The 72,089-nt window shown below is 34.7% G+C and overlaps 1 protein-coding gene and 1 pseudogene across 2 annotated transcripts; one reads left to right on the plus strand and one right to left on the minus strand.

The window, feature by feature from the left end:
- Window positions 1–23,518: 23,518 nt before the first annotated feature.
- Window positions 23,519–36,147, minus strand: LOC113717586 (uncharacterized). 2 transcript variants are annotated; one of them, XM_027242341.2, is made up of 5 exons: window positions 35,106–36,147; window positions 32,775–32,846; window positions 30,702–30,982; window positions 24,371–26,347; window positions 23,519–24,017 (listed from the first exon to the last, which is right to left on the minus strand). In XM_027242341.2, the coding sequence occupies exons 4-5, from the start codon at window positions 26,289–26,291 to the stop codon at window positions 23,671–23,673; spliced, it is 2,268 nt and encodes a 755-aa protein (XP_027098142.2). In that variant the 5' UTR covers window positions 26,292–26,347; window positions 30,702–30,982; window positions 32,775–32,846; window positions 35,106–36,147; the 3' UTR covers window positions 23,519–23,670. The 2 variants fall into 2 exon arrangements, with proteins under 2 accessions (XP_027098142.2, XP_027098141.2); XM_027242340.2 differs by having other exon boundaries at window positions 30,702–30,961; window positions 35,106–36,145.
- Window positions 36,148–36,618: 471 nt separating this feature from the next.
- Window positions 36,619–38,189, plus strand: LOC113718307 (purine permease 1-like; annotated as a pseudogene).
- The last annotated feature ends 33,900 nt before the right edge of the window (window positions 38,190–72,089 follow it).

The raw sequence follows: 72,089 nt of genomic DNA on the forward strand, positions 1-72,089 counted from the left end.
AGAGGCGCGTTTTCTTGAGAAACGCATTTTCTGCTGCGAATTTTAGCAGAAATTCAACTTTTGAAAATTTACAAATAATACCCCAATTTTCCAAAATGCATCATAGATCATTTGTTTGCTAATATACTCAATGCATGCACATGTAAAATGATCAAAACATGCATTTTAACCCCTTGTAACGAATCAAAAACAACAATTACTCAAATCGAGGGGTTGAGTTCCTTGATCAAACTTCGCCTTTTTCACCTCATTTGGTCACTTTTGCTTTCATTTCCAATACCTATAAATGAAAAATAACGAAATGACTCAAACACATATTTTAAACATAAAATCACACCAAAATAACATAAATAACCAAAACATTGGGTTGCCTCCCAATAAGCGCTTTTTTTAAAGTCAATAGCTTGACTATTTCACCTCATTTTTCAAGGAGGTTTTGTTAACGAATAATCCACCATTTTATGCCTTGGTGGATCATTGTAAGGTGACTTAATATAAAAAGCCACATGATCTAATGATATGAGAGATGGAAGTGACTTACATATTCCAAGTGTTTCATAGATATTACCTTGAATATGCACCACTTGAGAACTTACCAAAGGAAATGTCATGAAAGAATCTTGGGCAGGAATATCTTTAAAACCTGTACTTTTTATACACTCCTCAAGAGGGGTGAAAAATGAGTCATTAAAACTTACCTCTTGAGGTTCAAAGTTAGTTCCAAATATATTATCATGTGAAATGGACATTTGCTCATTGAAACACAATTGAAATTCATCATTTTCATCAAAATGTAACCCATTTTCACATACAACATTCCCACCATTCATGCTAGGATCATTTTGTAAATTATTAGAAGAAATAACTTCACACAATACATGTAATTGATCTTGTATTCTACCAAAGTGAGAAGCCAATTCATCTATCCTTTCCTCAATCCTATCAAAACGGTCGAAAGTCACATTAGCTAATTTTTCTATAGCTAACTCCCAAGATGGCTTAGAATCATTAGCTACCATTTCAATTGCCAACTCCCAAGATGGTTTTGATTCATATTGGACACTTTCAGGTTGGTAATCATAAGAATATGGAGAATCACTATATACACATTGATTATCCCAACCATAAGCATTAGCACTATATCGATCAAAACAGGGATTGTAATGCTCTAATTCATCATAATAATCCACATTTTGTGCTTGCATACATGTGTTAGTAGCATGATAATCTCCACACAAGTCACAAATCACATGATAAGAATTAAAAGCATTAACATTCCTTCTCTGCTCAATTTCATGCATAATTGTGTCCATCATAACATCAAATTTTGCCTTTAAGCACCTTAAACCATTTTCAAAAGACATACATGCAGTAAATTCTTGGTTACCTCTGTTAAAGGAGTTTTGCACTTGGTAACCATCCATTGCCAATCTTCCATTTCTCAAGCATTGTCCTCCAACTTGACCTATCCTCCTCATTACCTAAAATTGCTTTTAAACAACTTAAGAGCAAAATTAGTAAGAAGAATAGGTGATAAAATGCATACACACAAAAAATACTAAAATGACAGAAAATAACATTCACACAATAACTAATAAAATGTCTAAACTAATAAAGTTACTCTTCACACCGATATTGCCAAATCTTCCCCGGCAACGGCGCCAAAAACTTGACGGGTATTTTACATACGTGCAAGCTAAAAAATACCGAATTACACCCGTTCACTGCAAGTATACAGATCAACTAGTAGTTAAGGGTATATATCGGGTCGATCCCACAAGGAAGGGTGAACAATTACCGGTATTACTAAAGCTTCTCTATTATTTAGACTATCAATAAATTATAACAAATTTAACCTACTGAAATTATACAAAATGACAAATGAAAGCTCCTTAGGTTATGGTATCCCTAACTACTCATGCAAGTGCTATATTTGGATCATTAATTACTACATCTAGGCTAATTATGGTGTAATTTCCTTATGCATTTGAATCCTACTTTCGTAGTGAATCAATTATACTTATAACTAATCCATACCTATTCTCATGGTTATGAAATTAGCTACAAGTTCATTTCTTCAGTGAAATTACATGAAATGAATCACTAAAAACCACATAGGTGCACCTCTACTTTCGTGAGTGTACTCCCTATGTTTAGCACTTCTTGAACTAATGTTAAATCTCAATTTTCATTGCAGAAATAACACCTTAGATAATCACAATTAATGGTACCAGATTAATCATGATTTAAAGAGCCAAAGTGCTAAATAACTTGCTCAAATCATAGCAGTTAAATAGCCAAATGATAAACACTAACAATCATAGAAAGTTCAACCAAACCCAAGGCATAAACTTTAGAAACACATAATAGACATAAATTCCAGAACTTGCATAATAACCATAGTTAAGAATCCAATACAAAAGATAAAGAATTGGAGTAGAGATAACCCATGTCACTTGAGCTTCAACTTCTCCTTCTTCATCTCCATCTTCATCCTAATCTAGCTATTATACAAGAATGGATTAACTACACTTACTACACTATCCTACACTAAGGAAATGAAAGAACTACATTTCTGCACTTTAAGTTCTCCCGTATTCTCCTCTGGTCCCAGACCACCCAAAATGTCTCTGCATATAAACTGCTCAAGAGCTCCATTTTTCCAAGTCAAATTCCACCTTTTGATTCCCAAATCTCAACTTGTTTAGGATAGTCAATAACAAATGTTTTTGACTTGAAAATAAGCCACCTTGTCTGCCCTTTTGTCTTCTGAAGCATGTGCACCGAATTCCCTTGCATCTTATAGCTGGAAAGTGGTATGAACACAAGGGAAATGGCTGAGTCAAAATTGCAGAATTTCGGCCAGAAAACGCGCCTACACAAAACGCGGTTACAAGTCACGTTTTGTGTACTCGCGTATTCACTTTGGCCTTACTTCATCTGCGATTTTCTCTATTATAAAGGCCGAACTGGCTTTTGTGCAAAACACAAAAGTTGTAGCCCTTTGAGTTAGCTTTTCAATGCTTCAAGAATCATCCAAATCGGAGTTGTATAGCCTGAGATATGATCAAAATACTAAACACTGGTCAGAGCTCTGTTTTCCACTTTGGACAGCTGAGTTGAATTTCGGTATTTCAACTTTTTGACTGATTAATCCGCTGAATTGGACTTTAATGTCTTCATACCAAATGTAGATATATCTCTTAGCTTCAAAATGGTACCAAGATCACCTTGATCCGATCTGTGTAACTCCAGATATAGTCAAAATACCAAAACGTGTCAGAGTTGTCAAACCTGACTTTTCTTGCATTTTTCCTTTTACACTTCATATTTTATTTTCACCACTTTAATCCATCTTCAATCATCCAAATATCTTCCCAATACACTTCATTTGATGATTGAATCATTAAACCTATAAAATATGAAGTTTTTACCATAAAAATCAATAAAATGCAATGTTTAGCCATTTTAACATAAAATGTAGTTTTTTTACCAAAACCTTAGTTATTTTAGTTATAAAACTAAATAATCAAACCAAATTAACTAATAAAATGCACTTAAAAATACGTAAAATAAATCCTTATCAAATACCCCCACACTTGAACCATTGTTTGTCCTCAAGCAATAAAAATACAAACCAACAATGATCCAAAATTTGAAAATAAACATATGTAGCATTTCAACTTCATTTCCTCAAAACAAAGTAAATAACCATTATGCAATTATTCAATTAAGTTCAAGTACTCATAATATCAAGTAAAGGAGAGCCAATTATACCGTAATTATAACAGGTTCAAATCCATTTTTCATCCTTACCCAATCTTACAAGTAAGTAACTCATATGGTCAATAATATGCTTCCTAAACCCATGATCATCTTCTTATTTAACTTAAAGAGGGATTTATTTATATAATATAGCTAATATTACTTAAGTTGTAAAAGTATCTTTTTACGCGAGTGTCGACATTTGTAGATGCCAACCTCCGGTTACTCAACACTTCACATACTCAAGTTGCTTTGCATACTCTTAATTCAAGTACCTTTTTACGCGAATGTTGACATTTGTAGATGCCAACCCCCGGTTACTTGGTACGAGAATCATTGGAGTAGAACAATTTTTATTTATTTTCTTTTCTCTCTTTTTTTTGTTTTTTTTGTTTTTTTTTTTTATTTTTTTTCCCTCATAGAATTGAAAGCATAATCACGAGAAGAGTATTGCAATTATTGACCATATTTATCACTTAACTTATAAAATCAAATAAAGCGAAGAAATTTCATCAAATATGCAAAAAATATAGGCATAATTTTCTCCACTTTAAAAGATATACTTTCCTACAAATGCAAAAATTATAATCACATAATAGTCATTTCCAAGTTAAATGAGAAAAGAAGTTTCCAAATTACATATATTTATCTCAAATGTAGAAGAAATTTGAACTACTAATGGTATGAAACTTGTTACCCCTTTGGATAAAATCGAAAAAATTGAAACTTTTTGGGGCAAGTTTGCAGTTTTGGACAAGATTGTAGAAAAATTTTGAATTTTAACACAAGTCCAATATTTGCAACTAATAAGTCAATCACATTCAATGTATATAATCTCAATTCTTCCCCCTACACTTAACATACACATTGTCCTCAATGTGTAAGAAGGAAAATCAAGATAAAAAAATAATACTCCCCTATTGTTGTGATTGAATATGAAGCTTCAAGGTATGTTGTTCGCTTGTCTTCATCGCTTCATGAGTTCCATTTGGTAACCATTAGTGATATAAACCTAAAAATGGAAAATGAGAAACAAAAGTGATAACAAAGGCTTAATAAACATATAACGGTGATCCGTAATTCCCTAGCCTTTGTGGTGGTGATGTACCAATAGAAAATACACAATAAGCAACTCAAGGTACAAGAAAATATATGAGGAAAAGAAGAAAAAGAGAATCAAGGAAGCTGCATTTTTCTAAAAAAACTCATAAAACGCGAGTAGAAACGCGCCTTCAGATCGCGTTTTGTAGGCGCGTTTCTTCCCAAAAGTTGCAGTACTGAAAACGCGGTTCTGTGAGAAAACGCGACTTGAAGTCGCGTTTTCAATGGCGCGTTTTCACTTTTGATCCAGGCAACAAAACGCGACTTCCATCAAACCGCGACTTAAAGTCGCGTTTTGAAGGCGCGTTTTCTGTTCTGCAGGTGCAGAATCGAAAACACGATTCTGTGAACACGCGACTCAGAGGCGCGTTTTCTTGAGAAACGCATTTTCTGCTGCGAATTTTAGCAGAAATTCAACTTTTGAAAATTTACAAATAATACCCCAATTTTCCAAAATGCATCATAGATCATTTGTTTGCTAATATACTCAATGCATGCACATGTAAAATGATCAAAACATGCATTTTAACCCCTTGTAACGAATCAAAAACAACAATTACTCAAATCGAGGGGTTGAGTTCCTTGATCAAACTTCGCCTTTTTCACCTCATTTGGTCACTTTTGCTTTCATTTCCAATACCTATAAATGAAAAATAACGAAATGACTCAAACACATATTTTAAACATAAAATCACACCAAAATAACATAAATAACCAAAACATTGGGTTGCCTCCCAATAAGCGCTTTTTTTAAAGTCAATAGCTTGACTATTTCACCTCATTTTTCAAGGAGGTTTTGTTAACGAATAATCCACCATTTTATGCCTTGGTGGATCATTGTAAGGTGACTTAATATAAAAAGCCACATGATCTAATGATATGAGAGATGGAAGTGACTTACATATTCCAAGTGTTTCATAGATATTACCTTGAATATGCACCACTTGAGAACTTACCAAAGGAAATGTCATGAAAGAATCTTGGGCAGGAATATCTTTAAAACCTGTACTTTTTATACACTCCTCAAGAGGGGTGAAAAATGAGTCATTAAAACTTACCTCTTGAGGTTCAAAGTTAGTTCCAAATATATTATCATGTGAAATGGACATTTGCTCATTGAAACACAATTGAAATTCATCATTTTCATCAAAATGTAACCCATTTTCACATACAACATTCCCACCATTCATGCTAGGATCATTTTGTAAATTATTAGAAGAAATAACTTCACACAATACATGTAATTGATCTTGTATTCTACCAAAGTGAGAAGCCAATTCATCTATCCTTTCCTCAATCCTATCAAAACGGTCGAAAGTCACATTAGCTAATTTTTCTATAGCTAACTCCCAAGATGGCTTAGAATCATTAGCTACCATTTCAATTGCCAACTCCCAAGATGGTTTTGATTCATATTGGACACTTTCAGGTTGGTAATCATAAGAATATGGAGAATCACTATATACACATTGATTATCCCAACCATAAGCATTAGCACTATATCGATCAAAACAGGGATTGTAATGCTCTAATTCATCATAATAATCCACATTTTGTGCTTGCATACATGTGTTAGTAGCATGATAATCTCCACACAAGTCACAAATCACATGATAAGAATTAAAAGCATTAACATTCCTTCTCTGCTCAATTTCATGCATAATTGTGTCCATCATAACATCAAATTTTGCCTTTAAGCACCTTAAACCATTTTCAAAAGACATACATGCAGTAAATTCTTGGTTACCTCTGTTAAAGGAGTTTTGCACTTGGTAACCATCCATTGCCAATCTTCCATTTCTCAAGCATTGTCCTCCAACTTGACCTATCCTCCTCATTACCTAAAATTGCTTTTAAACAACTTAAGAGCAAAATTAGTAAGAAGAATAGGTGATAAAATGCATACACACAAAAAATACTAAAATGACAGAAAATAACATTCACACAATAACTAATAAAATGTCTAAACTAATAAAGTTACTCTTCACACCGATATTGCCAAATCTTCCCCGGCAACGGCGCCAAAAACTTGACGGGTATTTTACATACGTGCAAGCTAAAAAATACCGAATTACACCCGTTCACTGCAAGTATACAGATCAACTAGTAGTTAAGGGTATATATCGGGTCGATCCCACAAGGAAGGGTGAACAATTACCGGTATTACTAAAGCTTCTCTATTATTTAGACTATCAATAAATTATAACAAATTTAACCTACTGAAATTATACAAAATGACAAATGAAAGCTCCTTAGGTTATGGTATCCCTAACTACTCATGCAAGTGCTATATTTGGATCATTAATTACTACATCTAGGCTAATTATGGTGTAATTTCCTTATGCATTTGAATCCTACTTTCGTAGTGAATCAATTATACTTATAACTAATCCATACCTATTCTCATGGTTATGAAATTAGCTACAAGTTCATTTCTTCAGTGAAATTACATGAAATGAATCACTAAAAACCACATAGGTGCACCTCTACTTTCGTGAGTGTACTCCCTATGTTTAGCACTTCTTGAACTAATGTTAAATCTCAATTTTCATTGCAGAAATAACACCTTAGATAATCACAATTAATGGTACCAGATTAATCATGATTTAAAGAGCCAAAGTGCTAAATAACTTGCTCAAATCATAGCAGTTAAATAGCCAAATGATAAACACTAACAATCATAGAAAGTTCAACCAAACCCAAGGCATAAACTTTAGAAACACATAATAGACATAAATTCCAGAACTTGCATAATAACCATAGTTAAGAATCCAATACAAAAGATAAAGAATTGGAGTAGAGATAACCCATGTCACTTGAGCTTCAACTTCTCCTTCTTCATCTCCATCTTCATCCTAATCTAGCTATTATACAAGAATGGATTAACTACACTTACTACACTATCCTACACTAAGGAAATGAAAGAACTACATTTCTGCACTTTAAGTTCTCCCGTATTCTCCTCTGGTCCCAGACCACCCAAAATGTCTCTGCATATAAACTGCTCAAGAGCTCCATTTTTCCAAGTCAAATTCCACCTTTTGATTCCCAAATCTCAACTTGTTTAGGATAGTCAATAACAAATGTTTTTGACTTGAAAATAAGCCACCTTGTCTGCCCTTTTGTCTTCTGAAGCATGTGCACCGAATTCCCTTGCATCTTATAGCTGGAAAGTGGTATGAACACAAGGGAAATGGCTGAGTCAAAATTGCAGAATTTCGGCCAGAAAACGCGCCTACACAAAACGCGGTTACAAGTCACGTTTTGTGTACTCGCGTATTCACTTTGGCCTTACTTCATCTGCGATTTTCTCTATTATAAAGGCCGAACTGGCTTTTGTGCAAAACACAAAAGTTGTAGCCCTTTGAGTTAGCTTTTCAATGCTTCAAGAATCATCCAAATCGGAGTTGTATAGCCTGAGATATGATCAAAATACTAAACACTGGTCAGAGCTCTGTTTTCCACTTTGGACAGCTGAGTTGAATTTCGGTATTTCAACTTTTTGACTGATTAATCCGCTGAATTGGACTTTAATGTCTTCATACCAAATGTAGATATATCTCTTAGCTTCAAAATGGTACCAAGATCACCTTGATCCGATCTGTGTAACTCCAGATATAGTCAAAATACCAAAACGTGTCAGAGTTGTCAAACCTGACTTTTCTTGCATTTTTCCTTTTACACTTCATATTTTATTTTCACCACTTTAATCCATCTTCAATCATCCAAATATCTTCCCAATACACTTCATTTGATGATTGAATCATTAAACCTATAAAATATGAAGTTTTTACCATAAAAATCAATAAAATGCAATGTTTAGCCATTTTAACATAAAATGTAGTTTTTTTACCAAAACCTTAGTTATTTTAGTTATAAAACTAAATAATCAAACCAAATTAACTAATAAAATGCACTTAAAAATACGTAAAATAAATCCTTATCAAATACCCCCACACTTGAACCATTGTTTGTCCTCAAGCAATAAAAATACAAACCAACAATGATCCAAAATTTGAAAATAAACATATGTAGCATTTCAACTTCATTTCCTCAAAACAAAGTAAATAACCATTATGCAATTATTCAATTAAGTTCAAGTACTCATAATATCAAGTAAAGGAGAGCCAATTATACCGTAATTATAACAGGTTCAAATCCATTTTTCATCCTTACCCAATCTTACAAGTAAGTAACTCATATGGTCAATAATATGCTTCCTAAACCCATGATCATCTTCTTATTTAACTTAAAGAGGGATTTATTTATATAATATAGCTAATATTACTTAAGTTGTAAAAGTATCTTTTTACGCGAGTGTCGACATTTGTAGATGCCAACCTCCGGTTACTCAACACTTCACATACTCAAGTTGCTTTGCATACTCTTAATTCAAGTACCTTTTTACGCGAATGTTGACATTTGTAGATGCCAACCCCCGGTTACTTGGTACGAGAATCATTGGAGTAGAACAATTTTTATTTATTTTCTTTTCTCTCTTTTTTTTGTTTTTTTTGTTTTTTTTTTTTATTTTTTTTCCCTCATAGAATTGAAAGCATAATCACGAGAAGAGTATTGCAATTATTGACCATATTTATCACTTAACTTATAAAATCAAATAAAGCGAAGAAATTTCATCAAATATGCAAAAAATATAGGCATAATTTTCTCCACTTTAAAAGATATACTTTCCTACAAATGCAAAAATTATAATCACATAATAGTCATTTCCAAGTTAAATGAGAAAAGAAGTTTCCAAATTACATATATTTATCTCAAATGTAGAAGAAATTTGAACTACTAATGGTATGAAACTTGTTACCCCTTTGGATAAAATCGAAAAAATTGAAACTTTTTGGGGCAAGTTTGCAGTTTTGGACAAGATTGTAGAAAAATTTTGAATTTTAACACAAGTCCAATATTTGCAACTAATAAGTCAATCACATTCAATGTATATAATCTCAATTCTTCCCCCTACACTTAACATACACATTGTCCTCAATGTGTAAGAAGGAAAATCAAGATAAAAAAATAATACTCCCCTATTGTTGTGATTGAATATGAAGCTTCAAGGTATGTTGTTCGCTTGTCTTCATCGCTTCATGAGTTCCATTTGGTAACCATTAGTGATATAAACCTAAAAATGGAAAATGAGAAACAAAAGTGATAACAAAGGCTTAATAAACATATAACGGTGATCCGTAATTCCCTAGCCTTTGTGGTGGTGATGTACCAATAGAAAATACACAATAAGCAACTCAAGGTACAAGAAAATATATGAGGAAAAGAAGAAAAAGAGAATCAAGGAAGCTGCATTTTTCTAAAAAAACTCATAAAACGCGAGTAGAAACGCGCCTTCAGATCGCGTTTTGTAGGCGCGTTTCTTCCCAAAAGTTGCAGTACTGAAAACGCGGTTCTGTGAGAAAACGCGACTTGAAGTCGCGTTTTCAATGGCGCGTTTTCACTTTTGATCCAGGCAACAAAACGCGACTTCCATCAAACCGCGACTTAAAGTCGCGTTTTGAAGGCGCGTTTTCTGTTCTGCAGGTGCAGAATCGAAAACACGATTCTGTGAACACGCGACTCAGAGGCGCGTTTTCTTGAGAAACGCATTTTCTGCTGCGAATTTTAGCAGAAATTCAACTTTTGAAAATTTACAAATAATACCCCAATTTTCCAAAATGCATCATAGATCATTTGTTTGCTAATATACTCAATGCATGCACATGTAAAATGATCAAAACATGCATTTTAACCCCTTGTAACGAATCAAAAACAACAATTACTCAAATCGAGGGGTTGAGTTCCTTGATCAAACTTCGCCTTTTTCACCTCATTTGGTCACTTTTGCTTTCATTTCCAATACCTATAAATGAAAAATAACGAAATGACTCAAACACATATTTTAAACATAAAATCACACCAAAATAACATAAATAACCAAAACATTGGGTTGCCTCCCAATAAGCGCTTTTTTTAAAGTCAATAGCTTGACTATTTCACCTCATTTTTCAAGGAGGTTTTGTTAACGAATAATCCACCATTTTATGCCTTGGTGGATCATTGTAAGGTGACTTAATATAAAAAGCCACATGATCTAATGATATGAGAGATGGAAGTGACTTACATATTCCAAGTGTTTCATAGATATTACCTTGAATATGCACCACTTGAGAACTTACCAAAGGAAATGTCATGAAAGAATCTTGGGCAGGAATATCTTTAAAACCTGTACTTTTTATACACTCCTCAAGAGGGGTGAAAAATGAGTCATTAAAACTTACCTCTTGAGGTTCAAAGTTAGTTCCAAATATATTATCATGTGAAATGGACATTTGCTCATTGAAACACAATTGAAATTCATCATTTTCATCAAAATGTAACCCATTTTCACATACAACATTCCCACCATTCATGCTAGGATCATTTTGTAAATTATTAGAAGAAATAACTTCACACAATACATGTAATTGATCTTGTATTCTACCAAAGTGAGAAGCCAATTCATCTATCCTTTCCTCAATCCTATCAAAACGGTCGAAAGTCACATTAGCTAATTTTTCTATAGCTAACTCCCAAGATGGCTTAGAATCATTAGCTACCATTTCAATTGCCAACTCCCAAGATGGTTTTGATTCATATTGGACACTTTCAGGTTGGTAATCATAAGAATATGGAGAATCACTATATACACATTGATTATCCCAACCATAAGCATTAGCACTATATCGATCAAAACAGGGATTGTAATGCTCTAATTCATCATAATAATCCACATTTTGTGCTTGCATACATGTGTTAGTAGCATGATAATCTCCACACAAGTCACAAATCACATGATAAGAATTAAAAGCATTAACATTCCTTCTCTGCTCAATTTCATGCATAATTGTGTCCATCATAACATCAAATTTTGCCTTTAAGCACCTTAAACCATTTTCAAAAGACATACATGCAGTAAATTCTTGGTTACCTCTGTTAAAGGAGTTTTGCACTTGGTAACCATCCATTGCCAATCTTCCATTTCTCAAGCATTGTCCTCCAACTTGACCTATCCTCCTCATTACCTAAAATTGCTTTTAAACAACTTAAGAGCAAAATTAGTAAGAAGAATAGGTGATAAAATGCATACACACAAAAAATACTAAAATGACAGAAAATAACATTCACACAATAACTAATAAAATGTCTAAACTAATAAAGTTACTCTTCACACCGATATTGCCAAATCTTCCCCGGCAACGGCGCCAAAAACTTGACGGGTATTTTACATACGTGCAAGCTAAAAAATACCGAATTACACCCGTTCACTGCAAGTATACAGATCAACTAGTAGTTAAGGGTATATATCGGGTCGATCCCACAAGGAAGGGTGAACAATTACCGGTATTACTAAAGCTTCTCTATTATTTAGACTATCAATAAATTATAACAAATTTAACCTACTGAAATTATACAAAATGACAAATGAAAGCTCCTTAGGTTATGGTATCCCTAACTACTCATGCAAGTGCTATATTTGGATCATTAATTACTACATCTAGGCTAATTATGGTGTAATTTCCTTATGCATTTGAATCCTACTTTCGTAGTGAATCAATTATACTTATAACTAATCCATACCTATTCTCATGGTTATGAAATTAGCTACAAGTTCATTTCTTCAGTGAAATTACATGAAATGAATCACTAAAAACCACATAGGTGCACCTCTACTTTCGTGAGTGTACTCCCTATGTTTAGCACTTCTTGAACTAATGTTAAATCTCAATTTTCATTGCAGAAATAACACCTTAGATAATCACAATTAATGGTACCAGATTAATCATGATTTAAAGAGCCAAAGTGCTAAATAACTTGCTCAAATCATAGCAGTTAAATAGCCAAATGATAAACACTAACAATCATAGAAAGTTCAACCAAACCCAAGGCATAAACTTTAGAAACACATAATAGACATAAATTCCAGAACTTGCATAATAACCATAGTTAAGAATCCAATACAAAAGATAAAGAATTGGAGTAGAGATAACCCATGTCACTTGAGCTTCAACTTCTCCTTCTTCATCTCCATCTTCATCCTAATCTAGCTATTATACAAGAATGGATTAACTACACTTACTACACAATCCTACACTAAGGAAATGAAAGAACTACATTTCTGCACTTTAAGTTCTCCCGTATTCTCCTCTGGTCCCAGACCACCCAAAATGTCTCTGCATATAAACTGCTCAAGAGCTCCATTTTTCCAAGTCAAATTCCACCTTTTGATTCCCAAATCTCAACTTGTTTAGGATAGTCAATAACAAATGTTTTTGACTTGAAAATAAGCCACCTTGTCTGCCCTTTTGTCTTCTGAAGCATGTGCACCGAATTCCCTTGCATCTTATAGCTGGAAAGTGGTATGAACACAAGGGAAATGACTGAGTCAAAATTGCAGAATTTCGGCCAGAAAACGCGCCTACACAAAACGCGGTTACAAGTCACGTTTTGTGTACTCGCGTATTCACTTTGGCCTTACTTCATCTGCGATTTTCTCTATTATAAAGGCCGAACTGGCTTTTGTGCAAAACACAAAAGTTGTAGCCCTTTGAGTTAGCTTTTCAATGCTTCAAGAATCATCCAAATCGGAGTTGTATAGCCTGAGATATAATCAAAATACTAAACACTGGTCAGAGCTCTGTTTTCCACTTTGGACAGCTGAGTTGAATTTCGGTATTTCAACTTTTTGACTGATTAATCCGCTGAATTGGACTTTAATGTCTTCATACCAAATGTAGATATATCTCTTAGCTTCAAAATGGTACCAAGATCACCTTGATCCGATCTGTGTAACTCCAGATATAGTCAAAATACCAAAACGTGTCAGAGTTGTCAAACCTGACTTTTCTTGCATTTTTCCTTTTACACTTCATATTTTATTTTCACCACTTTAATCCATCTTCAATCATCCAAATATCTTCCCAATACACTTCATTTGATGATTGAATCATTAAACCTATAAAATATGAAGTTTTTACCATAAAAATCAATAAAATGCAATGTTTAGCCATTTTAACATAAAATGTAGTTTTTTTACCAAAACCTTAGTTATTTTAGTTATAAAACTAAATAATCAAACCAAATTAACTAATAAAATGCACTTAAAAATACGTAAAATAAATCCTTATCAAATACCCCCACACTTGAACCATTGTTTGTCCTCAAGCAATAAAAATACAAACCAACAATGATCCAAAATTTGAAAATAAACATATGTAGCATTTCAACTTCATTTCCTCAAAACAAAGTAAATAACCATTATGCAATTATTCAATTAAGTTCAAGTACTCATAATATCAAGTAAAGGAGAGCCAATTATACCGTAATTATAACAGGTTCAAATCCATTTTTCATCCTTACCCAATCTTACAAGTAAGTAACTCATATGGTCAATAATATGCTTCCTAAACCCATGATCATCTTCTTATTTAACTTAAAGAGGGATTTATTTATATAATATAGCTAATATTACTTAAGTTGTAAAAGTATCTTTTTACGCGAGTGTCGACATTTGTAGATGCCAACCTCCGGTTACTCAACACTTCACATACTCAAGTTGCTTTGCATACTCTTAATTCAAGTACCTTTTTACGCGAATGTTGACATTTGTAGATGCCAACCCCCGGTTACTTGGTACGAGAATCATTGGAGTAGAACAATTTTTATTTATTTTCTTTTCTCTCTTTTTTTTGTTTTTTTTGTTTTTTGTTTTTATTTTTTTCCCTCATAGAATTGAAAGCATAATCACGAGAAGAGTATTGCAATTATTGACCATATTTATCACTTAACTTATAAAATCAAATAAAGCGAAGAAATTTCATCAAATATGCAAAAAATATAGGCATAATTTTCTCCACTTTAAAAGATATACTTTCCTACAAATGCAAAAATTATAATCACATAATAGTCATTTCCAAGTTAAATGAGAAAAGAAGTTTCCAAATTACATATATTTATCTCAAATGTAGAAGAAATTTGAACTACTAATGGTATGAAACTTGTTACCCCTTTGGATAAAATCGAAAAAATTGAAACTTTTTGGGGCAAGTTTGCAGTTTTGGACAAGATTGTAGAAAAATTTTGAATTTTAACACAAGTCCAATATTTGCAACTAATAAGTCAATCACATTCAATGTATATAATCTCAATTCTTCCCCCTACACTTAACATACACATTGTCCTCAATGTGTAAGAAGGAAAATCAAGATAAAAAAATAATACTCCCCTATTGTTGTGATTGAATATGAAGCTTCAAGGTATGTTGTTCGCTTGTCTTCATCGCTTCATGAGTTCCATTTGGTAACCATTAGTGATATAAACCTAAAAATGGAAAATGAGAAACAAAAGTGATAACAAAGGCTTAATAAACATATAACGGTGATCCGTAATTCCCTAGCCTTTGTGGTGGTGATGTACCAATAGAAAATACACAATAAGCAACTCAAGGTACAAGAAAATATATGAGGAAAAGAAGAAAAAGAGAATCAAGGAAGCTGCATTTTTCTAAAAAAACTCATAAAACGCGAGTAGAAACGCGCCTTCAGATCGCGTTTTGTAGGCGCGTTTCTTCCCAAAAGTTGCAGTACTGAAAACGCGGTTCTGTGAGAAAACGCGACTTGAAGTCGCGTTTTCAATGGCGCGTTTTCACTTTTGATCCAGGCAACAAAACGCGACTTCCATCAAAACGCGACTTAAAGTCGCGTTTTGAAGGCGCGTTTTCTGTTCTGCAGGTGCAGAATCGAAAACACGATTCTGTGAACACGCGACTCAGAGGCGCGTTTTCTTGAGAAACGCATTTTCTGCTGCGAATTTTAGCAGAAATTCAACTTTTGAAAATTTACAAATAATACCCCAATTTTCCAAAATGCATCATAGATCATTTGTTTGCTAATATACTCAATGCATGCACATGTAAAATGATCAAAACATGCATTTTAACCCCTTGTAACGAATCAAAAACAACAATTACTCAAATCGAGGGGTTGAGTTCCTTGATCAAACTTCGCCTTTTTCACCTCATTTGGTCACTTTTGCTTTCATTTCCAATACCTATAAATGAAAAATAACGAAATGACTCAAACACATATTTTAAACATAAAATCACACCAAAATAACATAAATAACCAAAACATTGGGTTGCCTCCCAATAAGCGCTTTTTTTAAAGTCAATAGCTTGACTATTTCACCTCATTTTTCAAGGAGGTTTTGTTAACGAATAATCCACCATTTTATGCCTTGGTGGATCATTGTAAGGTGACTTAATATAAAAAGCCACATGATCTAATGATATGAGAGATGGAAGTGACTTACATATTCCAAGTGTTTCATAGATATTACCTTGAATATGCACCACTTGAGAACTTACCAAAGGAAATGTCATGAAAGAATCTTGGGCAGGAATATCTTTAAAACCTGTACTTTTTATACACTCCTCAAGAGGGGTGAAAAATGAGTCATTAAAACTTACCTCTTGAGGTTCAAAGTTAGTTCCAAATATATTATCATGTGAAATGGACATTTGCTCATTGAAACACAATTGAAATTCATCATTTTCATCAAAATGTAACCCATTTTCACATACAACATTCCCACCATTCATGCTAGGATCATTTTGTAAATTATTAGAAGAAATAACTTCACACAATACATGTAATTGATCTTGTATTCTACCAAAGTGAGAAGCCAATTCATCTATCCTTTCCTCAATCCTATCAAAACGGTCGAAAGTCACATTAGCTAATTTTTCTATAGCTAACTCCCAAGATGGCTTAGAATCATTAGCTACCATTTCAATTGCCAACTCCCAAGATGGTTTTGATTCATATTGGACACTTTCAGGTTGGTAATCATAAGAATATGGAGAATCACTATATACACATTGATTATCCCAACCATAAGCATTAGCACTATATCGATCAAAACAGGGATTGTAATGCTCTAATTCATCATAATAATCCACATTTTGTGCTTGCATACATGTGTTAGTAGCATGATAATCTCCACACAAGTCACAAATCACATGATAAGAATTAAAAGCATTAACATTCCTTCTCTGCTCAATTTCATGCATAATTGTGTCCATCATAACATCAAATTTTGCCTTTAAGCACCTTAAACCATTTTCAAAAGACATACATGCAGTAAATTCTTGGTTACCTCTGTTAAAGGAGTTTTGCACTTGGTAACCATCCATTGCCAATCTTCCATTTCTCAAGCATTGTCCTCCAACTTGACCTATCCTCCTCATTACCTAAAATTGCTTTTAAACAACTTAAGAGCAAAATTAGTAAGAAGAATAGGTGATAAAATGCATACACACAAAAAATACTAAAATGACAGAAAATAACATTCACACAATAACTAATAAAATGTCTAAACTAATAAAGTTACTTTTCACACCGATATTGCCAAATCTTCCCCGGCAACGGCGCCAAAAACTTGACGGGTATTTTACATACGTGCAAGCTAAAAAATACCGAATTACACCCGTTCACTGCAAGTATACAGATCAACTAGTAGTTAAGGGTATATATCGGGTCGATCCCACAAGGAAGGGTGAACAATTACCGGTATTACTAAAGCTTCTCTATTATTTAGACTATCAATAAATTATAACAAATTTAACCTACTGAAATTATACAAAATGACAAATGAAAGCTCCTTAGGTTATGGTATCCCTAACTACTCATGCAAGTGCTATATTTGGATCATTAATTACTACATCTAGGCTAATTATGGTGTAATTTCCTTATGCATTTGAATCCTACTTTCGTAGTGAATCAATTATACTTATAACTAATCCATACCTATTCTCATGGTTATGAAATTAGCTACAAGTTCATTTCTTCAGTGAAATTACATGAAATGAATCACTAAAAACCACATAGGTGCACCTCTACTTTCGTGAGTGTACTCCCTATGTTTAGCACTTCTTGAACTAATGTTAAATCTCAATTTTCATTGCAGAAATAACACCTTAGATAATCACAATTAATGGTACCAGATTAATCATGATTTAAAGAGCCAAAGTGCTAAATAACTTGCTCAAATCATAGCAGTTAAATAGCCAAATGATAAACACTAACAATCATAGAAAGTTCAACCAAACCCAAGGCATAAACTTTAGAAACACATAATAGACATAAATTCCAGAACTTGCATAATAACCATAGTTAAGAATCCAATACAAAAGATAAAGAATTGGAGTAGAGATAACCCATGTCACTTGAGCTTCAACTTCTCCTTCTTCATCTCCATCTTCATCCTAATCTAGCTATTATACAAGAATGGATTAACTACACTTACTACACTATCCTACACTAAGGAAATGAAAGAACTACATTTCTGCACTTTAAGTTCTCCCGTATTCTCCTCTGGTCCCAGACCACCCAAAATGTCTCTGCATATAAACTGCTCAAGAGCTCCATTTTTCCAAGTCAAATTCCACCTTTTGATTCCCAAATCTCAACTTGTTTAGGATAGTCAATAACAAATGTTTTTGACTTGAAAATAAGCCACCTTGTCTGCCCTTTTGTCTTCTGAAGCATGTGCACCGAATTCCCTTGCATCTTATAGCTGGAAAGTGGTATGAACACAAGGGAAATGGCTGAGTCAAAATTGCAGAATTTCGGCCAGAAAACGCGCCTACACAAAACGCGGTTACAAGTCACGTTTTGTGTACTCGCGTATTCACTTTGGCCTTACTTCATCTGCGATTTTCTCTATTATAAAGGCCGAACTGGCTTTTGTGCAAAACACAAAAGTTGTAGCCCTTTGAGTTAGCTTTTCAATGCTTCAAGAATCATCCAAATCGGAGTTGTATAGCCTGAGATATGATCAAAATACTAAACACTGGTCAGAGCTCTGTTTTCCACTTTGGACAGCTGAGTTGAATTTCGGTATTTCAACTTTTTGACTGATTAATCCGCTGAATTGGACTTTAATGTCTTCATACCAAATGTAGATATATCTCTTAGCTTCAAAATGGTACCAAGATCACCTTGATCCGATCTGTGTAACTCCAGATATAGTCAAAATACCAAAACGTGTCAGAGTTGTCAAACCTGACTTTTCTTGCATTTTTCCTTTTACACTTCATATTTTATTTTCACCACTTTAATCCATCTTCAATCATCCAAATATCTTCCCAATACACTTCATTTGATGATTGAATCATTAAACCTATAAAATATGAAGTTTTTACCATAAAAATCAATAAAATGCAATGTTTAGCCATTTTAACATAAAATGTAGTTTTTTACCAAAACCTTAGTTATTTTAGTTATAAAACTAAATAATCAAACCAAATTAACTAATAAAATGCACTTAAAAATACGTAAAATAAATCCTTATCAATTACATAATGGCAGATTATGGGATTTGAATTTGAACAAGCATGTTATTAGCTAAACACTTGGATCATTGGTTGTGTAGTGATTAGTCATCGATATTGCTGGAGGACAAACAATGATTCAAGTATGGGGAAGTTGATAATGGCTAAATTTGTGATCTTTTTGAAAGTATTTCATATCAGTTTTGAGTCCATTTGTAAGAATCATTAGCATAAATTGTCCATTTTATGTCACTAATTTGCACCTTAAGTGATTAATGGATTAGTTGTGATTTTATCATTTACTTGCAAAATTTCTTTGGTTTTGTAGGTAAAATGATTAAGTTTAATTAGACGTGAAATGAGTGAGGATGATGAGCTTGAGGAGTCACGAGAATGGCTAAAAGAAATGGTGCAAGGAAAGGAAGAAGCTTAGAAGAAGGAAACAAAAAAGAAAAAATAACTGGAGAGAAACTATGGGAGAATCTGTCCGCGGTTTCTCCTGTGGTTTGTGGCTAGAACTTCATTTCGCAAGGCTCTGCACAATCCCTTGGAGAATCCCTCTAGGAATCCGATCCAGGGATTCATGGTAGTTGTAACTTGCAAACTTGCATGGTTTCTCTTTCTCTTTTTCTTTTTGATAAGACACAAAAGGACAATTATGTACCAACTTTTGGAAGATTTAGAAGTTTCTTTTATTGACTTTTTACTAGAAGGTAACATTATTGAACGAAGAGAAGGAGTTCTTGACAAGAAAAAGAATTTTTTCTTCTCTTTTCTCTCTAGCTTAGTTTAGAGAGAGTTTTAGATCTAGTTTTCATTTACTCTTGAGGAACTTGAAAAACTCTTGATGTAACCGTGTATTTTTTATGGCGATGAAGATGATGAAATTAGAAGATCTTGTTTCTTCACTTGAATAGGCACTTTTTTCTCTTTACTTTCTTTGTTGTGTCATTAATGCTTTGTTACATTGAAAACATGAACATTGTTGTCAAATCTACTGTATCTAGCTAAATCTTCTTGTTCTACGGATAGATGAAACTATATGTGCCTTGATTATGGTTGAATAAGATTGTTTATTGCTATATCTTGTACTTGCTAGTTCACTTATTCTTGCTTTAATACTTGTGAATGCTTGATCACCATTTACAAGCCATATTAGTTGTTGTTAATCTATGAGAATAGTTGACAATGATGGAAAGGGAATAGGTGGAACCTAAGGAGTAGGCACACGAAAGTAATGGTACATTTAGGTGGATGATTTTGACATTTATTGATCTAGATTAAGTCTTCACTTTAGATTTCACCACCAAAGTAGGGAAACTATAGTGTGGACTAAGTTCGGTTCATTGGCGAGAGCGAGTTCCAATGACTTGAGTGAAATGCATGCTTAGCAAGACAAAAGCATGCGTGATAATTGACTATTCCATCCATAGTTAGGTACATTTAGTGGATTCGATACCCTAAGACACTTGTGTTTAGTTGAGTTTCTCCAAGTTGTTAATTTGCCTTGCAATATTTTCGCATTTTGTGTGGCTTTTCTTAGTTAAAAATTATTGAGTAGTTTAGATAATAGAGTAAGCAAAAAAACCTTAGTAGTTGAGAGTGATCCTCATGGGATTCGACCCTATTCCCTCTGTACTACAATACATGACCCGTATACTTGCGATTAACGAGAGAATTAGGTTTAAAATTAAAGCACAAGTATAAACCTCACCAGTAACATTTGTACTTTTTTTCGCTTTTGTGCCTTAAGAAATACTGTATTTTATTGATTCAATGAATTTTTGTTTGTAATAACAAGAATTAAAACTTTTACTTCTTAATTAACACTTTAAATACCAAAAAAAAAAATTTATACCATAAAACAATATTTATCTCTAAATTCGCCCCTTTCTATCGCCAAATTCTAGGTGCAGAAAGTTCAATTACTAAAGGCCCACAATTAACTTCTTCACTCCACAATCTAGCCAAATTCCAACATTCGAACCATATGAGGTTATCTTACGAAGTCACATACAAGAAACCCCAGTTTTTTTAGCTAAACATGAGAATTGAGGGTATTAGTAAGGTCTAATGAGTTAGGGTTTGAAAGCCTAACCTCAGCCCAAATAAGAAACTAATTTTGTTGGTCCAAGTACGGATCGTACAAAGCTGAAATTAAGGCCCGCCCTCGGCCATTCATTTTTATGAGCTTTGGGATGAGATCCAGACAGCCCGAAGTTTTGTTGAATGCTTATGTATATACTTTTTTTAATAATTGTAAAAGAAAAATTAAATGAAAATAAGTTTATATAAATATTTGTAAATAAACATTAGTGCACCAATACAAAATTATCACAAAAAAAGATACCAAATGAAATTCCAAAGGACATCCTGTATTTGGTCAACTTTTTGGTTCTACTTGTACATCTTGTTTGATTTCAACCGTGTCATGTGTGTTAATCGTGAAAGCATCTAGCGGTTACGGAAGATCAAAACCGGAGTCATTTTTTGCTTTCTGGAATGGCGAGTGACAAATAGCTGAGGGCCCAGTCGTAATTAGCTGACCTATTGAAGGCTAAGCAAGAATGGGCGAAGTTGTCCATTAAACTAAAATTTGCTCTAGTATCTAATTTTAGCTCTAACAATATCGCCAGCTATTTGTTTAGTTTTGGTAAAAGTTGAGTTCATATTGAAAAAGGTTAATCTATGATTTTAAAAGGAACTTAAAATAAGTAGTGTGGCATTATTAATAGCCATGCTTCTCTTGTTATGGATATTTTTTTTAAAATTTTTTTAGTAGGGGAGGGATTGGCAATTTTTGTTTTTTCAACTTAACTAGTCATGATTTCGTGCATTGCACGAGCTTGTATTTTATTTTCTGATGCTTTTCAAATTAAATAAACGACTTTTGCCAAAATCACATAAACATATGAGAAAGTACAGAAAGGGAAATGAGATGTCTATAACTCCATCCATCTATTTTATAACAACTGCGTTGAAGAGTATACTGAGAAAATAAAGCCAGCCAAGAAAATTCAATATTTGAAAATTTCATCAATATATATTTTTTATAATTTTTCCTTTTGGTTAATTCCAAAAAAACCCATGTAAGCTTACAAATTGCAATACTTTGTCCCCTAAATATTCATTTACAACAATCACCACTTTATGATTTCTAAATTTTCTAAATTGCTTTACAGATTTCCTTTTTCATCTTCTTACATGGCATGCACATGTCACTAGTAAAAAGACTAATAATTCCCAAATAATTCAGGCATGATTTTGTTTCCAGGAGTATCCTTATGTGTAATGGACTTACATATGCACACAACTCTTACTCAGGCATGTATATATTTTTTATGTTATTGGTGATATATGCAAGAGTTATTGATATTTATGTTTTTACAAACGGGTATTTTGAAAATGAAACTAGGCCTAAAATATTTAGGTGGTTATTTATTCCTTTTACTAGTAGGGTGTGCATGTCATTTGAAGAAATGAAAGGGAAATTAGCACTCATTTGCTGTTTGTATTTGATTAAGAAAATTTGACTACCATAAGAGGGGGAAGGTGGACATTGATGTAATTTAATGTTCAGGAGGCAAAGTGATAAAATTGTATTCTTGGAGGAAATTTTTTAGAAATAATCTTTTTTCCTTTTGAAGATAAGTAAATGAGCAAAAGAAAGATTATCGAGGAAGAGACAAAGGCGATTGAATAGAGGACCAACTCAAGTGATAGTAAGAAAGAATAAATTTTAAAAATTCAATTTTAGATTTATTAGGGAAAAACGTTAATAAGAATCAAGATATTTAGTAGCCCATGTGATAAAATAAGACAGAGGTTGACCTAAAACTAAAGGAGTTGATGTTTCAGTTTCTTGCAATTTTAAGGCTGAAAAGTAATTGCACTAAACCAATCCAAAACTATATTTGTTTAGATGCCCTTACTTGCTAAGTACTTTTGTCCTCCAGAGTTAAAATGGCAAGGTTTTTAAAAAATAAAATTACCATACCTTGTCAAATCAACAAAACTCCTTGCAACTTGTTAAACTTCATCACACTTATCATATCATGTTTGTCAGATTAAAGTTGAGTTTGATCCCCCTTCCTCCTCTCAACTTTTTAAATCTCACTCCTCCCCTGCTTACTTTTTTTTTTTTAAATAGAGTTTGACAAATACTAAGTATATATAATTGTCATATATGCTCGGACAATTTTCAAAATTATCTATTGTGTTTACTTCTTGCAAACAACATATGCAAATGAATAAGAGCAAACCAACTGTAACAATAAAAACAAGAAAGGCAATCTAACCACCATATTCATAAATATTAATGTGGAGGGAAGGGAGTGCAAGTGAGTAGTCCCGAATTTGAATCCTCCCACTTATTCTTAAAAAAAAAATCATTGTATATCATTTCCTACTTCTTGAATACTTCAGCCCTTCTAATTTCTTTGAAAAAACTGAGTTTTGATCTTCTCAAGTGTTGTGAGGGCATCTTTTATGTTGATCCTGTTCTCTGGGACATCTAAAGTGCAACTTAGTGCAAGTTGCAAGATAGATGATACACAAGCTATGTTTTTCGCGACTTGTTCGTCCTCTGGATGAAGTAATTTCACATCAATAACTTGATCTACAGAACCTGGTAGTAATTCTTGGATCCAATGCCTAATGCTTATCTCTTCCTTAAACATCTCATCCTTAGGTCGTTTTCCAGTGAATGCTTCAATCATGGTAATGCCAAAACTGTATACATCACACCTTGTTGACACTAGTCCTTCTAATCCATGCTCTATCATAATTATTGAAATTCACATTAGCATGGCAGCAGGGGAAAAGAGAAAGCAGTTTAAAAAGATTATAATGTCTTCATATTCGGAATAGAAGTGTTATGACATATTGCATTGTGAACTTGGTTTGGCTGACGAGTTCTAGGGATACTCGTTAAGATAATAAGAGCCAATTTTTTGACAAGAGTAAAACTAATTTGAGAAAGTATTTAAATGCAGGTGAATAATATTTGTGAATGTGTATTCACATAACAAGTTAAGTATTATTAAGTATCTTAATGAGTGCTTCAAAAGCACGTGCCAGATTGCTTTACCAAAAACTAAAAGTTATAGGATTAGAGCCAAGAATAATAACCTGGGGCGATGTATCCAATTGTTGCCAAGGTTTTTGTCTGTACACGGCTTTCTCCATCTCCCAGCAATTTAGTAATCCCAAAGTCACTAAGATGACCGACCATATCTTCATCTAGTAAAATGTTACTAGGTTTCAAATCACAATGAATTATGGGAAATGAATACCCATAATGAAGATATTCCAACCCACGAGCCACATCAATCATGATGTCCAATCTTTGTATGATACTCAGGACGTGGTGGCCAAGATGGAGCCATTTCTCCAGACTTCCATTAGGCATGAATTCTAGTACCAAAGCTTTGAAGTCCGGATTAGAGCAAGCACTGATTACTTTGATCAAATTTCTATGACGAAGGCGGCGAAAGACTTCGCATTCTAAGTCAAAAGTTTTCGATGTGCCATCAAGTTGCATATCAAAAACCTTTATAGCCCAAATTATCCCATTTGCAGATACCCCTTTGTAAACTGAACCAAACGTCCCAGATCCAAGCAAGTTACTTTCACTGAAACCATTTGTTATTCGTTGAAGTTCATGGTAGGATACCCTTTGATGTGCTGTTTCTGGAAACAAATCATGGGCTAAAGTCGTAGTCTTCTTTCTTGTAAACCTTTTCATCAACAAAAGTGAAATGGCCAAGGCTAGGAATGAAGAACCTATTGGCAGCAACACAAGCAAGAGTATCTTTTTCTTTGATCTATGATGAAATGTTTGACAAGGTTGGAACCAAGGAGCACCACATAATGCTTCATTAGCAAGAAAAGATAGGATTGTGAAGTTCTTAAAAGGTCCTCCTTGAGGAATCGGTCCTTGTAGTTTGTTGTAGGAAACATTCAAATACTGAAGATCCAAGAGTACCTCCAGTGAGTTAGGTATCATACCAGCTAAACTGTTGAATGATAGATCCAAGTGCTGCAAAGCCAACATTGTCTTGATGGAGTCTGGAATTAACCCTTGTAGATTATTATGCTCTAAGGAGAGTTCTTGTAAATCCTGTAGTGCCCAAATAGTGCCAGGGATATCACCAGAAAACTGATTCACTGATAGATTCAGTTTGATTAGTGCCTTCATGTCTCCAATTTGGGAGGGCAAAGAACCATTGAGAAAATTGATGGACAAGTCAAGCTCCAACAGATCAGTAAGGCTCCACAAGCTTGTTGGCACGCTAGATGTTAGATTGTTAGAGTTTAAATAGAGCCATCTCAATGAAGAAATACTCCCTATGCACTCGGGTACCTTGCTAGACAGCCTATTGCTTGCCAAAATTAAATATGCTAAGTTGGGAATATGACAAAACTCACTTGGAATTGGTCCTTGTATCTTGTTATCTTCAAAACTTATCCACTGAAGTTGTCTTAAATCTGAGATGGAACTTGGAATTATTCCTGTCAAACCATTGCTTGCCAAATCTAGGAACTCCAAGTTGCTCAAGTTGCCTAGTGACCTTGGAATTTCACCTCCAAGTCCACAATGAGACATATTAATTGAGTCAAGAGAGTTGGAAAGATTTCCAATATACTCTGGAAGATTGCCATTCAGTGGATTTTCATCTAGCCACAATATTCTCAAATATCTGCAATTTCCTATAGAATTGAAGAAGGTCATATCTCCAGTTAGAGTAAAATTGTTGCTTGAAAGAGCTAAGCGTTCTAGGAATCTTAGGTTACCAAGAGAATCAGGAATTGCACCAATAAATTTATTATCTTCCAAATCTAGATGTGTCAATTTAGACGCATTGGAGAGAGTTGGCAATATAATTCCAGTAAATTTGTTGCCCCCAAGATAAAGCACCTCAAGATTGGGTAAAGTAACATCTAAAGTCGAAGGAAGAATGCCCGAAAAATCATTGCCATCTATGGACAGTACTCTAAGAGTTGAAATGTTGAATAGCTCTTGTGGGACGGGATCTCTTAACCAATTCATTCCCAAGCTTAGTATCTCCAATTTATAAAGGTGACCAATCCCACGAGGTATAACACCTGATCAAAAACCAATTACGCAACAAGTTAAATGAGAAGAGTAACCAATTCAACTGAGGAATACTTACATAATAATTATACATATATATCAAATATATATGAACAATATAATATAAATATATATCAAATATTCTATATGCACAATAAGCAACAATCGAATGGAAGTGGACAGAAAACAATACATTACTTGCCCCAAGTACCCATTTTATTAATAAACATTGTCTACTAATTATTTTTTTTGTATTTTTTCATTTTATTGCATCATTTCTTAGCATTTTTTAATTCGTTACTTCACCCATAAAAGAAAAATAAAAAGAAAAAATCCAGTCTTGTTAGCAACAATATATGGGACTTAAAAATCAAATAGACCATTTTGTGCATTTGTGGCCTTTAAGGTGATGAGGATTAGCCACTTTCTCAATTTTAAAGCCTTTTAAATGCCAATGTCATAATAAATTACAAAATGTAACTAAGATTTCCTTTGTGTGCATTGTAAGGGTAAATTAGGAAGAGAATCACTTGTCAACATTTTCATGTCATTTTTGTATGAAATAGGCTGATTTCGTTACAATAAGACTCAAAATAATGGACATTAGCTTAATATCCAAAGCCTCAATAGTGCTAAGTAAATTATTAGAGGGACCTCATGGTATATTTGGAAAATTATCTCTTTCACATTTCTAGCCTAATCCATAAAGATTTTTTAATAGGTACCCATTCAACATTCGTTAGTAAAATGATTTGCATCCAATATGCAATTTAATACACTTATTTACATTTATTTTCTCGTTTTGTATTTACACATTTTCCTAATTTAACTTTATTGTTTCCAAAAAGATCCCTTGTACCAGTTTTAATCAATATCCACTAAGTACCTAATAGCCAAAATTGTTCATCAAAGTTGTTGTCAATTTAGTATGGAGCTTGACAAAGATGAAATTGTCACAAATTAAACTCTTGACAGTGTTGATGTTAATGGTACATAAAGTACTAAGAATGTAAAAATTTATCCACACTAAATTTCACTAAGCAAAATAAGGGTGAGAATGATGATCTTGAGGCCTGATAACATTATTCTTAAGATGTTATTTACCTTGACTATACAAAATATTTGATACAGAGTTATGGTAAATTATCCTTAAAATACAAGAAGATTTAGAGAAAAGAGATAGCAAATTTTCTAATTTTCTCACAAGAATGATCAATTACAAAAATTAGTTTAATTGCGAAGAGACTTATTAATTTAGAAAAAAGCTATGTTTCAACAAAAAGCACAAGTAATCAGAAAAATTCCGTAAATTTAAGAAACTATTTGGTGGCATAAGATACTTTTTAATATGAAAAGATGCCAAAAGATGTGTGAATATTTCTACCTATCCCTCAAAAGATATTTCTACCCGTCGACCCCTATCCAAATGCAATCAAAATTGGATCATGGCCCAGATACGGTTGAATGCTATGACCAACAAGGATGCGGCCCCGAATGGCTATTGATCAAACAGGATATGAGGCTGGCTTTGAAAAGACTAATGTTTGTACCTTTTTAATCTTCATGATTTGGTCTGGTGATGGATTCGGCTGGAATGACACTTGAATGCGACACCGGATATTTGATCACTTGATCTGCTTGTGTTTCTTTTGAATTTTCACACATGTATATCCCTTAAAGTTCCATTCATACATCTTTCAAGAGTCATTGTACATTTCCACGTTTCATTTGTACATTTTTGTCTTATTTGAATATCTCCCATTTTATTTAACAAACTAATCTAATAATTCGCCACGTAGTTTGTAAATGAGATATCAAACTAGTACTAGAAAAACTATGCATAAAGGCAAGTATAGTTTGATTTAAACTTTTCCTTTAGTATAAATATATTAATATAATCTAACCAAATTAAGGTGGCTTATGGCATTAAACCTTGATTTGCAAACTAGATTAGATATACCACACACACATTATTATGAACATGATCAATTCACAAAGAAATTCAGTAATTTTACTAGCCATATGCTCCTTTCTAAATTCATAATCATAAACAGAAGTAAATCCAAACTTTTTCTAGAAGTTGCATCACTTCGATGATCATATAGGTGAAGTAACCTTCAAAATTTCTAAGATAAAGTACCATGAAAAACTTTAAACTTCATTAAGAGTATAAATTCAACACATAATCTATTAATATCATCATGCACTAATAGGTGGAATGGTACACAAAAGTACTAGTGCTCATAATCATACTAGTAATATTAGAATAAAGGCTCAATTCCCATTGCTAAGTGATTCTAGATGAAGAATTTCAATCCCATTCCGAACCACGTCAAATTCACTAAGCCCCTTAATAAAGCCTTAATCAACCAATCCGCTAAGTTGTTGGATGTTCTTAGATATACAATAGTCATGAGGCCATCTTTTCATACTTGTCCAAGATACTAGTGTCTTAGACATATTTAGACTAATATGTCTAGAGTTATCATAATACACTTTTTCAAGACTTCAGAAATAGTGGCTTTGATGTTACAGTATATAGAGACCAGAGAATAGGTTGCGGCAATAACTTAATATCAAGTAACAAATTCCTAAACCACTCCACCTCTTTGAATGTAGTGGCCAAAGTTATAAATTCAGATTGCATAGTGGAATAAGCAATTACCATTTGCTTCTCAGAAACCATGAAATTGCACTAGCACCACCCAAAATGAATATCCACCTAGTGCGAAATTCATATCATTGACACTAGTGAACCAACTTAGGGGTGGCCATAATTTAGATCTGAACCAGAATTGAATCGAAATCAACCTGACAGTTTGTTGAACTGGAACCTGAATCGAATTTTGGAAATCGAAATCGGAACTATAATCGTGACTAATGGTTTAGGTTTAGACTTACCAAAATTTTGAACCCAAATCAGAACCAATGGTTTATTACCCGTGCAAATTGTCTAAGAAAATATTTGCTGCCTAAATATATTAGACCAATTTAGAGTTTAATATCAATAGTCAACATTTAATACCAGCAATTCCAATCGTATTTCAATAACGCATTGTCCCATTTTATTAGTATCTCTATACTCCATGACTAATCTAAATCCAAGACGAATCTAATCTAATCAACAATGAGATAGTTTTTCATAAAATTTGCATCACTTTTTTTTTCTGGCACATTATAACACAATAAAGTTTTTTCTTTTCCTTTTAATTCACTGCCATATTTTCTTAAAATCAATTTATAATAACAAGTGTTTAAATATAGTTAAAATAACTTGAACTATAATCGGAAGAAATCGAAAACATGACTTGAACCAGAGGTTCAAGAACCGTAATCGTAATCATCTCTATAAGGTCCGGTTTAAGTTCTACCTTTCAAAAGAATTGGAACAATCAGTTTTTAAACTTGAACCAACGGTTCTGGAACTGTGATCATGTCTAAACCAACTAGCATTAGAGTAACCTTCAAACACCAGTGAAAATTATTATAAAAAAGCCCTAAACTCTTAATCCTTTTAAGATAACCACGAATTCTTTCAGTGGACTTCTAATGGTTCATACATGCAATCTTGATATATCTTACAAGTCAACAAATTGCATATGAACTATCTAGTCTTGCACAATGCATTGTATAGATCAAACTTCCATTGCACTTGTATATTCAATTTGAGTAATTGGATTGTGAGAATGTTCACATATTTCAAGTTAGGAACAAAAGGACTACTCATTTTTTTAATATTTAGATATCGAAACTTGTTCGATATCTTATCATTATAGTGAAATTTTCATAAAGATTAACCCTCACTATTTATCTTAAGTTTAATACCCAAATAGCATCTCTTTTTCAAGGTCCTTCATTTTGGAATTTGAAGAAAGATACTTCTTAATATAGAAGTGTCCTCCACATCTGTTATATTTATATCAAGAATAAGCATGTCATCTATATAGAGACAAATGATTACACCATTTTCTTAAGTGAACTTGGAATAAATATACTTATTAGCATTAGTGTACCTAAATCCACTTGAAAGTAATATGATTCAAATTTCTCATGCGATTATTTAGGTACTTGTTTTAAGTTATATAATGACTTAATCAGTTTGCATACTTTCTTTTCATTTTCAGGTATAACAAAACCTTCTAGTTGTTCCACATATACAGTCTCATCTAAATCAGCAGTTAAGAATGTTGTTTTTACATTCATTTTTTTTTTTTAATAACTTTTTTATTTTATTGATGAGAGAAAATTACAAAGCATAAACTCGTGTTACATACGTCTTATTTTCCGAATTGAAGGTAAACCTAATTTGTCAAGGCGAATTGCCCCACGAGCTTCCCTTGGGAACATAGTAAAGCTGTCATATACCTTGACCTTTTGATGTGGGTGGGAAACGCCCACATTAGACAACGCATCAGCAACTGTGTTAGCCTCTCGATAGCAGTGTGAAAAATGAATAGGTTCCTGCAGGAGCTTCCAAATCTGCCTGATCTCCCTTCGAATCTGCCACGGACATTGAGTGCTTCGTTGAATGATCCCAACTAAGAGTAGCGAATCTGATTGCACACTTATATTTTCGAATCCCCTATGTTTACACGTTTGAAGACCGATAAGGAGAGCCCAAGCTTCTGCACGGAGAGATGTAGTTTCTCCAAAATAAGCCGAAAAGGCAATCAGTGTTTACATTCATTTGATGTAGAAATAGATTGTACATTAAAGCGCTTGAATGCTTCACCCAGTAAGTTCTTTGGCAAACCAAAATTAAAAAATATAGAATTAACCATGTCTTCCAAAGTTCTATTCTTTCTTTTAATCAAACCATTTTGTTATAAAGTATATAGTGTACCAGATTGGTGTATAATATTATTTTATTCATAAAATACTGAGAATTTAGTAGGAAAATATTCACCTCTCCTATCACTTCTCAATATTTTGATTTTCACATTCCATTGGTTTTGACGAAGTGACTTATAAGATTTGAACATGTTAAAACATTCATATTTTGTTTTCATAAGATACACATGAATAAATCTAGAACAATCATCAATAAATTAATGAAATACTTATTGACACATCTTGTTAGAAAAACATTTAACTTACATACATCTGAATGTACAAGTTTAAAGAAACTAGTATTTTAGCCCTAGGAAATGGTAATCCAATTAATTTTTATTGAATGCAGGTGTGACACTTCTTTTCTTTATTACTTGCATAATCAATTGGCGACTCAATAAAATAAGCAGAATTAGACACTTTAGTGTTGCTTATTTTGAACATGCCATCACAAAGAGAAACATCATGCAACATTATTCTTTTCTTGGATAAGATTATTTTATCCAATTCTAGTACAACTCTAAAGCCATTCTTATTGAGTGTATCAGCCAATGGAAGATTTTTTCTCATATCTAGATCATGTAATATATTAGTGAGCACTAGTTTTTTGCTAGATGTGAATTGCAACTGCAAATTCCTGTGTCATGCACCTTAACGCTATTATGATTGCTCATTATAACATTTTGAATAAAGTTTTTTAAAAAGTACATTGAGCAAAAGAATTAGTATATAAGAAAATATTAAAGCCAAAACCAACTTAATAAATCATAAAAATAATAGATCAATTAATCTAATAGAGAGAGATAGAGAAGAGGTCGGGAATGATAGGGAAGAGATTAAGAGACCCTAACACTAGAATCTTTATTTATAGAGAAAAAAGACGAGTAATTAGTGCATAGTGGGCCTTAGGAAAATGACTAAGCATATATGGATTTGACTGATTAAGAATAATCTTAGCATTTGATGAAGATAATTGCTTTACAAAGAAGATTATTGTGTTGGCTGTATCCTCTCTATTTCCTCACAAATTATACAAATATTTATTTATGTATCTATTTCTCTCTATATCTTCTCTAACTCAATTTGTTTCAAATACTTTATATGTTTGTGTAAATTTGACTTTTATAATTTACTAAAGTAATTGGTTTCTTTGTCCTTGTATTCTTTCTACAAATTAATGAAAATTTTCTCCATATAATATTTTTATTGGCAGTGAAGTATAATCTTAGAAAAGTTAAGATGCATTATGTTGTTTTATGTGAGCAATTACTACTCTCAACTATTAATAGTTTAAGAATGCTTTTTCCATGATTTTATTGGGACAACTTAGAAATATCACTTATTTAGTTGGAATAAAGATTAAAGTAATTTATTGTAGAAAGAGAAGGGAGTTTGTATGAGTACTTCAATTTAGGTAAGTAATAAATGTAAATCAATTGATAATGTATTTATGATGTCACAGAGCAATTGTGATCTAATTATAGTTAGGCCAACGAGTGAACGGTGACCCTTAGTGAAATCATTTTTTTTTAGTCATGGGGTTTTGAAACCTTGATTTAATCAGCTTATGATAACATAAGTAAACATCAATAAGTATCTGGTTGTTACCTGTCAGGTTAGCAAACTGTATGCCTAATTGCTGCAAATTAGTGTGATTGCCGATATCTGCTGGGATTTGACCTGTAGAGTGGATCAATCATGATATTTACATAATTGCTTGAAAATGTATGTATGCATATATACAAGCAATTGTTTTAAGAAATACATCTTAAGCTACCGAAAATGGTACTGAGTAGTTTGCAAGATAAGATGATTTACATGTGTTCCCGGAATAATTCAAGTTCAATTTGTATATACACACACAAACACACACATATGTGCGTGTATATATCTATTATGTATGCATTTATAAAGGGGAAGTATTTATGGACTGTGTTCCCGGAAAAGGGTACTAAGTAGTTTTCAAAATAAAATGATTTACCATATATATATATTATGTATGTATGTATAAAGGAGAAGTATTTATGGACTGTGCTCCCGGAAAAGGGTGCTAAGTAGTTTTGAAAAGAAAATGATTTACCATATTGGCTGCAACTTGTTTGGAAATTGGAACCATTACAGCTATAGTGGTCATCTCAATCCGTGGTCCACCTCCTTGTTTCTATATCTTGTGAATTATAGTGATCATACTACGTCGTGTTTTTGGCAGAGTTTTGTGGACAGATGGAATTTAAATAACGAGATGCATATTACTTTAAAACATGATACAACGTATATCTAACGACGAATCCCGCAGCCCACATGAAGGAAATGGGTAAATTACACATTATTTTTCTTTGATTTAGCACTTGTACTCTTGTACATAAACTTCTTATAATTTAAACTAAAGTATCAGGGTGACTGATCTCTCCGTCTATAACCGAATTAGGCATGTCAATGGGTATGATTCGAGTTAGATTCCTTTAATCCAGATTCAGATCCAATAAATTTAATTGGACCTAGAACCATTAAATTTAGTTGAATCTATACCCAAATCCAAATCCTTATCGGCCTGAAAAAATAAGTACAAATTCAGACTCTCCTGGATCTGGGTACCCAATGAGTACCCGCTGTATTTTTCTAAATACACTAAAGTAAAAATATATAGATTTCAAAACAATATAAACGCCATCCAATTTTTATTTTTAAATAATAAAATTAATATATAAAAAGTTGAATGCAATATTATGAACCAAAAAATAACTATTATAGACTGCTTCGATTTATTTTTAAAACTTCAATTGTATCTACGTCCAATTTTTCATTTATTTGCCTATACTTTTTTTCTTTTTTCCAAAAAAGTATTTACTAATTACAATTACAACTAGGATTAACTTGAAAAGAGAAAACAATCTTGAAGTTTTACTGTATTCGATCCAATGACCATAGAATATTAGAATATTTTATAAATTTACTAATATATATGTATGTACATATAATTTAATTATATATATGAGTCTGGGTAGGGTTTGATATGGGTTTGGATTTGGATGTGGATCATAGAAAAGCAAACACTACAGAGATCCGTAACCCTTTTATAGGGTCTGGGATTGAGTAGAGTCTAGATTTGAGAAATTAATTCCAAATCCAATTCAAGTACAGTGGATTTGGGTTGAATTTGGATAAAATCCGATTCATTGACAAACCTAAACGGAAATGACTAAAATGTCAAATATACTCCAATGTAAAGATGGAAATTACTTGTTAACCATAAGGGCTTGTTTATAAATTTTGAAAAGATAGGAAAGTTATGCGAAAAAGCGCTAAATAGTAATGAACTAAACTGTAATGCACACTACACTTACATATCTTGGCCATTTAAGTAATTTTAGTTTTTAGACAATTACATCTAGACATTTATGCTAGTTCCTTGGGTTCTACTCTTCTTGTTCCTTCCCTGTTTCTTAAATTCCACCCCTCCCTTGCTTAAAAAGAAAGCTAGTTTCACTAAAAGCAACGGTTTTTGTGACTTTGACATTCTAATTCAAACCATAAGAGTTATATATTTTTTAAAATCATACTTCCTACGCCCCATATATTTAGTCATGATTGGGGATATGTGTTTTTTATACACAGTACACTCCATCAAAAAAATTTTCCTTTTGTTTCACTTTTACCCTTAATCATATGCTGGTTAAAGTAAAAAATAGAAAACAAACCCATCACATTTGTTTTTCTGCATCATTAATGAAGGGTATAAGTTGAATTTCAGAATATAAAATAGTTAGGAATGTCAAACATAACAAATATTTTAGAACAGCCAAAAAAAGAAAATATGGGAACTTCAATAGGATAGATGAAGTAATAGGAATTTGATGGAAAGCACTAAATCACAATAGGGTAAAGTATTTTTCTAGAGGAAATTGTAACTCAAAATAAAGAAAACGTATCTAATGGTACCTTGAATATCGTTTGCACCTAGATATAGGTTCCTAAGCGCAGTTAGATTCCAAATTTCTCGTGGAATATTTCCTGCCAGATTATTGTATGACAAGGACAAGATTTGAAGCCTCGGACAACCTCCAATACCAGCAGGGACTGCGCCGCTAAACTCGTTATATGACAAATAAAGCCCTTGGAGTTGTGGCAGATGATGGCAGATACGTACCGGAAGGTAACCAGATAAGGTATTATTCGAAAAACTAAAGTGCTGCAATGACGAAAGGTTAAATAAAGACCGAGGCAAAGGGCCTTCAAGTTTGTTATTTCCCATGTCAAGGAACTCCAAGTTCTGTAAAGCGCTCCAGTCTTGAGGCAGATTTCCAGTCATGAGGTTCGTACCTAACCTGATGGTCTCTAACATCGTTGCATTAGAGAGCGTTGTTGGCAATGAACCAGAAATTCTGTTACTATGGAACGAAAGATAACGAAGTCGATATAAAGCTCCCAACCATGATGGAAATTCACCATCAAAGCTATTGAATGCAAAGTTGATGTGCTTGAGTCGACGCAAATGAACCATCTGAGTTGGAAGATTTCCATGGAAGCTATTGTTTTCAAGATCCAGCCAGACTAAGAAGGAGAGATTCCCCAACTGTGGAGGAATGGTTCCAAATAAGCCCAATTTGGGAAGCTGTATGGCGGCGACTCTTCGATGGCGTCTGTTACAAGTGATTCCTATCCAGTTACAAACAGAGGTAGAAGTGGACCAATTGACTGGAAGGATATTTTGGGGGTCGGAAATGGCAGCCCTGAAGGCAAGAAGAGCGCCTAGATCATGATCACTGGTGTTGTTATGGGCAACAACGTTAGTGGTACTTGAGGAAGCTGTACCTAGGCTTGCGACCAAGGCTGCAAGGAAGAGGAAATAAGCTTTCTCCATATTCAATTTCTTTTCCAGAACGTGGATGTATACTCGTCTTGTCATAAGGAACATATATAAATGGATTGAAGCACAACAACTCTTCTTTATTTCTATTTTTTATTCTTTTTTTGGTCTTTGGAGAAGAGTACCTTTATAAATATGATAGTGATGGCACCGTGGCGGTAAAGTAGACCTTGCATATGACTTTTCCATCTTGTATAGTATGGTAAACTATTTTAAAGTGTTTTTAAACTATTCAAATTATCAACTTCCAGTATTTTATCTATTTCAAGTCTCATATAATCCCCTCAAAAATAAATAGTATCTAATTTTGATTCTTCGATCTATTTCTACATTAAAGTTAATAAATTTGAAGGTAAAATTTGATGAATCTAACAATGGAAATAGACCGAAAAAAGTCAAATTTTAACATTTTTTTATTGTTGGTGAGTGATTTTAAGACTTGAAATATATGAGCGACTAAAATTTGATAATTAGAATAAGTTAGGGGCTCCCTAGGCAGCTAATGTGTATAATAACCTCGCATACGACTACCTTATAAAAAGTTTCTGACATGAACAAATTCGTATGTCATGGAATACGAGAGATATGGAGAAGCTCCACAGCCACACATCAGCCGTGTGGGGATTTGAGTACATGTATGTGCAATAATCCAATGGTAGTCATCTCTTATTTGTCGATTTAATGTGAGCTAAATTTTTGTCAGGTTTGGGGAATCGGGCGGAGACTAGATTAGCATTTTTCTTTGCTTCTTGGTCGACGGGAGGCGTTCTAGGCGCGAGAGAGAGAACTTGAGGAAATTGTTTTTTTTTTTCCTTAGGTAAGCAAATTGGTTTTTTTTTAACTCAAAATATTTAAAAGGGCAAATTATCTAATTGGCCCTTGAACTCTTTGTCTAGGTAAAAATAAGCCCTTCATCTATTTTTTCCTGACTTTAAACCCTCAAACTTGTAAAATTGGGCACTTATGACCCTTTTAGCCAATTTCTCCGGTTTTGCAACCGAAGGCCAATTCACACGAATGTTATTGTACTTCTTCGAAGGGCATTTTTGTCGCAGCTTTGGCAAGTTTCAACTTTCGACAGATCGAAGCAGAAAAATTCATCACTTCCGGCCAAGTCGTAATTTCACCACTTCAAATCCCATCCCGACTTCGAACTCCCCTACCCATTACCGTAATTTCAGCTCTCTACTTCCTCATCAGCGTTGCCGGAATCAGCTTCTTTCTCCTCGCCGTCCTTCACCCCAGGCCCGCTCCTATCTTCCGCTGTGGTCACGTTCAGGACACTTTCAGAGCCTTCTATTCTCTTTCCAGCACTTGGCAACTTGAAGGAGGAGACTCTGGCATCGGAAATGCCACTGGCACGGAGCGGCGGAAGCTTCTTGGGTTCGTCGGAATTCAGACGGGGTTTTCCTCGTCAGATCGCTGAGAAGCCTTGAGGAGTACTTGGATCCCTTCTAAGCCTGAGGGTCTTCTTAGGTGTTTCCAATCGGTTCTTCTTTCCTTTTTTCTTTTTGTATGCATTGACCTTGAACTGGTTCAATTGAGCTATTTTTTTGACGCAATCTAGTTTGCTGGGAGAAAAAATTTATAAACTAATCAAGAGGACAAAAGACTGGTCTAATCACTCTATAATCATGCGTCTCTACTTTGTCAAAAGAGGCAAAAGAATCTGGCTTTCGGTTGGTTACAAACCGTAGGATTTCCTATTATTGCCATCCCACTACTCATCTCCTATTTCCATGGCCGCAAAATTGAAAGGCCAAACACCAAGCTAGTATTGATGAAATATCCTCTATTCATTGCCGCCGCCGCCATCGGCCTCTTGACCAGCATAGGCGACTACTTCTACGCCTACGGAATGGCTCGGCTCTTTGTTTCGACCTCTTCCATCATCATTGCTTCACAGCTAGCTTTCACTGCTGTCTTTGCTTTCCTTCTTGTCCAGCAGAAGTTTGCTGCATATTCAGTCAACACCATTGTTTTGCTGGCCGTGGGAGCTAGGGTTCTGGCTATGCACACCAGTAGTGACCAGCCCAAGGGTGAGTCCACCAAGATGTTTTTTTTTGGGGTTCCTCATGACGCTTGCAGCCGCGGCTTTGTACGGCTTGATTTTGCCGGTGGTGGAGCTGATGTATCTCAAGACAAAGCAAGGTTAAAATCGGATGAGGGTCAGGTTGAGAAAGCGGCGGCGGCGAGGGTTTTGCAGAGGGAAGGACGAGGAGTTGTTCCCTTTTTGCTTAGAAGATGTGGACAAAAATGTCCTTTGAAGAAGCACAATGGCATTCGTGTGAATTGGCCTTCCGGTTGCAAAACTGGAGAAACTGGCTAAAAGGGTTACGGGTGCCCAATTTTACAAGTTCGAGGGCATAAAGTCAGCCAAAAATAGATGAGGGGCTTAGTTTTACCTAGACAAAGAGTTCAAGAGCCAATTGGATAATTTGCCCTATTTAAAATGGTGCGCATGTATGTATATACGTGTGTATATATGTATGTACATGTATGTATCTCTATATGTATGTATATATATGTATATGTATATGTATGTTTCTCTATATATACGTGTGTATATATATATACCTACATACATATACATATACTATAAGCAAAGGATTTAAAGAACGTGATCGAACTGTAACAACTTGAGAAAAATAGAACAACAGTTAAATGAGCAGTTAACAGTACAATTGTGCTGCTAATAAAGACTAAAAGATAAACAAAGCTATATTGCAAGGGCAATTAACAGAACCATACTACTCTTTCCATGAGGACTATACCACGGCAACAACTAACTTTCCGTTTCTCGAGTTAGTAGTCTCACTTCAAAATTTTCTTCAATTTTTTGTCCTCATTAGACCCTTAAGTAAATTATTACGAGAGGCAGTTGTAATTATGATAAACCTCTAGGGAGCAATGTAAGATATCTCAAAGACTTTGCAGTTTTTTTTTTAATTTTTTATTCAAGAAGAACTCTAAACCTTACAACAAAGCATTGTTGTACATGTCTAATTAAATTTTTTCTAGTTTCATCTAATAAATGTAATTTTTATAAGATTTGATATATTTCTCACTAAGTTGATGTAAAAAATAAAATTTAACTACACTAAACTAGTATGAGTGATATTATTAATATTATAAAAATTACAGCAATCAAATGTGACAAAGAGTCTGTTAGGAAGGTAAGTTTTTTGCCTAGTTTTTCTTTTAGAAAGTTTTTAACAACTTTAGTTACGATAATCTAAAAAAACTTCTCAAAATTTTTAAAACCCACACCTACAATATCCAAAAATGCATAAAAAATTTTTCCCCTTCTTTCTTCTTCTTCTTCCTTCCCACACCTTAGTCTACTACCACCTCCGCCATCGGCCAGCATTGACCACACCTCCATTGGTGCTAGTGCAAGTGCCAACCGGTGATTCTCTCTCTCTCTCTATTTTCTTTCTTTCCTCCCTCTCTCTCCTTCTCCTTCTGTCCCCTTGGAGTTCAAATTTGGTATTTTTAGAGTGATTTTTGTGATTTAAAAAATAAAACATTAAACTTAATTATTTTATCCTATATTATGAACTAAATAAAGAGATAAATATATTTAAAAAATTTTAAATTACATGCTATCCAATACAATAAGTACTTATTAAACTACATTTCTAAACAATATACTTAAAAGTATTTAAGCACTTAATAAATACTTTTATTCAAAGCTATATTTAGAAAGTACTTTTTAATAAGTTATCGCAATCCAAACGAGTCCTAAATAATTTGGACGTCCTAATCATTTTTTTTGTGAGAGAGGACGACCTACTATGTTAGGAAAATTCAAGGTAGAAATGTCTTATGAAAATTCAGTCAAGTCATAAAACATAGTGATAATTTCATAAACCTCCCCAGAGATTTTTTATAATGTCATTCAAATCTCCTGAGGTTTTGTAAATCTTACTTACCTCCTTTGGATTAACATTTCTTGTAAAATTTTAGCCCCTTTGGAGAAAATGTAGGAAAGATAAAACTTTTGTTTCAATACTACTCTTATGCTATCCAACTTGTGAAGCTTATAACAACAATAAAAATAAAATAAGATTAAATTTGTATAAGGTTTAAATTTGTTGACTTAGACTATTTATTTTAGTTGTATTGGAATAAAAGCAAAATTTACACCTTGAAAAATTCACATGTATGAACAGATTATTTTAGTTTTTAATACAACTTAAACTACAACATGTATTAAAACATATTTCCCAAAAAAATTTCTTGACTTCCTTAATTATAACTATCTACAAAATTTTTAAGGTGTTAATTACTCATCAATATCCTCCAAAGTGGTTGACCTTGATCATATTTAATTTATCCATGTTCTTTATTAACCTACCATGACCCTAATATAGAGAAATATAGACCATTGTTCGATAGAAATTTTTTTAATTTACGGCTTTTAAGTTAAATAGTTATTAAGAGTAAGGGTAATGTTATTAATTTGTGGTCTTAGGAATATTTAGTTTTGTCAAATTGATAGGCGAAATAAGTGAGATTTTAAAAATTCCAAGAGAGCTGAGTGATATTATAAAAACCTCTTGACATGAACAAATTTCTATTTCATGGAATACAAGATATGGAGAAGTTTCACAGCCACATATGAGCCATATGTTGGGAATTGAGTATATGTGCGTGCAATTTTAACAATCGATTGGTAGTGATCTATTATTTGTAGATTTGATGTGAGCTAAATTTTTGTTAAGTTTAGGGAATAGGGTAGAGACTAGATTAGCTTTTTTCTTCTTTGCTTTTTGATCGAAGATGCCTCAAGATACGAGAGAGACAAAGAGAGAACATGAGGAAATTGTGCCTCTAGATTTAATTTAATATTTGTTCTTACTGTTTGTGCTTAAGTTGGGGGTTTTGTAAAGTTAAAAGCTTTATTGTTCATCCGAACCTTATTAACTAGACGAGCTGAGAGGGTATGACCCAAAAAAAAAAAGTTAACCATGTTTACTAAAATAGCAAGGTTGTATCAAATTATCAATCTCGTCACTTATTATGTATATGTGGAATTTCATGGCGTTCTTATTTTTTAAATATATGGTAGAAAATATTGAATCACTAAATTAATTGTTTTTTTTTTGACCTTTTGAAGGTTATTGATCTTTATGAATGCTAGACTTGGACAGTTTACTTGCATTAAAACAGCTAGTGAGAAAAAGAGTGCCTCTTTTTAACCCAGAAAACTCCCCCAAGAATTTAAAACAAAAAAATAACTGAAAAGCAAGAGAGAAAGCAGAGAGAAAGGCCTCTGGCTTTTGTAATGGGCCTACTTCGATTTGTGCAGATGTGACAATGAAGAGTTAAATACGATTGAAGTCTAGTCAACAGGAATAATGCACCTCAAATAATGTAGAAATTATTGGCAAACATGCATATATAAAAGTCTAGTCAACAGATGCACAACAAAAAATTTTTCTTCTAAGAGAAGACTTGGACATGTAGTCATTTTCGAGACCGACATTGCGAATAATTTAGAAATTATTGGCAAACATGCATATATATGCTTCACATGATCAATACACACATTATATATATATATATATATATATATATATATATATATATATATGTTTTTTCTCAATATTTTCATTTTCGACAAGAATTTTCGATAGAATTCTTGACTTTAATGCTCCTAATCAAACCTGCATGATAATTATCCAATAAATTTTGCTGATGTACTTGTTTGTTTTGATTTAGCCTAATACATTGTGTAAAGATATGTTGAATTAGGGATTTCTTCGGGGACAACAGCATTGATATACATGTCTAATTAAATTTTGTCTGGTTCTGTCTAACTAGTGTAAGTAATTCTTATAAGATTTGATATATTTTTTACTAAGTTAGTGGGAATAAATAAAATTGAATTATACTAAATGGCCACAACTGATATTAGCCCGTGTCCGTGTTTATTGGTCTAAAATGAAAGTAAACAACAGTGACATCTTGTCAAGCGTAAACAAAGAGCACACGCTATTGACTGGACTGAAAAATCCAGTAGAGCCCACACAGAATTTAGATCAGTCAGTGCTTCGTAATGGAAAATTATGCTTGACTTGGAAAAAAATGGAGAACTGCACCACAACCCACGTAAATGTGTGGTTAAGCAATTTGGACGTTCGAATCAGTTGTGGAGGAATGTCCAGTCACTTAGGTTGCGTTTGACAAAAACTAAACTCTGAAAATTGAAATCTGAAATTTGAATATATTAAGTTATTAAATTGTTAAGTATTAAATCTAATACATTTGGGTGTATATCGCATTCAGTGATAAGTGAATAACTTATCGCTTGTTTTTTATAGCAAGTTTTGTCTAGAAAATTCAGTGTCACTTAATTAATTCAGATATTCAATTTTTGGTTATCAAACGCATCTGAACACGTTAAAATCTGAATCCATTAAATTTAAGTGTTGAATTGAATTACCAATAGAGCGTTAGTGTGGAGGAATGCCTTAATCACTTTAGTGTGGTTAAAGCATTTACGCCTGGTCTTTTTTTTTCCCCTGCAATTTTTAGCTCTTTAAGTCACAAAGCAAATCATGTCCACAGAAGGATTGATAAGAAAAGTGATTAAAGAAGCCATTGGCAAGCCTTTCGGGGTTCGGTCCCGTGGTTGTAGCCCAGTTGGGCGAGAGCCACGTCCAGGGATCGAATCCCCGGATACCCTTTGGTCGGTGATGTTGGGCAGTCTCTCTCAGCCACACAGTGGGATTAGTTGGGGCGTACGGTATTACCAGTCCATGGCCCCAGATACCCTCTGTGATGACAAAAAAAAAAAAGAAGCCATTGGCAGATTACTTGGAAGAATAACTTTATCGCTTGACTCCCAATGCTTACTCCAAGTGTGTAAACGAAAAATTTTGTTTCAGTCCCATTGCTTTGTCAAGGAAATTCATTATTGACTAAAAGTACTATAAATGTGCATCTTTTTATGGATAAATCTTACATACATTGACAATGTATACACAATCACGATAGATACATGGCACATATGCAAAATTTGAGTTTCAATGTAAATTTGAATTATATGTCATGTATCTAATGGTGAAAGTGTATGCACTGTCAGTGTATAAAAGATTAATCATTTTTTTATTATTTCGGCCAATCATATAGAGATTAATCCTTTTTTACCGCATCCCCAAATGGAACCTAAATAATTTGGACGTCCTAATCGGCTATTATTATTTTTTTTTCAAAGGACGTCCTAATCTGTCATATCAAGGGAGAAATATCTTATGACCCATTCAGTCAAGTCATAAACTATGGCTCATATTCAATATCATGTCCATCCAAGGATTGATGAGGAAAGTGATTAAAGAAGACATTGGCAGATTACTTGGAAGATAACTCAGTCACAGGGCTCTAATGCTTCGTCAAAGTGTGGAAACGAAAATTTTGTTTCATCCCCACTGCATTGTCTAGGAAAATTCACTATTGACTAAAAGTACTATGAAGGTGCTTGTCTTTGTTTCGGCCAATCATATAGAGACTGCAGATTTAAATAGGGAAAAGAGTCTCAATCGCCCTCCAACTATTTACCAGATAAAGTTTTAGCTCTCCAATAATTAAAGATAAAGGTTTGGCCCTCGATCTAACAAAATAACATATTAGTAGCCCTTCTGTCAAATTCAGCAGTTAACTATGACGGGAAGCATCATCTCGTGAAAAACCAGACCAAATATGAAGGGTATTACAGTCTTTCCAGATGTATTTATGCTCAACAGAGTTTTTCCATTTTGCATCTTGATCTTGATTCAAATTGAATGTTCTAAGAAAACCATTTATCTTGATTGTTACCAACTGCTCTCTCCTTTCACTTCTGCTTATTTTACCTCATAAGAGGAGAGACCTGCCCAAAATGCACGCTGTAGGGTCATAAAATTTCTTGCCATAATTCATTGCTTAGAATCTTAAAAATTCAACCAGAAAAGGAATTTCAAAAGCAATCTTATAATGCAATCTCTTTTCTCCCGTATAACTGAGTTTTGGAATTTTAAAGATGTAACGCGTAAAAATTTTCAAATACTTTTTTTGTCAATCAAATGAATTTCACTCCTTGTTCTAATTCTAATAGTTCCAAAGAAACCACTTTTGATCCAATTGGATGTGGTCAAATAATTTCTCCGTTTTTTTCCCCTTTTTTGGGTTACTATCATCAGAAATTGTTGAGCATCAAATTTATGTTTTTGGATTATTTTTTCAATGCATTGATTATGGACCAGTAAATGCATTAAAATATCTCTACTCTACAGAAAGATCCCTTATAACAAATTCATTAACCAGAGAGAGAGAGAGAGAGAGAGAGAGAGAGAGAGAGAGAGAGGGCAGTTAATCAATCACATCCATCCTTCAGGAAAAAAAAAATTTAAAACAAAACCCACCCAATTATCAAAACCCGCTCAAAAAACTTTCCAGTCCTGGCAGCCTTCCCAAAGCAGCTCAAGCCCACAAGCCCGCTGCATTCGACTCGAACCCATTGGCTCCCCCTGCCGCGATACCTTCTTTCTGCTTGAGGAAGCATCAGTCGCCCTTTGGCTTCTGATACATAGAAATAGACATGCGAGTGTAATTACCGCATGATAGGGGGAGTAATGTTGTAATTTCCATGTTATGTTCACATGTAGAGGAAGTTTAGCAGAGGAGGTCATATGGATAATAGTTAGTTGGTTTGTTATAACTGATGCCAAGTAAGCAAGTTGGTGAAGACCGCGAGGATAAAAGGGCCAGAGGGAGAGAGACTAATTCATTCATTCTGCCAAATATCTTGATTCTTTCACAGCATTCTTGTACTCTCTCTGGGTTAATAAATCATTCGTCTACTACATCCGAGAAATGTTCTTCATCTTATCTCATTTCTCCTGGTGTAGACTTTGATCTTTTCTGCCTTCCGTATCAGTAGTATCAGAGCTAGGTTTACCCTAGCTCAGCATTGGAGGAAGGAATAATGGTGGAAGGCACTAGAGGTCAGGAAAATAGGAAGCTTGAAGAAACTGTTAGGAATTTGCTAAGGGAGCAGAAAGATCAGTTTGAGAGGGAAATCGGAGCTCTCAAGAACCTGGTTTTAGAAGTTTGCAATCAACGGAGTCAAGGACACCAAGGATCCCCACAGTCATCGGAGACTGGCCAACGGAACAGCTATGGGGGGAGCTATCAGACTCCCACCAGGTTTTCTCGTATTGAATTTCCCCGATTCGATGGGGAAGGGTTCAAGAGTTGGTTGTACAAATATGACCAATTTTTTGAAGTGGATGAGACGCCATTGGGAGCAAAGGTTAGAGTTGCAGCCATGCACTTGGAGGGTAAAGCTCTGCAATGGTACCAAGTCTATATGAAGGCTAGGATTTCTAGAGATCCGCCGTCATGGGAGGAGTATGTGAAGGCTTTGGGGGCGCGGTTTGGGGACTGCCTGTATGATAATCCCATGGGAGATCTGAAAGGACTAAGAAAGACCAGGTCAGTAAGGGAATATCAAGAGGCGTTCGAAGAATTGCTAAACAGAGTCGACCTACCGAAACCATACGCTGTGAGCTATTTTATAAGAGGATTAAAGGAAGAAATCCAGTTAGCTGTGCGGATGTTCATGCCATGAGATTTACAGCATGCGGTTGGACTAGCTAAGATGGAGAAGGCTAGAATTCAGAACTCACTAAGGCAGGGGAGATACAGTGGGCCGTCAAAGTTTTACAAGCCCCTACGCCAAGGATGTGACTAGCAACGTCAGTCACTCAGGAAGCCTTAGTACCAATAACAGTCCGTTGCTACCCAGACCTGGAGGAAAGAGGGAAGAGCCAAGGAAGTCAGCTCGATTCTTGAGTACGTCGGAAATGGATGAGAAACGGGTCAAAGGATTGTGCTATTGGTGTGATGAGAAGTACGGGCCCAACCATCACTGCAGGAGGAGGCAACTATACAAGATTGAGTACGTAGAAGAGCCTAAGGAGTCTTGGGAGGATGTCAATCACGAAGAAGAGGAAGAGGAGACTGTGACCGAAGGTGAGCTAGCACAAGTATCCGCGAATGCCATGAGTAGCTTGAAGGTCCCCAATTTCAGCACTATGAGAGTGCAGGGCAGTATTGGCAAGAAGACCTTTGGCATTCTCATCGACTGTGGGAGCTCTCACAATTTTTTGCACCCTGAGGTGGTGAAAAAGTTCGGTCTTAAGACAGTACAGGTGGATCCGGTAAAGGTAGTAGTAGCGGATGGAAACACCCTCACGACCACTAGTCTCTGTCCGAAATTTTGGTGGAAAATGCAGGGGCAAGACTTTGAAAAAGACGTATTAATCTTACCGGTTGGTGGCTGTGAAGTGGTATTGGGAATGCAATGGCTCTCCACGATAGGAGATGTCAAATGGAACTTTGCGGAGTTAAAGATGGAATTTGTGCATAGGGGCAACAAGGTCGCGTTACGGGGTTCCAAGCAACAAGCTACCCAGCTGATTCCAAAGAAGCAGATGCAAAAACTTTTAAGTAAACCCGAATAGATCGAGTCAGCCCAGCTATGCTTTATTTCGGTACAGAAGTTGGGGAACCTGGAGGGGAAGCCGAGCTACTTGTCTATGGAAAAGGACACAAAGGTAACTCATTTCCAATCTCAACTTGACTCAATGTTGCGTGAATATCAGGAGGTGTTTGAAGAGCCCACTGACTTACCCCCTGCTAGAGCACATGATCATAGAATTTTCCTTAAAGAAGGGGCACAACCCATCAATGTCAGACCCTATCACTACCCAACATTTCAGAAGGGAGAGATTGAGAAGCTGGTGAGGGAGATGCTAAGTAGCGGCATTATAAGGCCTAGCAATAGCCCTTTTTCATCTCCTGTAGTCTTAGTCAAAAAGAAGGACGACACATGGAGAATGTGTGTGGACTATAGGGAGTTGAATAAGGCAACTATAAAGGATAAATTTCCCATACCACTTATTGAAGAGTTGTTGGATGAGTTATTTGGAGCTGTTATTTTCACCAAGTTGGACTTACGATCAGGTTACCATCAAATCCAAATGCATCCAGACGACATTTCTAAAATGGCGTTTCGAACCCATGATGGTCATTACAAATTTATGGTAATGCCGTTTGGGTTAACCAACGCTCCGTCAACCTTTCAAAGCCTTATGAACGATATTTTCAGACCATTCATGTGGAAGTTTCTATTGGTATTTTTCGATGACATCTTAATCTATAGTAAATCTGGGGAGTGAGCACTTGCAGTATTTGAGCTTGGTGTTTGACACTTTGGTCCAATACCAGTTGAAGGTGAAGAGAAGTAAATGCTCGTTTGCCACTCATCAAATCGAATATATAGGACACCTGATTTCGGCTACAGGAGTGAGTGCAGACCCACAGAAGATCGCTTGTACTCAGCACTGGCCTACGCCTGTAACTATCAAGGAGTTGCGAGCGTTTTTGGGGTTAACGGGCTACTATCGCAGATTTGTCAGAGAATATGGTAAATTGGCACGTCCCTTGACTGACCTCCTAAAGAAGAATGCTTTCTGTTGGCATGAGGGAGCAACCAAAGCTTTTAATCAGTTAAAGTAAGCAATGTCGACACCTCCCGTGTTGGCTCTTCCAGATTTTTCAAAGGAATTCGTGGTAGAGACGGATGCTTCTAGTACTAGAATTGGCGCAGTCCTTCTACAACAGGGCAGACCGATAGCATTTTTTAGCAAGGCATTAGCAGCTCAACATCAAGGGCTGTTCGTGTATGAGAAAGAGATGTTGGCTGTGGTGAATGCGGTGCAGAAATGGCGACCATATCTGCTAGGGGGCATTTCATTATCAAGACGGATCATCAGAGTCTCAAGTACTTGATGGATCAGAAGATCTCTACTCCTAGCCAACAGAAATGGTTATCCAAACTTATGGGCTATGACTACGAGGTGCAATATAAGAAGGGTAGCGAGAATGTCACAGCGGATGCCTTGTCTAGACAACCACATCCAACTGCGACCCTTCACTCTATTAGCAAGGTCTCCACCACCCTTATGTCTTGGATAGAGCAATCCTGGAAGGATGATCCTAAGCTTCAGGACGTTATCCAGCAGCTTTTGTCAGGGATTGGCTCAAAATACAAACACTACTATTGGGATCAATAGCAGCTACACAGAAAAGGAAAGCTGGTCATGGGAGATGAAGCGTCACTCAGGAAGGAGCTGGTCGAACTATGGCACTCCAGCCCCTTTGGAGGCCACTCGGGTATCCTAGTTACATATCAAAAGCTGAAGGGCACCTTCTACTGGAAACATATGTACAAGGACGTCTATGATTTTGTCACGGCATGCGACACCTGCCAGTGTCATAAATCTGACCTCTCGGCATATCCGGGTTTACTACAACCTTTGCCAGTACCTGAGTACGTTTGGTCTGACATCTCAATGGATTTCATTGAGGGTCTTCCAAAGTCCCATGGCAAATAGGTCATATTGGTGGTGGTGGATAGGTTGAGTAAATATGCTCATTTCTGTGGGTTATCACATCCTTATACGGCCTTGGATGTTGCTCAATCGTTTTTGGACCACATCTTCAAGTTACATGGCCTGCCGCGTACTATTGTGAGTGACAAAGGCTCCATTTTTCTCAGTCACTTTTGGAGGGAGTTGTTCAAGCTTCTACAGGTTCAGCTGCAATTTTCTAGCTCTTATCATCCGCAGACAGACGGACAAACGGAGGTGGTGAACAGGTGTTTAGAGAATTATCTCCGCTGCATGACAAGCGACTACCCTAAGGCTTAGTATTCATGGTTGCCTTTAGCCGAGTACTAGTACAATACTAACTTTCATTTGGCCATCAAGACTACTCCCTTTCAGGTGGTTTATGGTCAAGCACCACCTGTGCATATTCCATACTTACCTGGTTCAGCTACAGTGGATGCGGTGGACAGGAGCTTAGCTACTCGGGAGAGAGCGCTGCACACTCTCAAGCACAACCTCAAGACTGCTCAACACCGAATGAAGCATTTGGCCGATAAACACAGGTCGGATAGGGAGTTTCAGGTAGGCGACTTGGTGTATGTGAAGCTACGGCTGTACAGACATCATTCTCTCAAATCTTCCAGCTGCCAGAAGCTGTCCCCCAGATACTTTGGCCCTTTTCCTATTTTGGAACGTATAGGGAAGGTGGCGTACAGATTGCAGCTGCCTGCTCAAGCCAAGATTCACTCGACGTTTCATGTCTCCTTACTCAAGAAAAAGGTCGGCCAGCAATTTGTCATACCCCATCTACCTGAGACAACCACTGACCAGGGACACTTACTGGTGAAACCAACTGCTATTTTGGATAGAAGATTAGTTAAACATGGGAATCAGGTTGCCACTCAGGTCTTGGTCCAGTGGAGCAACTCGTTTCCTGAAGACGCGACGTGGGAGTTTTTGTATGATTTGCGCCAGAGGTTTCCTGCCTTCAGTCCTTGAGGACAAGGACTTTCTCGAGGGGGGGCATCTGATACGTAGAAATAGACATGCGAGTGTAATTACCGCATGATAGGGGGAGTAATGTTGTAATTTCCATGTTATGTTCACGTGTAGAGGAAGTTTAGCAGAGGCGGTCACATGGATAATAGTTAGTTGGTTTGTTATAACTAATGCCAAGTAAGCAAGTCGGTGAAGACCGCGAGGATAAAAGGGCCAGAAGGAGAGAGAGTAATTCATTCATTCTGCCAAATATCTTGATTCTTTCACAGCATTCTTGTACTCTCTCTGGGTTAATAAATCATTCGTCTACTACCTCCGAGAAATGTTCTTCATCTTATCTCATTTCTCCTGGTGTAGACTTTGATCTTTTCTGCCTTCCGTATCAGCTTCGCTGCCACCGGCTTGCTGTTCTTTTGGAGGAGACAAGATAGGCCTAGAGATGGGTACGGGATTAGTTTCTTACTGTTTTTGACGTATATTTATTCCATTGATTTTACTCTGTCTTGGCAAAGAGATTGTAATGCCTTTCATATTTGGTTTGGTTTCTCACGAGATGATGCTTCCCGTCATAATTAACTGTTGAATTTGACAGAAGGGCCACTAATATGCTTTTTTTATTAGATCGAGGGCCAAACCTTTATCTTTAATTATTGGAGGGCTAAAACTTTACCTGAAAAAGAGTTGGAGGGCCATTGGAACTCTTTTTCCATTTAAATATCTCCCCAAGTCCTTTTTAATTCTCATGGTAGAGGATAATATATGTTGGTATCCTATTTGTGGGTGGCTAGATTCGGAGCTCTGTGGACATTTGGGCTTTACTAAAACTAGAATTGGAATTGAAAAATGTTGCAATTCAACATTGGTTTTAACAAGGGCTAAAAGTAGGACCAAGTACCGTCTTAGAGTGGGAAAGATAAAAGTTCTTGAATTGGTTTGCCCTCATATTGAAGCCTCAGCCGGAGTCTGGTTGCTTATCATCCTAAAAGGGCAAAATTGTAATGTGATACGAAAGTGGACTGCACTTTACAATACTACTAGGAGGGTGGTGAACACCGCGCATTATATGAGATTATTCTGGTACAAAATAAAAAGCGCAAAACACTAAGAGAAAGCTGAATAATATTGGATATTAAAGTTGCATATTCATGCCAACTTCAATATCACTAACATGTTACAGAGCTTATTACATTTGTCTTGATTGCTCATATATTAAGACAATTTTTATAAGTGATATAATTTACAACATTTTGGAATTAGATAACTAAGATTGAAGAAGACAAATTCTTAAACTGGAAATACAATTCAAAATCCAAGAAGAATTGGTGCTAGAATGTGAATTCAAGGCTGTAATCTATCCTTTTTTTTTTTCCATAATCTTCTATCTGGTAGATTTAACTAATTGAAATTGCAATAAAAAATGTCATCGAAATGAAAGAATATGGTAAATTCCATATTCAATCATTCTTCTCTCATTATTTCCTATCAAGAGATAGTAGCACTCAGTGAAGGCAAGACCTCTAATAGCAACTACCAATTAACGATGGAGCTTGAACTTCCTCTTCAATGTTGTATGCAACTATCACAATTGGAGACTTCCTAGTATTGTTAGGCAACCAAAAGCAATTGCAAATACAGAAGTTTCCCATCTTAAATACCATACACCAACAGATACAAATATGAAATCCAAAACTCCAATCATGTTAAGGAGAAAATTATCCACGATCAAATTCCATCCCCTCTACAATGTGCAGGCTATTTTCACCATAGTTCCATTTCTCACTTCTTATTAATTCTCTTCCTACTTTTGAAAGGAGTCAGAAGTCCTGTTTCCTACTGCAATATCATTTCCTGCACTAACAACAGCAACATTTGCAAAGTCATGACCGACAAACCTACAATGATCAGAAATTTAAAACTTAAAATGATTTTTCTTCTTGCGATAGTACAAAGATGGCAAATTACCTCTCTGACGCCAATTTCAATTCTGAAACAAGCGTTTTGGTAGTTTTCTCAAATCCCATATGAGAGCTGAATAGGTTTCATCCTGAAAAAAAAAAAAAACCCAATGAAAAGTGAAAATGGGACAATTTAAATTGCCTTGACACAATATTGGCAATTTCCAAAGCAAATTGATAGCGGTAGCAAAGTCACCTTTAACTTTGATAACTTTAATTAAAGAGAACAATGTAGACAACAGTAAAAAATAGGTCCAATTAGAGATCGGACAAAAATAAATTGGAGCTAAGATGAAAACAAATTGAGCAACCTTTGCACCATCCTGCCTGACTAATTTAACTCCCACATACTCCAAAGCGTCCTCCAATCTATCTGTTCTGCGTAAGTAAATTACATGGAGTGCAAATAATAATTAAAATAGGAATAACATAATATTCCTATAACCATTTTGCTTTCCTTTGAGATGATAGATTGCAAATTTGCAGGCACTCTTAAGTCTCAAAAAACTACACCACTTACGAAAATATGCATTTTGCTGCTTTAGCATGTTAAAAAAAATACACTCTAATGCAGAATGACAGAAAGTACAGATACAGATGTTGGACTTTAGGCTCAAATCTTCTTTAAAAATATCCAAATTATTTATCAAAATTAATTCTAATACCTGGAGCATTTTTTATCCCTTATTCCCCCTTCTATTAATCATTATTTGATGGCTTTCCAAATGTAGTATACATAATGATAGTAAATAAATCTAAAAGATTCAGAAGAAAACAACAATCAAATACACCTTCTTCCATTAAAAGTATGAGAATAATTGACATAGCCAAATATAAGAAGAAGAAAATTTTTAATACATCATGTTGTGGAATCTACCATAAGGTCACCTCAAAGTGAAACAAGTAGATTGCTTGAACCGATGCAAACGCTATGATTGTTTCTTAGTAAAAAAACAACAAACTTGCTAGCAATTTCAGCACTAATATTGGTTGTACATAGCAGATACACTGATATACCATGTAAGACTTGTTACCTCTTTAAAACACTTTCAATATCATTAACAATCTTGGGATGCAATTTAGTCTGCAACACCAAAATTCTTCCTTTTGGTCTCGAAGTTACTCCAACTACTTTTGCCATGAAGTCCACACATGCGTGCACAATTAACAAGAAAACTTTACTAATCATTCACCACTTAAAAATATTATACAAGAAATAAGTAATAGATGTAAACCAGAAGCTTCTCCAATGCTGAACCATTATGGTTAAAATAGAATTCTTTAGCCATAGCTATTGTGTTTAGCATAGAACTTAGAGTTTCAATTGAAGCTACGATATGGTTCATGTATGTACATTGATGGCTAGGGATAAACAGAACGCCTGTGTTTTTTGTTTTGCTTCGTCATCACGAAAGTTCGTTAAAATAAAAAAAAAATCATCTAGTTATATATATGATCAATCCTTGTCAACAACCCTTTTAGAATCAGGGTTCAAGGTTCCAAGAATAAGAACCATTGAGACAGTTTTAAGATGACTTTAGAGAAGGCACTTTTTAAAAAACTGATAAACAAGACCTATGAGATAGTGAAATTAAAATATCTTGCTCAAAGCCTTTTTTTTCCCTTTTCCGTTGGGGTGCTGTATGAATAAGTGTATATAAGCATTCATAAGATAATTAGTTGAAAAATAACAATAATTGTACCTATAATTGTGTTGCATATAACATGAATATGCTCATTACTACCAACTTTTGGAAAACGTAAATCAAGTATGAAAAGCCACAATCAGTTTGAAATATGTAACTTGTTTCTGTTCATAGCAGAAAAATGAAAAATGAAATGCAAAGCAGGCATAGCAACCTCCTTGGGAACATAAATAGCTCTTTTGTCACATGAAATATTGTCTCTGGCTGTAAGGATAGCAAGCAAAGAAGCTTTGCATGGCATATAGTGCAAATTAAATCAGAATTTGATTTCTTCTTTTTTTTTTGCCGAGTCAAGTACACAATGGGCGAGAAAAGTGGATTTCATTTGGAAAAAATACAATCACCATAAAATACTAATTAAAAGAAACATGGAAATTAGAATAATATACCTTTCTTACATAGAAAGACAGATGATTAGACATCTTCCATCCTTTTCTGTCCTCAAAAGGTCAAAAACGACATAAATCTTCCATGAAAATATAAGTGAATGAGATGGCAGTGTTTTCATACTTGAAAGAGAAAATGTTGCTAAAGACCAGAATATAGCAATAAAATTTCTCTCAAAGGATGATCAAGCCTCTTAAATATCCCAAATAACAGTAACATCATCTTCAAAATAACCTTCTTAACTTTCCATTTTTTGTAAGGGCTCGTGCAATTCAACATCACGGTAAGAACATCTTTTTGGAAGAATATTTTAGATTGTGATCTTGCAACAAAATTATCACTACTGGCAATCACTTTTTCAGCTAAAGCAAGGCCAACCATTTCTTTGAAGATGAATAGAGGCATAAAATTTTGACAAGCTGCCTTCCTTGAAATAAATCAATATTCATTCCCAAAACTTTTTGTCTTTTATGCAAGCAACCTTACAATTTCAAAATATGTTCACTACCAGAAAAGTTTTACAGCAATATGGAATAAAGCCAATTAAAACAAGAAAAAGTGAATAACTCCGAAGACCCCAAGACCAGCCATGTTACATTGACTGATTGGAAAGGTCCAATGTCTCAAGCTATTTGGTGATCGGTAAATGAAAGATAATAAACAAATTATACCTTAGCATCAACTTCCAAAGAATTGTGGTACAGTTAATTACTTGGATCCTACAATGAGAACCCACAAAGCCAAAATAAGTCTTACAAACCAGACAAATGCTAGGATATACAGTGTTATATTACCAAATTAAAGGTACCTTTGGTGATATTTGGTTGAAGATACAAAGTTGCTCTATCAATTTGGAATGACCAACATGCCTTATATGCGTGTTCTTTCCCATGTTAAGATTCATCTTACTCCATTGGCCAAGTTCCATTCTACATTTTTTGTCTAACCTAACATATTTAGAATTAAATAGTCAATGCAATAAAACTCAGCAAGAAAACCCGCCAAGCATAAGTTATATGATACATGCTAGAAAACTTACTATGATTAATTGTTTAGTAAGGAAATAAAGGAGTATAAATTCCAAATTTCTACTACTAACTTTTACATATCAGTTATGAAGGTTAATAACATGTGGATCCCTTGTATACATTTGATCAAACAACTACATGACAATGCGGGGTAGAATTGCTAACATGCACAACTTAAAGTCATATCCGTTTTCTTTCCTGTGAGAAAAATTGCCTCACTCATAAGTGCTTTAGTAGCCATCATGTGGAAAGAACGATGAAAAAGGTTGAAAGAAAAATGGATCACACAATAGCTTAACAAGTGAAAGCCAGATCAAGAACTAAGGGGGTTGATCATTTCAGAAGTAACTGAAACATAAAAGGAACAAAATAGGAGCTCAGGCAACTGAATAGGAGCAGAAAAATTCAGTATTCATTGTCAAGGAATCATCAAACTACACTATATTCACTCCTATTCAAAATCAAGAAGATACCAATATCACTAATGGGCAAATACGATTTGTCTCTATGACTGTATACTCTAAATACAGTACGTAAAATATTAATTTTTTCGAATTCCATAATTTCAGGAAAACAAGTAGTACTCTCCTCAGTGAAACTCTAACTTTAGTCGCCACAAATGAACAATTTAAGGAATAACAATTGAAATTATGATAAAAAAGAAAGCAAAAAACCTGTAATAATAGGAAAGCAAAAAGTGACGAAGTCCGAGGCAACCTCTTCTGCAAAGAGCAAAGGAAAAGGGGTATAACATTTAGAGTACAAGCTGCAATAAAATACACATGAACAGAAGAAGGCATAATCAAACTACTCACTAATTTTACACAAAGTAGGCTGGATATAATATTGAGTCGTGCTGCTATAATCAGGAGTAGATCTCAGAAAGGACTGAAGAAAATTTTCAAATTTTGAACCTGTAATATCAAAAAATTACACATTAAACAATAGAGCCAAGGGAAAAAAATCATTTAAAGGCATCAGATTGACAAAAATCCAAAACAAACAAGATGTGAATTTAAACAATTCATCACATAGAACTTATCCCGAATAATGTTATGATTTTTCTTCAGGCTCTTAGCAAATTGGAATTGGAATAAATTGAGAACTCAAAGATAAAAAAAAAATTAGTTTGTCAGTTGACCACTCATGGTAGATATCACATTGGAAAAAGAAACAATGAAGAAAAAAGATTCTCAACCTCGACAGGAAGAAAGTGCACCAATCAATTTTGGAAGTTTATTTCGTCACATTCTACACCAATCAATTTAACAAATTACCTACAATTTTTATTTTATTTCAAAAGTTTATTTACTTTTTAACACCCAACACACAAACAAGTCTTTTTTCTACTTCTTTTTCCCTAAAAAAAAAGTTTCATAAAGACGTACAAAAACAAAAATGTTTCAGACGAAAAAAATGAAACATAAGAGACAAAAAAAATAGATAAAAAAGGAAATTGGGAACATGAATTAAACAAATAAAAAATACAAAGGCAGATGAGAAAAAGAATTGAGAGTCTCAGAGACGGAAAATTATGGAAGACCCTCACTCTGATCCAGAGTCATCTTTGAGAAGCATACAACCTTCCACCTACAACACCCTAAAAAGTACAATCAAGAGATTTAAAAAAAAAACTCACCGATGATGTTGATGTCGAGAATTTCTAAGAAAGGGAGTACTGGGAGTTTAAAAGGAGAAGCCATCTTCATATTTTTTTCTCTTTTATAATAGTGGGTAACCCAATTTATCCAAGATTCAGATGATGAAACTGGAAGGGAAGGAGAGGTAGAAGAACTCGGGGAGATGGAAGCGTAGAAGATAGTTGGAGACAGGGGCGGATTTAAGGTGGCCTTAAATTCCTATAATACTTATATAATTTTAAGTGTGCTCTCAGAATTATTTTAGAAAGAATGTGAAAGAATTACGTGATTTTTTAAGTTAGTTTATAAACTAAAATTCTAAAAAGATACGTGAGGTATAAATTCCATTTGAAATAAGTTAAAAAAAGCATTTTCATTTTAATTAGTAAGTATCAATCATATTATTCACTTTCTTTGGATCCCACTCCCCAATTTCCCTTCCCTCCTCTGGTCCCCCTTTTTTCCCCACAGTCGAGAGCCACTACTTTCCACAATCAAGCAGTTAGCTACTTTTTCTCTTGATCAATTCATCCAATCATATCATTCACTTCCTTTATCCCTACTTCCTAATTTCTCTTCCCTCCACTGGTCCCCCATTTTCCCTCCGCAATCGAGAGCCATTCTTATTTCCACAATCAAATTAGTTATCAAAATATAAAAACTCACAGTGAGCAATTGTAAATAGTTTAGTTTGTTTCTGAAATAAAATTATTATTACATTAATAATTTTGAATTTGTCTTTTTATATTTTTCATGGAATATATGCATCATTTGTACTTGTTGGTGAATTTTCTTTTTTTTGCTTAAAAAACTAGAAAAAGAGTAGGTAAAAAATTTTAATATTATTTTTGCCCCCACTAAGAATTTTTTCTGGCTCCGCCCTTGGTTGGAGAGATGAAGAGAGCAGGAGAAATTTTTTTTACGTCTATCACAAAAACCTCGGCTAATTACTCAGAATATAGATGAAAAAAAGAAAAATCAAACATCTAGTGGTCTAACAATGGGTGTCGGCAAAACTATGTCAGCGCAGCAGCAAAAGCGGAATTTTTTGCTGACACAGCCCCGGCAGTAAGCGGAACTTTTTTTTTTAAAGGCAGGGCCCGACAGCACATTGAAATTTTTTTTTTAAAATTGACTGACCCGACAGCCAGTTACATGACCAAAAAGAAAACAAGGCTGGTCTGGACGTGTTAAACGACTGAAATCATCCAACTGCGAACCAAATAAGCACTTACCAACCGCGAACTGGAAGAATAGAAGGAAAATCATCCAAATTGTGTATTGCATTTTGTTAAATAAATTATTTTGTCTTTTAAATATTAACTTTATATCTCTTATAAATTCAAGTGCTTTATATCTCTTATAAATTTAGGTTAATAAAATTGATTCTAATCTAATTTTTTTTATCACTCTTTAACCTGATGTGACTTAGATATGATCATTTGTAATGTATAAAAAGTTCATACCCCATTTTTCAGTGACAAAAAGAATATGAATTAAATTATATTCTACTTTTTTTAGAGAAAAAATAATATAATCTAATTCTAATTTTTTAAGGGCAAAAATAAATATGAGTCAAGTTATGTGTTTAACTATAAATCTAATTGTCCCAAAAATGATTTTAAAAATGATTTTGTGTGAGTTACATAATAGATTTAGAATAAAAAATGGTTAAAAACCCAAGTTGAAACAAAATTTTATTGATTTAATTTGGTAAAGGATATAAAGTGATCATTTTAAAAATGAAAAATGAAAAAATTCATTTAACAAAATATGAATACGTTTAGAACGATTTTCGATAGAATAAACAACTCTTAAAGACGAAGACCCTCAGTCAACGTACATAGGGTGACCTCCAAGAGAACTGTTCAATATACCTCCTCATTTTATTACATACTACGATGTTTTCTTTTTTTTATTACAACGGTTTGCAATATAGTTTAGCTGCATTTTTTTTTCCAATTTCTTGTGCTGAAAACGAAATAATTTCTAGTGTGGGAATCTAACTTCATTTTTAGCTGCTCAGATCATTTGCATTATTTTTTTTCCTTTTATTCAGTTTTAAAGACTAATAAAAGTTAGACAAGCGAGAATCCAAAAGGCTGAAACTCCATTCTAACATTTTACATTATTATGTATAAAAGGAGATTGGTGTTATGAAATAACTAAAAATGTGAATGTCCCTTTGTATTCCCAAGAGAATTAATTCATGATTTTATAGCTACATTATGTATAGAAGTTACAATCCATGAATCTATTCATGTAGTGGAGAAACTGTTTCATAGGTTTTTTCATATTCTTGTAGTAGTGGGTGTTTAATAGGATCTATGTATCTTTAATCTTGTAGTACCTATATATAGAGGTACATTGACACCCTTTGAGTGGACTTTTATATTTTGTTAGAATATAAGAATATCATTATCTATCTCTCATTCTTTCTCTAATATCTCCATTCATATTATAATAGTTTATGAGTTTTACAACACGTTATCAGCACGAGTCTCTACTTTTAAGCAAAAGGTGAAAACGAAGGCTCTACCTTGAACAAAAGTGAAACACAAGATTTTGCCGAAATTCTGCCCGTATTTCTTCAAGTGACCTTTGAGGTAAATTTCTAACTAAAAAACTTATTTTAATTTCTTATGGCTAATCTTACAAAACAAGAGTTCGTACCTCTTGATATTTCTGGAAAAAATTATTTATCATGGGTATTGGATGTTGAAATTCATCTTGAGGCAATGGGTCTTGGTAACACTATTGTTGAAAAAAATGAATCCTCAAACTAAGACTGTGCCAAAACTATGATTTTCCTTCGTCATCATTTAGATGAAGGATTAAAAATAGAGTATCTTATTGTCAAAGATCCTCTTGTCCTTTGGCAAGATTTGAAAGAAAGATTCGACCACCTGAAGTTGGTCGTTCTTCCAAAAGCCCGATATGATTGGCTTCACTTACGGCTGTAAGGTTTTAAATCTGTCAACGAATATAATTCAGTCATATTCAGAATCACTTCTCAATTATCATTATGTGGCGAAAAAGTCACTGATGAAGATATGTTAGAGATGACATTTTCTACTTTTCATGTCTCTAACATGCTCCTACAGCAGCAATATCGAGAGAAGGGATTTAAAAAATATTCTGAACTTACCGCATGTTTTCTTTTGGCTGAATAAAATAATGAATTATTGCTGAAAAATCATGAGTCCCAACCAACTGGTGCAAGTCCATTCCTTGAAGCGAATGCGACTCAATTTCAAAATTCTTATCGAGGTCATGGACGTAGCCGTAGAGGTGACCGTGGCCGTGGACGCAGTCGTAGTAGATTTGTGCCCCATAAAAATTATAACCGTGACAAACAACAAAATATTTCCCAAAAGAGGGAAAATAACTATGTCAAAAAAATGGAGAAAAGAAAGTTTATGAAGAAAAATGCTACCGATGTGGTATGGAAGGTCATTGGTCCCGTACCTGTCGTACGACCGAGCATCTTGTTGACCTTTATCAAGCATCATTGAAAAAGAAAGACAAAGGCGTTGAGACAAATTTCATTGATCAAAAGAATGACTATGATAATGGTGATGATGCTGATGCTGATATGACACACTTCGATGTGGCTGATTTTTTTGAGCATCCTAAAGATGTCAACAAATATCCCATGATTATTTAGATATATTTATGATGCTTTATATCTTTCATGTAATTTTCTTTCCATTGAATATTTATTTTTGCATCTTTATTAATATTTATTTTTGTTTGAAATTTTCTTCTTGAAGAAGAAATGGATGTCAAATATTTGGGATTAAATAATGGTGATGATGACATTTGTCTCATTGATAGTGCTACTACGCACACCATATTGAAAAATAAAAAATATTTTTTTGTTTAAAAATGGGAGAGACAAATGTTAATACCATTAGTGGTAATGCAAAATTGATTAAAAGCTCCAGAAGTGCCACTCTATTTCTCCCTGAAAGGACTAAAATTGTCGTAATAATGCACTACTCTCTCCTGTGACAGCCCCACCTCCCCCTAAGGCGAACCAAAAGATTCGACGGACCGCCTACCCAACTCTCGCCGGGACTAAGTCGTTCATTTCAATTCTCAATCAAAATCGGAAAAAAAAAATCACAAGAATTTATATAACAAAATCCAAAACTTAAAGCGAAACTTATATACAATACTATCTCAAAAGGGAGTACAAACATTGAATATACAAAGGTTCTCAATTCAGCATACATCCAACCCGTGCCAAGCACTAGGGCGAGAACAATTACAAAATCAGAGATCTAGCCTAAACTAGTCTATACAAAGCTCCCGTCCTTGCTCGCCTTTTCCTGTTAAGAAAAACAAAACTAAAGGGATGAACTAAAAGTTTAGTGAGGTTCCGAACACATAATCAAACAATCAATCCAATACATTAAACATAGAGTATCAATAATTCAACAAACATTCACAACGGAAAGCGATAATAACACATTCATTAAAAGGATACGGGCTCACAGGGAGCCATTCATTCGTTCGTTCATTCATTCTCCTGTCATTCCCCTTATTCCTCCAATCATTTGAAAATGCATTTTTGTAAGCAAAACCCTCGTTCGTTCATTCATTTCATTCACCCCCTTCCTGGACGTTGGTCAGGCTCCACCAGAATTCAATGTAATACTCGAGTGTACCAAACGTTCATCCAGGGTCACCATATCGCCTGACTGAATCCGCTTCTGGCTCGAGTCGATCGGTAACGAAGGGCATGGTCCAATTCAACTAAAAGGCTTACATCCATGCACAACTAATCATTCAATCATTGAAAATTTCACATTCATTTAGGTCAAGTGCGATAAAGTACATACTCGCCTAGAAAATCGTTTTGGCAATCATTGAAAGCACTTAACACATTATCGAACAATAACAACAAGCCATGAAATCAAGGAGAATATAACAAACAAGGAACACTCACCTAGTTACGCAAAATAACGTCCAAAATATCCTACCGGATATTACCCTCGGTCACCGATGAAACCTAAGATTAAATGAGGAAGAATATTACAGTTCATCTAGCACAACCATTAGGTTAAATCGAAAAAAATCCGACTAATTACGAGTAAAACGTATCAAGATGAATTTAAAGTGAGAAGAGGGCATTTGGATCGGAGGATGGAAATAACTAGGGTTTCACAACCCAACCGTAAAACTAAATTCAAAAGGGTTATAAAATTTCCAACGGAAAACATTCGGACCAAAGACAACTCAAAATCTAACAAGGTAAGCTAAAGAAATATTTTTCTGAATCGTTTATGTGATGCAAAATCACTATATATTCGAGTAGATATTATATGACAAATGTCTTGATAAAAATCAAGTGAAAATGAGGACATTTAAACCTTACTTGAAAGTAGTTCACTTGTGACCGAGAAAATCCCAACTCATACCTTTTTATTTATGGAAAGAGTAAATAAATATTTGAAGTTTCAAACTGAAAAGGTACCATGTTTTAAAAGGGTAATATGATCATGGTATTTGCCAAACGAAAATATATAAGTTCAAATAAAAACTTAGCCCTCGAACCCCTTTTGAAAGGACCGATGAAATTTTCAATGAAATACATCCAACTCGACACAAAACACATTTTCAAAACCACTTTAACTCATACACATTACAAGAAACTAAACGGACGGCATTTCCCCTTAATTTCTTCACTTTCACCCTACAATCACATACCCAATAACATAGCAATTAACCATTATCACATATACGGTTAACAAGCAATAAAATACATCCAATTAGGCCACAATATCCTTCAATCAAAGCCAATTAAAAGTTTAAGAGCCAACTATAAGAAAACCCCCAAATTGAAACCCTAGAACCGGAAATTATCCCCACAAGCGAAAATTTTCCGCAATCAATCGCAATTAACGCATAAAAGCTTCAATTAACACCATTTTAATCCATCAATCCAAGACCAATCCATGACCATCATATAAAATCAGAAAAATCCCCAATAAATCAGAAAATGGTCCAGCTTGACTCAAAACCATCAAATCATCCACAATATAGCATAATTAACCTTTGCAAACCACTAATTAACCAACTTTAGAACAAAAAGGAATTTCTTAACAACTCACCTTATGAGTTCAAGAAAGGTAGAAATTTAAGGTTTTCCCTCCAAAAATAACTCCACTATCACCTTTAACCCACCTTAACTAGCACTTGTACGGAATAGCTTAAAAATCCAACGGTTAAAACTCAAGAATTGAGTGAAACTTGAAGTTAGAAAAATAAGAGCTTTCTCTCTTCTCTCTAAGACCCACGGTTGAGCTGAGGAAGAAATGAAGATATTTTGGGTCAAAAAGGGGGATAAGAAAGAAGGAAACAGCCGGTCAAAGTTGATGACCGGCTGTGACACGTCACAATCCAGCCGGAATCTGGCCGGATACTGGCCAGAGAGGAAATCTTTTTTTTTTCAAAAACTCACAACATTCCCGCCAGCAATCCGGCCAAGAACTGGCCGGATTTGGCCCTTCAACTTTTTCACCAATTTTTTCCCCTCTTTCCGAGTTCGATTGCCGCACTCAACTGTACTTCCAACACATACACATATACACATATCCCTCACCCAAATACACGTACTAACAAAATCTTCCTTTGTTGAAAACAATTAGTTAACAAATTTTCACGTAAAAGGGGAAGCGAAAATAAACAAAAGGCCAAGGAAATGTGAAGATTTTAGGGTTCTCACACTCTCTCCCCCTTAAGAAATTTCGTCCTCGAAATTTTTACCTTCATTTGCCTCAGACGAGTCCGGAACTGTTTGGTTGTCTATCACATAAACTTTGGCTAGCACGCTTGTTTGTTTCCCTCTTTCATTTGCTTGTTTTGATTTGGCTCCCTCCAGTTGCGGAGTACTACTTCCACGTGATTGTCTCCTCGGACAGTTGCTAACTTGATGATCACTACTTCCGCAAATCAAACACTTCTTCCCTTTCTGCCAACAATCATTCTCGGTGTGATTGGCCTTTCCGCAGTAGCCACAAGTCAAGTGAGAAGCCATCCTTTGGCTTTCTGGAGAAATCTCCCCATGTCCGATTTGGCTTTCTTTTGTAGACCTTTCATCTACAGCCCCTAAGGTCCATGGCGGGCGGGATAACTGGTTCACTTTTTGCGCTTTAGAAGGTGCTATCGTTTCACTAAACTCTTCCAATCCACTACCCGATGCACCCCTTTTTCGAGTTTGAGAGGCTTTCACCTGTGCCTTTGCATTCTCAATTCTTTGAGCTTTCTCAAGGGTCTCCGTAAATGTATTCACTTGCGCCGCCGCTAATGCCTCCTGGATATCTAAATTTAACCCCTGTATAAACCGTCTTACTCTTCTCGGTTCCGTGGCCACTAATTCGGAAGCGAACTTGGATAGTTTGGTAAATTTCATTTCATATTCAGCCACACTCAAGGTTCCCTGGCGTAACCCAATAAATTCATCCTACCTCCTTTCTTGAACTAAATGTGGGAGGTACTTCTCATTAAACTCTCTTATAAAGTTCGTCCATGTCCATACAATCCGTTCTCTTTTCCACTTCGCTTTAATAACGTTCCACCATGCTCGAGTCGGCCCTTCAAATTGGAACACCGCAAAGTTTACTTGTTTCTGCTCAGTGTAGTTCAAGACTGTAAAAATATTAACCATGGCCTCTAACCATGATCGGCTATATCTGGATCAGACCCTCCAAGGAATTTCGGAGGAGCAAACTTCTGAAACCTCTCAAGAGCCCGGTCTTCTCCTATTCCAGGGTTCTGGGGTTGATTTCCTGGCACTTGACCTTGTTGGTCCTCCAACCTTGCTAAAATGTTTTCCATTTGTTTAATTGCCGTCGCCATTTGGTCCCCGGTTTCAACCCGCGGTCCTCGCTCTTGGTCAGCTGGTATTTCTCTTTCTTCTCTTGGCTCTTGGGCTTGCTTATTCCCATGGCCACGACCACGTCCACGGCCACGTCGCCCCTCCATTTTTTTTTTCTCTCTCTCTTTTTTTTCAAAAGGGTACTTTAATAAGTAAACGAAGTAAATCGACGAACATAGCAAGATCTAACGTACCAAATACACAGAGAAACATATACAAAAGAGACATATCACTTTAGGCATGTAGTCAAAAACAGGCAGATAGTCAAAAGCAGTCAGTATTATACGTGTACATATTAACATACCACAAACAAAAGTCATGGAATGACAATACAAGGGCAAATCAAAAGATAAGGTGATGTGTCGTTCCAGTCTTAGTGAAATAACCCCGTCCGGTCTCTCACGTCGCTTGCTATCCAATCGGGACATCCGTTGACCTCTAATACTCATGCTAGCCAAACAAAACCTATTCATGTTCTCAAAATGCAAGTCTCAAGTATTTAGCATCGCCTCAACTCTGAAGTACTCGGGCACGAGAATCCGAAATAAGACAATTCACATCTCGAGCTGGCCAGTCCCAAAAGCAAACTATCTATAATCGAAATTCCTACCAGACGTACCTATCTATGGTCCTCAAATACCACAAGAAAATTTAAGGCCTATAACATTCACAATTCATAACTTATGCTCGAACGAGTACTTACTCCTTCATACTTATTCCCCACTTAGTCCAAGCTCATTCCGCGCAAAGACCACGCGAAGCAGGCTCTGATACCAACTGTGAAAGCCCCACCTCCCCCTAAGGCGAACCAAAGGGTTCGACAGACCGCCTGCCCAACTCTCGCCGGGACTTAGTCATTCACTTCAATCCTTAATCAAAACCGGATAAAAAAATAACAAGAATTTGTATAACAAAATTCAAAACTTAAAGCGAAACTTATATACAATACTATCTCAAAAGGGAGTACAAACATCGAATATACAAAGGTTCTCAATTCAGCATACATCCAACCCGTGCCAAGCACTAGGGCGAGAACCATTACAAAATGAAAGATCTAGCCTAAGCTAGTCTATACAAAGCTCCCGTCCTTACTCGCCTTCCCTTGTTAAGGAAAACAAAACTAAAGGGATGAGTTAAAAGCTCAGTGAGGTTCCGAACACATAATCAAACAATCAATCCAATACATTAAACATAGAGTATCAATAATTCAACAAACGTTCACAACGGAAAGCGATAATAACACATTCATTAAAAGGATACGGGTTTACAGGGATCCATTCATTCGTTCGTTCATTCATTCTCCTGTCATTCCCCTTATTCCTCCAATCATTTGAAAATGCATTTTTGAAAGTAAAACCCTCATTCGTTCATTCATTTCATTCACCCCCTTCCTGAACATTGGCCAGGCTCCACCAGAATTCAAGGTAATACTCGAGTATACCAAACGTTCACCAAGGGTCACCATATCGCCCGACCGAGTTCGCTTCTGGCTTGAGTCGATCGGTAACGAAAAAAATAGGGCCCAGTTCAGCCAAAAGGCTTACATCCATGCACAACTAATGATTCAATCATTGAAAATTTCACATTCATTTAGGTCAAGTGCGATAAAGTACATACTCACCTAGAAAATCGTTTTGGTAATCATTGAAAGCACTTAACACATTATCAAACAATAACAACAAGCCATGAAATCAAGGAGAATATAACAAACAAGGAATACTCACCTACTTACGTAAAATAACGTCCAAAATATCCTACCGGATATTACGCTCGGTCACCGATGAAACCTAAGATTAAACGAGGAAGAATATTACAGTTCATCTAGCACAACCATTAGGTTAAATAAAAAAAATTTGACTAATTACGAGTAAAACGTATCAAGATGAATTTAAAGTGAGAAGAGGGCATTTGGATCGGAGGACGGAAATAACTAGGGTTTCACAACCCAACCGTAAAACTAAACTCAAAAGGGTTATAAAATTTCCAACGGAAAACACTCGGACCAAAGACAACTCAAAATCCAACAAGGTAAGCTAAAGAAATATTTTTCTCAATCGTTTATGTGATACAAAATCACTATATATTCGAGTAGATATTATATGACAAATGTCTTGATAAAAATCAAGTGAAAATGAGGACATTTAAACCTTATTTGAAAGTAGTTCACTTGTGACCGAGAAAATCCCAACTCATACCTTTTTATTTATGGAAAGAGTAAATAAATATTTGAAGTTTCAAACTGAAAAGGTACCATGTTTTAAAAGGGTAATATGATCATGGTATTTGCCAAACGAAAATATATAAGTTCAAATAAAAACTTAGCCCTCGAACCCCTTTTGAAAGGACCGATGAAATTTTCAATGAAATACATCCAACTCGACACAAAACACATTTTCAAAACCACTTTAACTCATACACATTACAAGAAACTAAACGGACGGCATTTCCCCTTAATTTCTTCACTTTCACCCTACAATCACATACCCAATAACATAGCAATTAACCATTATCACATATACGGTTAACAAGCAATAAAATACATCCAATTAGGCCACAATATCCTTCAATCAAAGCCAATTAAAAGCTTAAGAGCCAACTATAAGAAAATCCCCAAATTGAAACCCAAGAACCGGAAATCATCCCCACAAGCGGAAATTTTCCGCAATCAATCGCAATTATCACATAAAAGCTTCAATTAACACCATTTTAATCCATCAATCCAAGACCAATCCATGACCATCATATAAAATCAGAAAAATCTCCAATAAATCAGAAAATGGTCCAACTTGACTCAAAACCATCAAATCATCCATAATATAGCATAATTAACCTTTGCAAACCACTAATTAACCAACTTTAGAACAAAAGGGGGTTTCTTAACAACTCACCTTATGAGTTCAAGAAAGGTAGAAACTTAAGGCTTTCCTTCCAAAAATAACTCCACTATCACCTTTAACCCACCTTAACTAGCACTTGTACGGAATAACTTAAAAATCCAACGGTTAAAACTCAAGATTTGATTGAAACTTGAAGTTAGAAAAATAAGAGCTTTCTCTCTTCTCTCTAAGACCCACGGTTGAGCTGAGGAAGAAATGAAGATATTTTGGGCCAAAAAGTGAGATAAGAAGGAAGAAAACAGCCGGTCAAAGCTGATGACCGGCTGTGACACGTCACAATCCGGCCGGAATCTGGCCGGATACTGGCCAGAGAGGAAATCAATTTTTTTTCAAAAACTCACAATAATTCGGCCAGCAATCCGGCCAAGAACTAGCTGGATTTGCGGCCGGATTTGGCCCTTCAACTTTTTCACCAATTTTTTCCCCTCTTTCCGAGTTCGATTGCCGCGTTCAACTGTACTTCCAACACATACACATATACACATATCCCTCGCCCAAATACACATACTAACAAAACCTTACTTTGTTGAAAACAATTAGTTAGCAAATTTTCACGTAAAAGGGGAAGTGAAAATAAACAAAAGGCCAAGGAAATGTGAAGATTTTAGGGTTCTCACATCTCCAAGTTTCGGAGAAACTTATTGAGTTTTAAAGATATCTGCGAAAATAGATATCATATCGAGACAATGACTGAGACAAATGGTGAATTTTTATTAATCACAAGTATCATTTCTAGGCAAAAATGCGTGATAGAAAAATTATCTTCTTTTTCTTCTAGCTTATATTATGCACAAATTTGTGCAATTGAAATTCATCACCTAGTTGACCGGAAGTCTACTCATCCTAATGATTTTATGATTTGGCATGATCGTCTCGGACATCTCGGATCTATAATGATGAGACGAATAATTGAGAATTTACATAGCCACTCATTGAAAAATCAAAAAGTATTAAAAGCCAATGAATTCTCTTGTGTTGCTTGTTCTCAAGGAAAATTAATTATTAGACCATCACAAGTTAAAATTGGAACTGAATCCCCTACATTTCTATAGCGAATTCATGGTGATATATGTGGTCCTGTAGACCCACCATGTGGACCATTTCGATATTTTATGGTGCTAATTGATGCATCAACTAGATGGTCACATGTATATTTATTATCTACTTGTAACCTGGCGTTTGCGAGATTGCTTGCTCAAATAATTAAATTGCGAGCACAATTTTCAGATTATTCAATAAAGAAAATTCGTCTAGATAATGCTGGTGAATATTCGTCACATGCTTTTTACGATTATTGTATGTCCATTTGAATAACTGTTGAACATCCCGTAGCTTATGTTCACACGTAAAATGATCTAACCGAATCATTCATTAAACGATTACAATTAATTACTAGACCATTGTTGATGAGGTCTAAACTTCCTTCATCTGTTTGGGGATATACTATTTTACATGCAGCAACACTTGTGAGAATTAGGCCGACAAGTTATCATACTTATTCTCCCCTACAATTAACTTTTGGTTATGAGCCAAATATTTCTCATTTACGAATATTTGATTGTGCGGTATATGTCCTTATTGCACCGCCCCAACGTAGTAAATTGGGCCCCCAAAGAAGATTGAGAATATATGTCGGTTATGAATCACTTTCAATTATTAAGTATATGGAACCATTGACAGGTGATTTATTTACTGCGAGATTTGCAGATTGTCATTTTGATGAATCATATTTTCCGACATTAGGGGGAGATAAAAATCAACCGAAAAAGGAAATCACTTGGAAAATATCATTGAATTTCCTTGATTCTCGTACTAAGGAATGTGAATTAGAAGTTCAAAAGATTACACATTTGCAAAAAATTACAAATCAATTATCGGATGCATTTAATGACTCCAGAAGAGTTACTAAATCACATATTTCTGCTGAAAATGCTCCGATTAAAATCGATGTCCCTGAAGAACAAATTACAGGTGCTAATGAGTCTAAAGCACGCCTGAAGCGTGAGAGATCTCTTGGTTCCAAAGATAAAAATTCTCGAAAGAAAAGAGGAGTAGATGAATTAACAATTAGTGACAAAATTCAACCTCCTGAAGAGGTCGCTCATAAAGAGCCAATTCTTGAAGAGAATGAAATTATAGAAAATTCAATAAATTTTATCACTTCAAAAAAAAGTTGGAACCGAAAAGAAATAATTATTGATAATATTTTTGCATATAACGTAGCACTTGATATTATGCAGAGGACGAGGATCATAAGCCTAGATCGGTTGATGAATGTCGATGCAGAATTGATTGGCCAAAATGGAAAGATGCGATCCAATCTAAATTGGATTCACTGGCTAAAAGAAAAGTTTTTGGATCTATAGTCCAAACACCTGAAGGTGTAAAATCAGTAGGATTTAAATGGATATTTGTGAGAAAAAAAAATGAGAAAAATGAAATTGTGAAGTATAAAGCAAAACTTGTAACCCAAGGATTTTCACAAAGGTTTGGATTTGATTATGATGAAACGTATTCACCTGTAGTGGATGCTATCACATTTAGATATCTTGTGAATTTTGCAGTATATGAAAAATTAGATATGCGTCTAATGGACGTTGTTACTGCATATTTATATGAAAATCTTGAAAATGATATTTATATGAGAATTTTCGAAAGATTCAACGTGCATGAAGCATGCAAATCAACTCCTAAAGATATTTATTCTATTAAATTATAAAGATCTTTATATGGGCTCAAACAATCTGGACGTATGTGGTATAACCGCCTCAATGAATGTCTAACTAAAGAAGGTTATATCAATGATCCAATATGTCCATGTGTTTTTATCAAGAAAAATGGATCAAATTTTGTGATAATTGCAGTATATGTTGGTGATCTAAATTTAATTGGAACTCCTGAAGAGATTCAAAATAGTGTTGAATATTTGAAGAAAGAATTTGAAATCAAAGATTTTGAAAAGACAAAATTCTACCCTGGTTTACAAATTGAGCATTTGAAAAGTGGAATTTTTGTCCACCAATCTGCTTATACCTGAAAGATATTAAAGCAATTTTATATGGATAAAATACATACATTGAGTACCCCAATGGTTGTCAGATCATTAGATCCTAATAAGGATTCTTTTAGACCACGAGAGGAAAATGAAGAGATATTTGGTCCTGAAGTACCATATCTCAGTGCAATTGGTGCACTAATGTATCTTGCTAATTGTACAAGACCTGATATATCATTTGTAGGAAATTTATTAGCAAGATTTAGTTCCTCGCTCACAAGACGACATTGGAATAGTATTAAACATATTTTTCGCTATCTCCAAGGAACAATTGACCTTGGTTTATTTTATTCAAATAAATTCAAACCTGAATTGGTTGGTTATGCTGATACTAGGTATTTATCCGACTCACATAAAGTAAGATCTCAGACTGGTTATTTATTTACATATGGAGGCACAACCATTTCTTGGCAATCTACAAAGCAATCACTAGCCGCCACTTCATCGAATCATGCTGAAATAATAGCCATTTATGAAGCCAGTCGAGAATGTGTTTGGTTAAGATCAATGACCCACTATATCCGGAAGAGTTGTGGGTTATCCTCCGAAAAAGAAAATCCTCCAACTATATTATATGAAGATAATGCAGCTTGTATAGCTCAATTGCAAGGAGGATATATTAAAGGATATAGGACGAAACACATTTCACCAAAATTCTTTTTTACTCATGATTTGCAAAAGAATGGTGAAATTGATGTGCAACAATTTCGATTAGATAATAATCTGACAGATTTATTTACCAAGGCATTACCAACTGCGACATTTGAGAAATTGGTGAAGAGTATGGGAATGCGACGATTAAAAGATCTCAAATGATATTTACATCAGGGGGAGAAATTAATACACAAGAATAGTGTACTCTTTTTCCTTCACTAGGGTTTTTGTCTCGATGGATTTTTTCCTAGTAAGGTTTTAACAAGGCATATTCTTTGTGTAATGGACATCCAAGGGGGAGTGTTATGAAATAACTAAAAATGTGGATGTCCCTTTGTATTCCTAAGAGGATTAATTCATAATTTTATAGCTATATTATGTATAGAAGTTACAATCCATAAATCTATTCATGTAGTGGAGAAACCGTTTCATAGGTTTCTTCATATTCGTGTACTAGTGGGTGTTTAATAGGATTTATGTATCTTTAATCTTGTAGTACCTATATATAGAGGTACATTGACACCCTTTGAGTGGACTGTTGTATTTTGTTGGAATATAAGAATATCATTATCTATCTCTCCTTCTTTCTCTAATATCTCCATTCATATTATAATAGTTTATGAGTTTTACAACAATTGGAGTGTTAGAAGATTATTTTGGAGTGTCCATTATTAATCTTCACAGCAAAAACTTCAAACTGATCAAAATAGATTTTACACAGCATACCTCTCTATCCAAGAAACGAATACCCATAACAAGCATTGGTAACATCGCAAGACTATGGAAAAAACAAGCATCTTCTGCTGTGACCAGAGAGCCACTACTCCAGAAAGCTAAAATCCCACAAACCAAATAAGCAACTTCTACTGTTGAGTGAAAATGTTATTTTTTTATAAAAAAAAAAAATTGAATGGCCGGCAGCCAGCTTTTTTAACTTTTGCCAGATGCTGCCGGACTGTGTCAGTTGTGTTTTTTTTTTTAAAAAAAAAAGATTTTGCTTTTGCAGTTTAGGGCTGACACAGCCAGTTGTGTTTTTTTTAAAAAAAAAAAAAAGATTTTGCTTTTGCTACTGGGCTGACACAGCCTGTCAGCCCGACAGCAATAGTTTAATATCAGATTTTTCTCAGAGCCGTAAGTATCTGATTTTTCTTTTTTTTAACAATATTCTAAGTAATTAGCCAAAAATCTCGAGCCCATTCTTTCCCATTGCCACTGTCATTGAAAAAGCAGGGAATACGTAACCTATCACTGAAAAAGCCGAGAACAAGTAACATAATTCCCCCGATCAAATCAATCAAATTTGTGGTTAAAAAAGGGGATAATTTCAAAAACCTCCCCTGAGGTTTGAGGTTTCTGACAGTCTCACTCACCTCTCTTGAACTTTGCAAAATATTCGATACCTCTCCTGTC

This window comes from Coffea arabica, chromosome 11e (assembly GCF_036785885.1).
Source record: "Coffea arabica cultivar ET-39 chromosome 11e, Coffea Arabica ET-39 HiFi, whole genome shotgun sequence".
Taxonomy (NCBI): Eukaryota; Viridiplantae; Streptophyta; class Magnoliopsida; order Gentianales; family Rubiaceae; genus Coffea; species Coffea arabica.

What these genes read in the sequence shown, in the direction of transcription:
- LOC113717586 (XM_027242341.2), bottom strand. Translation starts at nt 26,291, where the DNA reads ATGAATTGGTTAAGAGATCCCGTCCCACAAGAGCTATTCAACATTTCA. An exon ending in AATTGGATACATCGCCCCAG is followed by an intron (nt 24,018 to 24,370) that starts GTTATTATTCTT and finishes TAATTATGATAG; the next exon opens with AGCATGGATTAGAAGGACTA.